This window comes from Muscardinus avellanarius (genome assembly GCF_963383645.1).
Source record: "Muscardinus avellanarius genome assembly, chromosome: 7".
Lineage (NCBI taxonomy): Eukaryota > Metazoa > Chordata > Mammalia > Rodentia > Gliridae > Muscardinus > Muscardinus avellanarius.
In genome coordinates, this window is record NC_137793.1 from 36,881,374 (window position 1) to 36,952,282 (window position 70,909).

At 40.4% G+C, this 70,909-nt stretch overlaps 1 protein-coding gene across 1 annotated transcript; it reads right to left on the reverse strand.

The window, feature by feature from the left end:
* Positions 1-34,978: 34,978 nt before the first annotated feature.
* On the reverse strand, positions 34,979-59,332 carry PRRC1 (proline rich coiled-coil 1; the record flags this gene model as incomplete). Its single annotated transcript, XM_080699226.1, has 8 exons — positions 34,979-35,188; positions 37,872-37,974; positions 43,746-43,849; positions 49,169-49,332; positions 53,058-53,160; positions 55,606-55,766; positions 57,526-57,912; positions 59,230-59,332. The coding sequence occupies 8 exons, from the start codon at positions 59,330-59,332 to the stop codon at positions 34,979-34,981; spliced, it is 1,335 nt and encodes a 444-aa protein (XP_080555352.1).
* Between the last annotated feature and the right edge of the window lie 11,577 nt (positions 59,333-70,909).

Here is a 70,909-nt window from a genome sequence, read left to right on the forward strand (position 1 = left end):
CCAGGTTCAGAGCCTTAGTTCTTGCCTTTTCGGAAGAAATATTTCAATTTAGAGACACAGGTAGGATAAGCATAAAAGAATGTATTTAGCAAAATGTGTACTGGTATTGGGAAGAGAGTTTAAAAAGTATTAATGTATCAGTCCTGGGAAAGATGTCCAACCTTGAAACATATTGTCTTTACTAAGAAAGCCAGGGTTAGCCAACATGTCCTTGCATTCCTAAGAACAATTTAACACATTGTGGGGGAAAAGACGAAATGTAAAAGCCTGTGTTTGAAGACAGAGATGCCTCCCTCTCAGGCCAAAAATCTGGGCCTGTGTTTGGAGACAGAGATGTCTCCCCCTTTCAGGCCATAAACCCAGCTGGAGAGATAACAGAAGCAGAGCCGGGGCTGGCGATAAGGTGCAACATGATCTCCAAAAATCAAAGGGACCTGCTGGACTTAGACAGGATAAAAATTCAGGAAACTGGAGTTTGTTGGCATTTTCGTTCGAATTGCCCCCCTGTGTCTTGCTCCGGCACAGGGCTGTGACTATCTCTATATTTCTATCTTTTAATAAACTTCTTTAAATCTGCAGCAGCTGTCCAAGCGATGAATACTTATTCTTAGCTTAGGACAAGAATCCACGGTTTTTCTGTTTGTCTCTGTGTGTCTGGTGGTAGGGGGGGATTATTTCACACCACACACCTCCCCCCCCCTATCCCCTGAAACAAAATGGGTGGGCCGTTTCAAGAAAAGGTCCATGTTAAAGGGATGGGTATATCCTCCAGAGTACTGTGGTGCTGCTGTTCCAAGAGTGGAAACTCCTGGAGTCTTCCACATGGTATTTCTTATTTGGTCTGAAACCTCTCTGCTCATGTATTATATATTTGGCTTGGTTACTGCTGTTTGGTACCACAGCTTAGTGAAACTGTTCTGATTCCACCATATTGGAAACTTTCCCATGGGTACCTAAGAGAAACCTGGGGTCACCCAGAAGATAGTGCCTCAAAGTCAGAACACCGCTTAGGCTGGTTACATTCGGTCCCCTTTAGATGTGAGAAGGCAGTAACTGGCCATGAAGGAGGCAATTTGTGGGCAAGGTCTTCTTCACCGAAGATGGGGCTTCCATGGGTCTACCCTTCTCCTTGCTCACATCTGCCAGCTATCTAACAATATAACTCCTCTTCCAATACCACTAAAGACTCATATGGTTTCAACAATTTTAAACAAATGCAGAAATGTTCCCTTTCATGTTTTGGTCTTGGCCTGAACCATAATGCAGGCCCCAAAATATTTGAGTGGCATGCAAGAAGGTCACAAATGAGGCGATGACACATGAGGCCCTGCCCTTGAGAATAAAAAAGTCATGGAAATGGCACAGATCTGGCAAGCCTGGTGGACTCCCACCTGACCCCCTGTTCCTCTTCTCTGTGGGACCCTGGGGTTCCCAGTGCATCAGTGCAGTGGCCTCCAAGCACACCCCACTCAAGCCCCATCCTACTGTTTCCAGAAGGAAATGCCACCCTCCATGTATGACTATTTCTGAAGCTGCATATGATTCAGTTTATTCTTTAAATTTTCCAAATATGCTGTGATAAGTGGTATACACAATTGTGGTAATAATGATACATATATTTAGTATATATATTCCTGACGCAGAGCTCCTAAATCTTTTGCAATATCTGAGTAATGAAAGTCTTCTGTTCTTGTTCATAATAAGCTCTTTTGATCATGCGTGGGTTTATGCTAATGAGGTGACTTAGATGATCTCTAGATAACCTCCGGATAGAGCTGGTCACCAGAAAGAGCAGGTGGTTATAGAGTTGAAATTTTCATCCCAACACACACACCTCCAGGTGGAGGGGCAGCTGAAAGTTAAGCTCTACAAAAATGCTTGTGCAAGAAGATTTGATGAGCTCCGAGGTTGCTGAACAAGAGAAGCTGCCGGAGGGGGGTGTGCTCAGAGAATCCACCGGAGGCTCCAATTCCCCCACCCTAATACTTTGCCCTGCACCTCTCCTCCACCTGATGGTTCTTGGGTTGGGCTTTAGTAATAAGTTGATAACCATAAGCAAAGTGTTTCCCTGAGTTTTGTGAACCATTCTGGCAAATTATCAAACACAAGGAGGGAATCATGACAATTCCCAATTCAGAGGTGGGTCATCAGAAATACCAGCTGCCTGGACACGTAGTTGGCAACTGCAATGAGGGCAGTCTAGTGGAACTGAGTCCTTAACTTGTGGGACTGATGCTAAAGTCAGTCAGGCTCAGAATCACATTAAATTATAGGACCAGCTGGTGTCTGGAGAATTGGAGAATTGTGTTGTGTAGAAAAAAAAAAAAAAAAAAACCCTGCACACCTGGTGTCAGAAGTGTTGTGTGAGGGCAAAGGGAAACAGATCTTGTTTTCCCATTGGCCCCAGTCCCTGGACACACTCACAAGTTATTTTGAATGTAAGCAAGCAAATCATCTGCTAATCACAGCAGCTCTTAAACAATAAGTCCAGTCACTTATAGTTGCTTATAGAATCTATGTTTATGGATATTTCAAAAAAATAAAATCAACTAAATGACTTCAGTCATTTGGAAGTCAGCTTTCACAAAAGCACAAAACTAGACTGAGGTGTCTAGAATTGTCTCTTACTGTTCTGAGATAAGGGAAATCTACTTTTCTAGCCACCCCCATCCACTTTTATATTACAACCCTCTCGATCTATGTCGAACAACACTCATTTTGTGTTTAGAAACCTACAATGTTTCCCTGTTATCAGCTGCATTAAGCTACTCTGCCACCAAGTTCCCAAGGTCCTCTCTAAACCAGCCAACTGCCCCACTCAGACCTCACCAACCGCAGCCGACACCCCGTCTAATCCATGGCCAGCATCACCCTGTTCAGCCACAGCAGCTGCCTGCATCCTGCGTTCAGGCTGCCTCTGCCCTGCTGCTCTGAAACTCTGCTCTCCCTTCCGTCTCTCCCACATCCACCAGGCCCTGTAAGGTCTGGCTCCAGTCTGTCCTTCACACACATCCTTTCCTGCCAGCCAGTTTCTGCCAAGATCACAGCACCAGTTTGTAGATTCCTTTGAACTTACTGCTTATTCTATCTTCAGTTAATCCATGCTCTAATGCCCTTCTTAGCTGTTATACATAATTTAGATCTTCAGCGTGTCAGGGTATTTTAATAATACCGGCCGAGCATCCCTTATTCACAATGCATGAGACAAGAAGTATCTAATTTTTTCATATTTTGGAATATTTGCATATAAATAATGTGATTATCTTGAGGGTGGGATCTAAATCTGAACAAGAAATTTACTTATGTTTCATATACACCTTTTACAGTTAGCCTGAAGGTAATTTTATACACTTTTATAAATACTGGGGGCAAGAAACAAAGTTTTATGGTATGGAATGTTCCACTCGAAGCATTATGTCAGCTCAAAACATTTGGTTTTGGGGGCATTTTATATTTGAATTTCAGATTGTTCTACCTATTCTCTTTTTATTTTTTATTTTTTCCAGTACTGGGGATGGAACCCAGGAGCATTCTACCTCTGAGCTGCACCCCCAGACCTATTTTTTATTCTTTATTTTAAAATAGGGTCTCACTGAGTTGCAAAGGACCTCACTAAGTACTGAGGTTGTTCACAAAGTACGATACTCCTGCCTCTGCCTCCCAAATACTGGGATGACAAGCGTGCTCCACACACCTGGCTTTCACTTATTCTCTTTTAATGCCACCATTGCAGTGGGTGAACCATGCTTCAGCCAAGTCCATTGTGCCTCAGAGATGTGTTCAGTGTGTGTGTGTGTGTGTGTGTGTGTGTGTGTGTGTGTGTGTGTGTTTCTGAAGATTGTACCCAGGGGCATTCTACCTCCAAGCTAAACCCCACAGCCCTTTTTTATTTTTTTATTTTGAAAAAGAGTCTCACTAGGTTTCTGAGAGTCTCACTAAATTGCTGAGGCTGGTTTCAAACCTGTGATCCTCCTGTGTCAGCCTCCCAAATACTGGGATTACAGGTATACACCAACATGCAAGGCTTCAGATTTCTATTTTAATTGTCTTAGAAGAGTTCTCACAGCCAGGCATGGTGGTGCACGCTTGTAATCCCAGCATTCGGGAGGCTGAGACCGGAGGATCGCGGTTCGCAGACAGCCTCAGCTTCTTAGTGAGGCTCTTTGCAACTCAGTGAGATCCTGTTTCAAAATAAAGAATTAAAAATAGGGCAGGGGGTATAGCTCAGAGGTCGAATGCCCCTGGGTTCCACCCCCAGACCCGCAAAAAAGAAAAAGAAAAAAAAAAGAAGAAGAAGAGTTCTCACTAAGATTATAAAATGACAACCAGTAAAGACTAGAGGCAAATGGTTTCATATTATGGGCTATGAAATAAATTATATAATTCAATATTTAAATGATGTGTATGATACTGAATATTTAAAAATTACACAACAAAAATGCGTGGAAAATTTGTTGTCTGGGGCATTTATAGACGTCATACACATCCACCAAGAATGTTTGGTGGTAATATAAATTCAGTAAACTGGGTTAAATAAACAGATTTTCCTGCTCTAATTTACTCAGTCTCCAACATTTGCACTGGGAATGCCCTGAGTGGGTTAGTTATAGGATACTTTGCCAACTCAGCTAACCACAGAATTATTTCTGTATATAGCAACTTCTTTTCCAGCGAACGCTTTCTGGCCACACTGGCATGGTTGGGTGTTACCTTCCAGCACCCTCCTAGCCGGGCGTTGCCTCAACCCTTCCAAAGGACAGTGTAAGGAAATGTCTGTTCTCTGATGCTCACTTCCTCTGTGTCTTGTGTTCTAGCTGTGCGAAGGATCCCTGATCTTTTATTGCATCTCACATTTTTTTCATCTTTAGTACTGAGCCGCATCACAACTGTGGATGATTCTCAGCCTCTTTCTGCATTTTCTCAGTTTGAACTCCAGTCCAGAGAGGCAGCCTCACATACTGAATAAAAATATGAACACCAGAGTCCCACAGCCTAGCTTTCAGTTACAGTTGTACAATATACCAGCTGTAGAAAGTAGACAGATTTATTACACTCTTGTTGCTTCAGCTATAAAGTAAGAATAAGTATAGAACATACCTTAAAAGATTTTGTTAGAAGCCAATATATATGAATTGTTGTATTAGTCTGGTGTGTAAGTATGTATGTATGTGTGTGTATGTGTGCTAGTTACTAGGGACTGAACCCAGAGACATTCTTTCTACCTCTGAGCTACACTCCCAGCCTTTTTATTCTTTGGTCTGAAGCAAAGTCTTGCTATGTTGCTAAGGCTGTTCCTGAATCTATGATCTTCCTGTCTTAGCCTCCCAAGTAGGGGTTACAGGCGTGCACCATCAGACCTGGCTTTTATATTAGTCTGTTATCTATTGCTAATAATGCAGTACCAAAGACTGAATACATTATAAAGAGAGAGATGAAGTTTTGTTCATAGTTCTGAATGTGCATGATACAATGTTTCCATGGTAACTGCATGGCTCTGCCATTATAGCTCCAAAGCAGCCGCAAGCAGTAGGCGGAGGCATGGGCACAACTATATTTCAATAAAACTTTATTGACAACACAGAAAGTTGGCTGAATTTCTCTTGCTGGCCTTGGTTTACAGATCTCTACCCCACTATTACCAACTCAATTTCCCAGCCATGTGGTTAAAATAGCAGCTCCAGAGTGGCCCTGTCTGCTAAATGTGAAGAAGCTCATCCCTCTGGGAGCCAGCAGAGATTAAAGAAGCTAATCCAAGGGAAAAAAAAGAAATTGAAGGGTAGCAGTGAGAGAATGTCAAAGAACAAAAGTACAATCCTAGCGCATTATAAACTGTTTGACCAACTTTACTGAAGTCTGCCCTACCTCAGGGCTTTTATGATTATGTAAACCAGTAAATTCTCATTATCGGTTAAGCCTGTTAAGCTGAATTTTCTTGTAACATGCAAACCAAAGTCTTCTACTGATACAACAATATTATAGCTATATTAAATACATCAATGAACATTTTATGGTGGATGCACTTGGTGTTCAATTTATATTTTATATCTAGTTAAAACTTCTGCTGACTTACTCACAAAAGGAGATTTAACAACCAAACTTAGAGCCATTCATTTAAAATTTTCTAGGACACTTTAGACATTTCTAAATTGCTTGAGGACATTATCTTTTAAGTATCTATTATTCCCATTTTATTTGTAAAGCTCTCTTTTATTTTGGTTATATTGCTTGTGGCTCTTCTGTTATTTTGTATAATAAAAACTAGCAACTTCACCCATCAATCTATAACCTCTCAAGGGTCGAACTCTAGCTGAGGACTCTAGGTAGAAACGGGAGAGGCATGTGTACCTATACCACCCTCATAAATCAACTTCTTGTGATATTTCTTTAGTGTCTCAGAGTCAGTCTTGCTCATAAAATGTCAGGATACAATTGCCACCATTGCATCTCCTACTTAGAACAGAGAGGGGGATACAGGGAACTTAGGCAAAGCATTGGAAAATGTCAAGTCCACCTAAAGGTCTGAATCTTGAGCACTAGAAATGATAATGGCCTTGCTCATAGCATCTAACTGAAGGACAGGAACAGTCCTGTGCAGCCTCTGAGTATACAACAGGAACACTTTATATAATACACAGCCTAAAGGACCAGAATGCCACCCACTGCAATCAGCCAGGACACAGGGCTGGAGCTACCAAGGCCCCCAGAGATTGCATCTCGCCACCATGTGCCCCAAAGGCCAGAAGTGGAGCTGCAGGATCAAAGGCTTGCCCTGCTGGATTTCGACACTGTTTTGGTCCCATTCTCTCTTTCACTATATTTATTTCTCCTTTTGAAATGCAAATGTTTACTCTGTGCCATTGTACATTGGATGTATGTAATGTATTTTGATTTTACATGCACTCACAGCCAACATACCTTGAGTCTCAGGAAAGACTTTGGATTTTTTTTTTTTTTTTTTTTGGTGGTTTTGGGGATTGAACCTGGGTATGTATATTCTACCTCTGAGCTATACCTCCAGCCCTATTTTATTTTATAAATTTGGAAATAAGGTCTTACTAATTTGCTGAGGGCCTTGCTAAACTGCTGAAGTGGGTCTTGAACCTGCAATCCTCCTGTCTTACCCTCCAAGTACTGGGATTACAGGTGTGTGTGCCACCACACGTGGCTGACTTTGAACTTTTGAATAGTGCTGAAACTGTTAAGATTATGAAAGTCTTGGCGATGGACTAAATACATTTGTATTGTGTAGTGGCCATGAGCTCTAGGAGGTCAAAGCAGAGTGTAATGGTTTAGATTTGAAATGCGCCCCCTAGCCTTCATGGAAACATGCTGGCAATGTTGAAAGTGGGATTTGATTGCTAAAGATGGGTTCCTGGGGGTGCAGCCTTGAGGATCACATAGGGTCTCTCTTCCCCCTGCTTTCTCTCTGCTTCCAGGCTCCATGATGTGAGAATGGAATCTAGTTCATAACCTCTCTCTCTTTCTTCCCCCCCCCCCTCTCACAATCTCTATCTCTCTCCTCAGACCCAACCTTACATCCTTACATGGACTGAACCCTAAAATCTCCCAAACCTGCGAACAAATAAATCTTTCCTTCTTTGATTAGTGTAATCAGGTTGTTGTGAATTACAGCAGTGAGAATGCTGTCTGAGATACTTTCTTATCACCACCAGCCAAATGTAGGATAAAAACAATCCCAGAATTGCATATTCCTAAATCATCAGACCTGAGATCCCACATTAGCAGTAGAATTTGGTTCATGTCATGAATTTGTTTTTTACTGCTGCTGAACAAATTGCCACAACTTTGGGGCCTAAAACAACATGAATTTACTGCAATATACTTCTATAAAGAAGAAATCTGACAAGTCTTACTGGGCTAAAATCAAATCACCAGGGCTACATTTCTTCTGTGGTATATCTGTTTCTATCTTTTTTAGGAGAATCTGTTTCTAATCTTTTCCAGCTTCTAGAGGCTGCCCACAGTTCATAGCTCCCTTCCATCTCCAAATCAACAATGGGGAATTGAATCATTCTTACATGGAATCACTCCAATTTATTTTCTATTTCCCTCTTCCACTTTTCAGGTTTCTTGTGACTATATGGGGTCCACCCAGATAAGACAGTCTCCACCTCCCCAATTCAGCTGATTAACAATCCTAATTCCATCTGCAGATTAGATTCCTTCACATGTAGATTCACAGATTCCGGAGATTAGACCATAAGTATCTTTAGGAGCCATTATTCTGGTTTCTACAGGGAGATAGATATGGGAAAAAATAAACAAAATATGTTGAATGGCATATGGTGCTAAGAGTACTTGAGAAGTAAAGCGAGCCAGGGAACAAAGCACGAGTGGACATGTGTGTGGTTTCAGATGGGTTAGTCAGAGACATCTTCATTATTGGGGAACATCTAGTAAAGACCTCTAAGTAGTAACTAGACAATTCAGGAGTTTTGTAAGCAAAGGAAATGCCCAGTGTCAAGGCTAGAGGAGGAGGCATTCTAGGAGTATAGGAGGAGCAGGAAGATTTGTGTAGCTAAAGACATCTGTTGGAGGTAGGAAATGAGAGAAGAAAATGAGGATGGGGGAATGGTGGACATCACATCAGGCTCCGTAGGCTACTGTAAAGGACTTTCAATTCTACTCCGCAAGGATGAATTTGGGCTTTTTTCCTTTAATATTTTTAGAAATGTTTCACTTTAAAATGGTTTTTAGAAGAGTTGAAATGCTAATCCAGAGAATTCCCATAAATGCTTTGCCATTCCCTTTAATGTTAAGATGTAACCATGGCACGTTTATGATGACTAACATTAGTAAACTTTATTCTGTACTTCACTGTTTTGTTTTTTTTCACAGCCTTTTCTCTGTCTCAGGATTCATTTCCGATACTTTGCTGAATTTAATCCTCACATCACCTTCCTCTCCTCCAATCTGTGACAATTTCTCATTCTTTTCTTGTTTTTTATGACCTTGACTCTTTTGAAGGACACTGATCAGGTATTTGTAGACTGTCTCTTAATGTGGGTTTGACTGATGTATTCTCGTAGTTATAGTGAGATCATTATGAGGGCTTTTTTTTTTTCAGTACTGGAGGATGGAACCCAGGGACATTTTACCTCCAAACTACACCCTCAGCCCTATTTTTTATTCTTTATTTTTTGAAACAAGGTCTCACTAAGTTGCAGAGGGCCTGGCTAAGTAACTAAGGCTGTCTAGGAACCTGTAATCCTCCTGTCTCAACCTCCCAAGTACTGGGATTACAAGCATGTGCCACCATGCCTCGGATGAGATAATGGGTTTTGAAGAATTCCAGAGGTAAGCCAGGCATGGTGATGCATGCCTGGAATCTCAGTATTTGTGATGCTGAGACAGGAGAATCCTAGGTTTGAGACCAGCCTAACCAACTTAGCGAAACCCTGGTTCAAAAAAAAAAAAAAAAAAAAAAAAGAACTGGGCATGTACCTCAGAGGTAGAAGGTAGAATGCCCTTGGTTCAATCCTCAGACCCAACCAGTACCAAAAACAACAACAACGACAAAGGGATTTCCAAAGACGAAATGTCTTCATCACATCATCACAGGGTACATGATGACATCACCATGACTTACTACTGGCAATGTTCATTTTGATAGTGTCTGCCAGTTATACTCTAAAATTACTGTTTTCTCCTTCCCAGACTCTCTTCATTAGAAGTGTATCAAAATCCGGGCCACACTCAAGGGAAGGAGAATTAATTCCATATTTTGGTGTGAGGAGCATCAGCATATTTGGGGACACAAGTTAAAATCACTACAATAAGTAATAAGAATTTTGGAAGAAATACTTTGAGGCAATGATAGTATCCTTATGAAATTTAATGAAAATATCCTTCTCATTAGCGTGTCCTGACACAGCCAGTGGGATGCTGATGATGACTTTCTTTCTTTCATTCCTCCTGTGGGTAACATTTGGAATTATTCTGTAAGGAGGACTTCCCCCTTTGTTTTCTTCAATGGGTTTTATTGTTTCGGGTCTTACATTTAAGCCTTAAATCTAGCCGGGTGTGGTGGCACATGCTTGTAATCCCCGCACTTGGGAGGCAGAGACAGGAGGATCGTGCAGGTTCGAAGCCAGCCATGCTAACTTAAGAGACCCTGTTTCCAAATAAGAAAGTATAAAAATAGGTCTGGGAGTGTAGCCCGGACGTAGAAGGGCTTCCAGGAAACCCAGGACCACCAAAAAAAAAAAAAAACTTAAATCTATTTTGAATTGCTTTCTATATATGATGTAAAATAAGAGTCTAATTCATTCTTTTGTGTATGGATACCCTTTTTTCAAACCCTACTTGTTGAAGAGACTATTCTTTCTCAATGTATATTCGTGGCACCCTAGTTGAATATTAGTTGACTTTATGTGCATGGATTTATTTCTGGGCTCTTTGTTCTCTTCTACTGGTTTTTATATGTCTGTCTTTATTATAGTACTATACACTTTTGGAAACTGTACTTTTGTAATATATTTAAAAATCAAGAAATACAATGTCTACAGTTTTGTTCTGCTTTCTCAAATTCACTTTATATATTGTTGGTCTTTTGTGATTTCATATAAGTTATAGAATTTTTAAAGCTGGGCGTGGTGGCGCACGCTTGTAATCCCCGCGCTTGGGAGGCGGAGACAGGAGGATCGCGCAGGTTCGAAGCCAGCCTCGCTGGCTTAAGAGACCCTGTTTCCAAATAAAAAATATAAAACTGGACCTGGGAGTGTAGCCCATAGGTAGAAGGGTTTCCAGGAACCCCAGTACCACAAAATAAATAAATAAGTTATAGAATTTTTTAAATTTTTCTATACAAAATACCATTGAAAATTTGTAAAAATTGCATTGAATCTATAGATTGCTGTGGGTAATATGGACATTTTAACAATATTGAGCCTTCCAACCCACGCATATGGAAAGTCTTTAAATTTTTTATGTCTTTATGTCTTTAAATTTTAAATTTTCATGTCTTTAAATTTTTTATCAGTGTTTTGTAGTAAAATGTATATGTATTTCACCTCCTTAGTTTATTCCTAAATATTTTATTCTTTCTGATGCTCTTTTAGATAGAAATGCTTTTCTAATTTTCTTTTTAGGTAACTAATTTTAGTGTGTAAAAGCACAACTGATTTTTTCATATTGATTTTGTATCCCAAAACTTTCCTGAATTCATTCAAAATTATCTAGCAGGTTCCGTTTTGTGTTCTTTTTAGTGGACTCTTTGGGGCTTGGTATATATATAAGATCATGCTATTTGCCAAGAGGTAATTTCTCTTCTTCCTGCCTAATATGGATGACTTTTATTTCTTTTTCTTGCTGAATTGTTCTGGCTAGGACTGTAGTTTTATGTTGAGTATGAGTGGTGAGCGCGGGCCTTCTAGCTTTGTCCTTGGGCTTAGGGAAACTTTTATTAGTTTATCATTGTGTATGGTGTTAGCTATATAAAACCTTCATTATACAGAGGTAATTTCTATTCATAGTTTGTTGAGAGTTTTTTTTTTTTTTTTTTTTTTTTTGCGGAGGGGGTCTGGGGATGGAATCCAGGGACATTTGACCTCCGAGCTACACCCCTGCCCAATTTTTTATTCTTTATTTTGAAACTGGGTCTCACTGAGTTGCAGAGGGCCTCATTGAGTAGCTGAGGCTGTCCGTGAACCACGATCCTCCATTCTCAGCTTCCCAAATGCTGGGATTACAAGCGTGAGCCACCGCACCCGACTGAGAGATTTTAGTTATAAAAACTTGCTGAGTTTTTTTTGTTGTTGTTTTTTTTTTTATGGAACCCAGGGGCATTCTACCTCCAAACTACACTCCCAGCCCTATTTTTTTTTTTTAAACAAGGTCTCACTGAGTTGCAGAGGGCCTCACTAAGTAGCTGAGGCTGTCCACAAACCGCAAACCACGATCCTCCCATCTCAGTCTCTTGAATGCTGGAGTTACAAGCCTGTGCCACCATGCCCAGCTAAGTTTGCTGAATTTTGTCAAGTGCTTTTTTCTGCATCTCTTGAGAGGACCATCTGATCTTATCCTTCATTCTGTTCATGTGATATATCACAATAATCATATTAGTTAATCTTCATACTTTGAACAATCTTTTTATCCCAGAAACAGATCTCACTTATAGTCATGTTACTTTTCTTACACTGTTGGGATTGATAAACTAGTGTTTGGTTGAGGGCTTTTTAATCTGTTTTTTAGAAATATTGGCCTATGGTTTTTACTTGCAATGCCTTTGTCTGGCTTTGGTATCAGGCATCATAAAATGAGTTTGGAACTAGTCCTTCCTGTTATAGATTGGGAGACTATGGTTTGGGGAAACTGTTTCCCGGGAACCCCTGCTAGGGTCTCAGACACACTTACCCCCCACCCATAACAAAACCCAAAATGACCAAAACCAGAAAAAGACCGTGGATTCTTGTCCTAAGCTAAGAATAAATATGCATAGCTTGGACAGTTGCTGAAGATTTAAAGAAGTTTATTAAAAAGATAGAAATACAGGAGATAAGTACAGCCCTGTGCCGGAGATGGGCACAGGGGGGCAATTCGAATGGAATATGCCAAAGAACTCCAGTTTACTGAGTGTTTTTATCCCACTCAAGTCCGGCAGGTCCTTTGATCTGTAGATATGCTACCCTACCTCTAGCCCGGTCTCCAGCTGGATTTGGGGCGGGAGGGGGGAGCAGTTCTATCTCCAAATAAAGGCCTCTACCTTTTGTTTCGCTCCCAAGGTGTGTTAAATTTTTTCTCTGGGGTCTGGGATTTCCTCCCATCTCTGGCTCCAGCTTTCTTTCCTTTTCTTTAGAAATGTAAATTACAAGTCCCTCCTTTCTGCTAGCCCTGACTTTCTTAGTATAAAAGATATATTTTTAAAATTGGAAATCTTTTCCAATACTGATACATTAATACATTTTAAAACCTCTTCCCAATACTAGTACACTTTCTTTTCAATTATTCCCTCCGTTTCAAATTTGTGAAAGAATTTAAGAAAGACCAGAGCCAGGCCTGGTGCTTCATGCTTGTAATCCCAGCATTCGGTAGGCTGAGACCGGAGGATAACAGTTCGCGGACAGCCTCAGCTACTTAGTGAGGCCCTTCACAACTTAGTGAGACCCTGTTTCAAAAGCAAAATATAAAAAATAGGGCAGGGGGTGTAGCTCAGAGGTAAAATGCCCCTGGGTTCCATCCCCAGATCCGTAAAAAAAAAAAAAAAAAAAAACAGTATTAACTCTTCATTAAATGCTTGGTAGAATTCACTAGTGAAGACATTAAGCTTTAGGTCCTAGGATCTTCTTTCTTTGATAGGAAATTCTTTTTTCTTCTTCTTCTTGGCACTGGAGTTTGAACCCAGCGGCATTCCAAGTGCCAGGATTACAGGCATGTGCCACCATGCCTGACTAAACAAATCGCTAATTCTTTATGTTGATTATTTAAATATTATTTCACTTCTTTGGCAGAGTTGCATTTTATTGATTTCTTCCATGTTCCTTGAAAGTCTTGTATTGCTGTGTTTGCATTTGAAGAAGGAGGCACCTCTTCCAGTCTTTGCTGACTGACTTCAGAAGAGAAATGCCTTCACCACAGAGCCCAGGGAGGGACTCTGGGCTCTTTCTCAGATGTTTCCTGTGGCTGTGCCTGCTCCATCTCTCTTGTTCCTTCTTGGTGGGTGATTCTTAAGATGGTATGATCATCCTGATTCCACAAAACTGAGCTGGGTGCCGAGTGCTGAAAGCCTCGTTTGTTTTTCCTCGGGTGGTCCCTGGCAGTGCTCACGTTTGCGCACATTCCCCAGTCCCACATCCTCAAACCAGATGTCCAGACGAGGTGCCTGCACTCGCCGTGGCTCTCTGCAGGTAATTACTCAGGGGGCCAGCCTGGCAGCATGGAAGGCATTGAGGCCTGCGCATCAATTAGAGTGTCTCTGGGCCAGCTGGTGGGCGTAAACAATCCAGGTGTCTCCAGTGGTTCGTAAGTTGATTTCTTGATGGAGCCTGCATCACTCAGTAGAGTCCGTGACCTCCTATCTCTGCTTCCAGCCTCTCCCAACCACTCAGCCCTTCCGATCCCCTAAGGATTCTGGGTAGGCTGAGAACTAAGTGGCCTCCTTGTGCAGCATTCCTTGCAGCTGGGGGAGGCAGGTAACCACCACTTAGTCCACGTACACACCCGCTTGTCCAGTGTGAGAAATCACAGGTCGAGGGTGCATTTCTTGGCACTTAGCTATGCCGCCTCGTGGGGAGCAATGATGCGGGTAAAGTGAAACTGTTTCACCCTCTCCCTGGATTTTTTTTTTTTTCTCAACAATGTGCTAGAACTTCTCTTCTGGACTCAGACTCCCAGGAAGGCGCTCTCATCTGTGAGTGTGTGTCCTGATGTACAGTCTTTTGTGGGGGGATGAGGGTAGGAAGTTCCTATTTTACTGTCTCAGTCAAATCACGTCTCATTTATGTATTCAAAGGATCGGTCTTATTGTATGGTGGAAAATAGTTTTATGGAGATGACAGCTGTAATAATCCAGACTTCTTAATGTTACTCCAGAAAAGCTGTTCAATGACATAACCACTGTGCTGAACTTTGGGGTGCCTTTCAGCAAAACTCTACACAAACCAGATATTATTCAGTGGTCCAACTTCGATTGAGTCCACTGTGCCCTAGGCAATGTGCTACCTTGATGATGCAGATAGAAAAAGTTTCCTTTCTCCCTCAAGCATTCAGGCACCACAGGAACAACACATGGGGAAGCACTAAAGATGTTCAAAAGGTAAAGAATTAGCACCACAGGGAGAATAACAGAACATAAAGTTTAGAGACTAGTTCTAGAGTTATATTTATAGGGCTGGAATCCTTCCTAGCTCTACCACATATTAGCCAATGACTCAGCATCCTTCAGCCTCAGTTCCCTCACCTGGAAGTGATAAGGAGACCCATGTGTGGTAAAGAGCCTGCGCCACACAGCATCCTGGGAAAAAAAGGGCACGACATTTCCTGTTCCCCTCCTTCCCCTGAAAGGAACCACCTGCCAGACTATTGGCAGAAGAATGTGGAGAAGGTGGTGGGATGCTGGCCAGAGGCTTGGACCCCAGAACATCCATGTGACCCCTACATATTCTGTTCCCTCTAGAAAAAGACTCCAGGATGGTTGGGCCATGTTATAAAAGGATCTTAGGACCCAGCGCTCAACTGCGTGATGGCAAACTGCCTCTGAGAGGTCCCCAGCCTGGTGCAGGCCGTCAGACTCTGCCTGAGGATGCACAGGCTCGGCTCATCTGAGCCAGCTGGGCCTGGCTAGCACGCTACTTCACAGGTTTCTGGAACACTTAATGGGCCAGAAAGCTAATAACTGATAGCCATGCCAGGTTATTATCACTGCCATGATATTCAGAGAGGAAAACGACATAGAGCTGGGACTTGAGGGGGTCGGCCATGTGGATGGAGGGTGTCAGGAGTGCTTGAGAGTTTTGAACAGAGGGGAAAGAATGAGAAGAAAGGAAGAGAAGCCAGGTGTGGTGGTGCCCACCTGTAATCCCAGTATCTAGGAGGCTGAGACAGAAGGATCTCAGGTTTGAGGCCAGCCTTAGCAACTCAACAAGGCTTGTTTCAAAATGAAAAATAAAATAGGTCTTGGAAGGTAGCTTGGAGGTATAATGTCCTTGGGTGCAATCTCTAGTACCACAAAAAAAAAAAAAAAGAAAGAAAGAAAGAAAAAAGAAATATGACAGGTAGTAAAAAAAAAAAAAATCAAACAAACAAAAATCTGAAATGGGGCAAAAGAGCAAGAGCTGTCCAAGCAGTGGACGGTGCAGCTTCCCTGAAGACATGTCCTTGTGCCCAGAATCCAGTCCGTGCTGCCAGGGCCGCGTGGCTGAGCCCACCACCTCGGCCGACAGCTGCTCCGGGCTTTGAGATTTCTCCCTCATCTGGTCCAGATCCAGATGGAAAAACGAGAGGCCCTTTCATTTGTTATACTCTGACGGGAAGCTTTTCCTTGGACACTTGTTTTTACTGCTTGAAATGTGTTCTTTTATCACCTTCCGGTCACAGGCACAGTCTTAGGAAACGAGAGAGCAGAGAGCTCCAAGAAGGAGAGACCAAACAAACAGAGGACAGTGCGGCCTTTGTCTCTCTGGGTTTGAGGGAACAAAGGACAAAAGTGTCTGACGGGGCTGGAAAAGCCGCCGAGGACTCTCTTTTAACACTCTCTGATCAACACATTTCCCTGGGCCTGGGGCTTCGACCTGCAGCCATGAAATCATTTTTCTCAGTGCAAAGCTCGCCCATGGGCCTGGGAGCCAAAGCCGCGGTGACTGACTTCCCACTGTCACAAACCGACTCAGAGGCCCCCTGGAGCTGGATGGGGTACCCCAGAGCTTATTAGGACATTATCTGTGTATCTCTGCTGAACTCACTACGCTTTGCTTAGCTCGGGATCCCTGGAAATGTGGATTGAGCTTTGAGGATGGTTAAGCTGTAACTTTTGCTTGTGAGCTGAAAAGGAACCATCTACGGAACTGAAAATTAACCTCAAGTTGACCAATCAACCACATTATCATGGAAATTTTATCTGACAGAAAAGCATATAACACATAGTTGTTAGTGTACCAGTATTGGGAAGAGGTTTCAAAATGTATTAATGTACCAGTATTGGGAAAGATTTCCAATTTTAAAATATATCTTTGGTAGTAAAGAAAGCCAGGAGCTTCAGGAAAAAGGGCCTTTTTACATTTCTAAAGAGAGGCAAACTTCCTCAAGGATGTGAGGAAATCCCAGATTCCGGATAAGCAACTTAACACATTTTGGAGTGTAACAAAAGGTGTGGGGGTCTGTGCCAGAGACAGAGTTGCCCCCTTGCCCCAGAGGGGGTGGATCTGGTTGGGTCCCAGACAGAGCAGGATACCTGGGCTAGAGATAGGGCAGGACATCTACATATCAAAGGACCTGTCGCAGATCTGGTCGGGCTGCCTATAAGAATACTCTGCATCCAGGGATTTTTTTGGTGAATTCCTTAGAAACCCCCTCCCTATGCCACTCCTGAATGGCATGGGGCTGTGACTGTCTTCTATATTTCTATCTTTTTAATAAACTCCTTTAAATCTTCAGCAAGAGTCCGGGCTATTGCATATCTATCCTTAGCTCAGGACAAGAGCCCACGCTTTTTTTTTTTTTTTTTTAAATTTTTCCCAGGGGTCTAACAAAGGTCCCTGGGAAAGTTTCCCAAACCATAACATCTTCCCTCAAACCGTAACAGTTAGTGGTTCCGGGCAATGGAACCTTGTTTCTGAAAAGCAGAAACAAGGAAGGTTACATCCAGAAAAATAAAACTTGGATGCATGTGAAATTGATGAAACCTTTACAATGAAATGTTCTTGCTCCAAAAAGTCTTCCTCTGTCCAAGTCCCTGCCTCCCCCTGGTCCTGATGTTCGCAGGATTTGCTGCCCACCGGTTGGCATTTAGGAGCAGTGCTTGCTCTGCGGAAAACACTCCAACCAGGCCTCAACTACAATAGCAGCTTCTCAGAGCCCTGTGTGGATAAATAAAGTGCATCAGGCCCTCGTGCCCTTTTCCTGGAAAGGAAATCACATCCACTTGCATGTATCTGTAAATCAAAGCCTATTTGCCTATGGCGTTTTTGTGGACACGGCAAAACAAAACCCAGGCTGGCTTGGCTGGGTCAGGGCTGCAAACACAAAGACATCTATTATGCCTTTGGGCTTCCAGAGAATCATATGGGCCAACCAAGGTCAATGATATGATCGCGGCCTGGTCCTAGAGGTTAATTTTTAAAGGTACATTTCACAACTGCTGGTAAAATATAGATCCCTTTTTAAACAAATGCTCAGAGATAAGCAACAAACATAAGAGAAAAGGTCAAATCTGACTGGTGACTGTATCTCTTTAAGATATGTAATTTTTGTTATCTAGGGAATTCACTGTAAAGTCTACTTAAAAAAAATGTCTTCTTCGGCAGACAGAATTTTACTCACAACATGTATTGTCTGTGGAAAACTCCCTGAAATGCCCCCAGCTATCATTGCTATGTAAATGTACAACCTCTCCCATGTCTTAGCTAGAGTCTTCTGGAGGGGAATTTTATTCTTTTAAGTTCTTCCTACTTTCTTTCCTCCCCACCTCCCTATTTTTTTTTTTTTTGTCTCCTGCCTGCCTCTGTTTTTTTTTTTCCAGCCCTTCTTTTTCTTTTAAAGAAAGAAAGAAAAATAAAAAGTGACATTTATTAAGCAGCCGCCTTGTTGCCAATGTTTCCAAGTTTATTTTATTCATCCTTAGAGAAAACATAAGGATTCCTTCCACTGGTTTAACATGAAAAAAAAAAAAAATCCTGCCATGCTTCCAAAGAGCCCATTTTTAATAGAGTTTTTTTTTTTTTTTTTTTTTTTTCCTGTAGTGGGGATAGAACTCAGGGGCATTCTATCTCTGAGTGACACCCCCAGCCCATTTTTTAAATTTTGAAACAGGGTCTCACTGAGTTGTAAAGGGCCTCACTAAGTTGCTGAGGCTGTCTGCGAACCTGCAGTCCTCCTGTCTCAGCCTCCTGAATGCTGGAATTACAAGATGCGCCGCCATGCCCAGAAAAAAAAATTTTTTAAATAGCAAAGACAGTTTTGTAATTGTACTGGTTTAAGATGCCAAAGCCCTTAATGTGTCCAATATTGAAATACCTGCCCTCCCTCTGAGATCTGCAGAGCCCACAATTTCTGTCTTTGATATAAACCCACAGGTACACATCCACACAATTACATAATCTTCATATCATGCTGTGATGTGCATTACAAGAGGTTTGGGCTGAGTCCTGGATATAGTCTCTCCTCTCCTCTCCTCTCCTCTCCTCTCCTCTCCTCTCCTCTCCTCTCCCCTCCCCTCCTCTCCTCCTTCTTCTCCTTCTTCTCCTTCTTCTCCTTCTCCTTCTTCTCTCCCCCCCTCTCTCTTCCCCTGTCCCTGTCCCTGTCCCTGTCCCTCTCCTCCTCTCTCTGTTCCTCCTCAGATGCCTTGACCAGTCTGTGAGTACAAGATACAATTGAAACATTCTCGAGAAAAAGTCCCCCTGCCCTTCCGAGCGTCATTCTGATCTTCCTGGCTTGGCCCTCTCTGGCCTCCTCCTTGCCCCTGCCTCAGCTTAGCGCCTCCTGGCTGCAGGGTCCCAGGAAGGGAAACCTGTGCAAAGCAGAGAGGAAAAGACCAGTCATTGCTCAGTATTTCCCCAAAGGAAAATTCCTTCGGATCAAACTTCTACGAAAGAAGACACTGACTTGACTAGAAAGAGGTCGGATTTATTTACAAGATTATGTGGAATCTTGAGAAATTAACAGTTAAGGTCCCTGATTAGATCCACGTCCACGCCCATACATGCCTCCAGCTCCCGAGAGCCAGTGTCGCCTCCAGTCCGTTGGTCCCAAAGGGAGCGGGAGGCCTGCACCTGCACCCTCTTCTCCGTGTTTGTCCACACCATCGAGCCCTTTCTCTATTGCTTCATCATATTTCTTCCATGAAGGACAAAGAGAACCAGTCTTTGAATAGACTTTTGACCAAATGAGTTTTAAAATGATGGAAGTTAAACTTTTTATCAAAATAGCTTCTAAGACTCACGAGGGGCAGTTAAGCTCCACGGATCCACCTGGCTCCCTCCTGCTCCTGGCCGCTCTTCCCTGGCTGTGAGCACAGTAGCAACCCCCAGCTGTTGGGCTCTTGCTGTCCACAATAATAAAAGGACAGCTCTGTTGTCTCCTCCATTCATGACAAGGCAGCTGAGGTGCGGAGAGGCGCTCAGCTGGTAAATAGTGCACCTGGAGCACGGCCACACCTGCCTGGCTGAAAGTCCTTGTCTTGTCTCTGAACCATCCAATTTGCATACATTTTTCATGTGCACAGGGGGCTCTGTGTGCTGAAAGGCCGCTCTGTCCATAAACAGCTGGACATACGTACCCCACGCCTTTCATTCCAACCCATGCTCTGCAAGGCCTGTGTTCAGTGAAGACAGCAACAGCAAGAGTGCCCGCCTGTGTAGACTCTACCCGCTGCAACACTGCTCTGAGTGCTTTTATATATACTAATTAATTTTACAGATGAAACTGACACACAAACTTATTTAGTTTCTTTAGTACTGCAGAATTTCTCAAGAGCTTTCTGATGTGGTCATGCTTGTTAGGAATATCTCAGAGGAAGATAGAGCATTTTAAGTTTCCTAAATGTGTTTGACCAAGGGACCCTTGGCGTAGACAGAAGCACAGGCCCATTGTTCTTCTAGTCATCTGCTAGAAGGTTCTGGAGTTTCTGGTCTGGCTTTTAACACAATGTTTCTGAAACGGGGGTTTCTTCTGAGCCCCCCAAGATGAAACGGGGGGCTTCTTGAGAAGAAACCTGGAGTTTCACCATAGATGAAATGGATTTTCTTGAGAAGAAACTCAGCGTCTCCTTACAGTGTTCTTGTTTATGGTGAGCGAAGAATGACACCCGCAGACCTCAGGAAGGGGAGTAAAAGGTTTATTGGAAGCAGCAGGGAATGAGGAAAGATGGCTAAACACCCCATAGGGGCTGTCAGAACTTCTAGTGTCCAGCAGCTGCCTTCAGGACAATACTTGAGAGTAGCCCAAGCCAAATTGCCTTCAGTTGCAGGCTGCTTTCTTCCAGAGTCTACACAATCTGCCAGAAGGGAATAGGGGAAAGTGGCCAAACACCCCAAAGGGGCTGTCAGGGCCCTGGTGTCCAGTAGCTGCCTTTAGGTCACTACCCGAGTGTCACCCAAGCCTTGTGCCATCAGTTGCAAACTACTTTCTCCCAGATCCCACGCGATCTGCCAGAAAAGAGGTGCAGATCACCCCTAGGGGCCCTGGTCAGCCTTGATGTCCAGCAGAAGCCTTCAGGTCACTACTCAAGAGTAGCCTGAGCCACGTGCCCTCAGTTGCACTCTGCCTTCTCTCAGGGCTAACATGACTTACAAGAGAGAGAGAACAGCTCCCCAAAAGGGGAGGGGGGTCCCGAGAGGGAAAAGCCCATCTGCTGATTGCCTAGGGCCATTGCCCGACCGTTTGTGAGTCCTCTTTTGGTTAGGGTGACTTTGGGAATTCTGGGAAGCAGCTCTCAGTATTTGCATAGGGTATTTGCAAGTCCTTTGAAGAGTCTCCTGTCAGACTTGCTGGTGAGGGGCTCCTAGGTTTGTTGATTAGTAAACAGATGGCTTTGTGAAGCTCTGGTCCTTCTTATCTATGAGCCCTTGGAATTTCAGATATTCTGTCACCCCTCAGGAAACAGGAAATTAGCTTTTTCTACCGAGGCCTTTTCCCTATCTGCCTATTTCCTTTCTATCTCCTCATTTCCAGGGTATACAAGTAGATTCATTTATCAGGATCCCCCCCCCTATTCTAGAAGAAGGCAGAAGAGCTGGAACATAGCATTGGAGGGGTTACCTAAAGGATGACGGCAGAGATAATGTTGGGAGTGGGTGAAAGCAAGGCACACTTGGAGATGGGATTTAACATCTCCAGCCGCAGACTTCTAGTCTGCAAAATGGGCATGGCAATGTATCCCTGGCTGTGTCTGCACCACTGGAGTAATTCTATTTGGTACCAAGCTCTTGTTGGCACTCAACAGAACCTGACAGTTCTGAAGTAAGTGTTCACTCCTTTTTGTTCTTTGGCTAAAACATAACTGGATTGGGGAAACATGACAGACAAGAAACAATGAGCCCCACTTTTGCTTGTGTGAACCAAGGGTTGTCACAAGAGCTGCATCCCCTGCGGCAAATCCAACAGAAAATGCCCGTTGGCAGCTTCCTTGGGATACTTTGTGCAGTCCCAAACAGTGGGACATAAAATAAATGTCTCAGCAGGTTTTCTTCCCCAAATCTCAATAGAAGCACCTAGCTTGAAGGTTTTATAGAGACATCTGTATGCTCCACATTGAGGGCTGTGCTTATAGTTTTGCCATACGGGGGGAGACTTCCTGGTGCCATCAACCATTTTCATTTGTTACAGGATATGAAATAAAGCCACATGAAAAATTCATATAATGTTTTACTCACCATCCAGCACATGTTTAAAGCCAAATAGCTGGTGGAGAAGTTCAGGCATAGTCATGTAATTTTGTGAAGAACACTTGGTATTCAAAGTCTCCAATTTATGAGATATCTGAATTCAAGAAAATCACAAAATCACGACACAGTTACATTTAGTATGCTCTACGTGAGAATACCAATGCCAAAGTCAATGTCTTGTATGGGGAAGGGGAGGGAGCCAGGGGAAAGCTCACCGGTGCTGTGTGTGTTAAGTCACTGTCACTGTGAACGACCTTATGTGAGACTATCATGCACCAATCAAAGTATTAAAATTTAGTATGTATGCTGGTTCCTCTGAGTAACAGAATTGGACTTAGTGAAGACGGGGCTGTGGGGGATGGAAATGCCATTTTCAGTCCACATTTTCTGGTTATTTGGAGAACGTTTCTGGGCATTGATGCCTAGTGCCCTGGTGCACATTTTACGTGCACCTGGCGCCCTCTAGTGACAGGGTGAGCAGCCTCCAGCCACGTGCTGGCTCATTTAATAAGTTAAAGAAACCCATCCTTCCTAACGTGGCCTCCCCAGAATTACCACTGAGAAAGAGAAGAGGCAAGAGGGGGTGGAGCCCCTCAGCCAGTCAAGGCCCTGTCAGCCACACCTGGGACAACAGGACAAGGGGTCCTAAATGCTTTTGAAGTTTCACTTTTCTTTAAGAGAAAGAATACTTTCTGCCTTGTATCGCTTGTCCCTAAAGTGGGACCTGAGTTTTTCAAGGTAATTCAGATATAGTCTCCAAATATCACATATTCTTTCAGCTCTGGGAGACAGTGGAATAAAGCAGCAGCACTTAAGTTGATGCTGTTCCTGGCTAATTTTTAAAATGTTTTATTATATAGCAATCTTATGAAAAAGTACAATAACATGAAATAACACCAACCCACTTTTTTGGCCTCTTCTCTCATTTCTCAGAACACAGCGCATGCTGCCTTTCTCTGAGCATCACATCCCCGTCCTCACATGCATGCACACACTTCGCCCTCTCTGGAGACCCTGGCTCTCCTGCAAGATCCGCAAATGTCATCTCCTCTAGGAAGCACCCCAGCATCTTGGCGGCGCCTGCCCATAGCACTGCCAGGCACAGGAGCCTCATTATCACTGTTTATACCTTTGACTCCCCTTTAACCTGCTCGAGAGCAAAAGTACAGGACTCTTCTTTTCCTTTCTTCCTTCCTTTCTTCCTTCCTTCTTTCTTTCTTCCTTTTTTTTCTTTCTTTTTTTTTTTCAGTACTGGTAGATGGAACTCAGGGGCATTCTACCTCCAAGCTACACCCCAGCCCTATTTTTTATTTATTCCTCATTTTGAAACAGGATCTCACTGAGTTGCAAAGGGCCTCATTAAATAGTAGCTGAGGCTTTCCGTGAACCGCAGTCCTCCTCTCTCAACCTCCCAAATGCTGGGATGACAAGTGTGTGCCACGACGTCCGGCTCAAATTTATTCTTTTTATACCCTAGAGTTGCCTGGCATGCAGCAGTAAACACATACACACACACACACACACACACACACACACACACACATATGTAATAATTACATGTGTAATTATTATACATATGTATTGCAATATCTTATATTAATATGTGTAATATAAGATATCCTTACATTATTTTAAAGTCTAGCTTTATTTTATATGTCTCACCAGTCAAATGCATTTTAGAAGCATTGTGGAAAAAAGGATGAAGTTAGACGTTTTACAGGGCAAGTTTTGAATCTCCACGCCACCTCTTAATAGCTATGTAACCTTAGGCTAGTAACTAACATCTCTGAGCTTCAGGTTTTCACTTGCAAAATAAAAATACTAGTACCTTTCAGGCAAAGTGAAGACTTACTGACTCTGCATGTGAAGTTCCTAGGAGCTCCTGGAATGTTGTTGGCACTTACTGAATGGAGTTTCAACTAACCAGCTATCATCTATCAATCCATCCGACACATAAGCATGTGATAAAGTAGATTTGACAGTGGAAGTTTGGAGACTCCAGTTGTCTCCCTGATCTGATGCTGAATGTATTTGTTACACCAGGATTCTTTGCACATTTTCATTTGCTTTGGCAAAGACTAAGCATATTGGAGGGTCAAATATTACTTCATGGAAATATTTGTCTACCATTCTTTAGTTTCACACTGAGAAGTGGGGGAAAGTGTGCTTTTACTAATAGATGGCTTAATCATATTTTCCCCCTCACCTCCTATATATGTGCACTGGGACCAAGCCAGATGAAAAAATAAATTGTACAGGCAAACTGCCATTCTGGTATTGTCTCCAAAGCTCCCGCTGGCAGTGCATGTCCCTCGTATCCAAGACCGGGTGATCTGAAAGAGAGAGATGGATTCCAGCTCCCTAACTTACAGCCTCCTTGCATGCGTCGAATTCATCCAGGGAGGCTAAGTGGCTCACTGATTCGAGACTGAAGCAAGGCACGGGGGGACCAGGAAGGAGACATTAGTTGCCAAGTCCCTGCTGAAGAGAATACTTGCCTACAGCCTTTCAGGGCACTTAATGTGGGCAGGCGCATAGGAGGAAGGGCCCAGCCTGCCAACAAACCACTACCCAAGTGGAAAATGTGGTATTGAGGCTCGCCCCTATAAGCATTCTTTCCATGACTGGCCCTATTAATTGGTACTTCGACTTCAAAACTATTTCAGTTTCTATGTTCCAGAAGAGACTTAAGAATCTAATTTGTTTTGCATTTTAGAGACACTTGACCTTCATCCTACCCATTATTTTCAGCTTAAAGTAACGACAAGGGGATAAGTTAGAGAATTTTAGGCTACTGCATTAGGCTATAATTTTCCCCCTAAAGGCTGGGATGCATCCTGGGTAAACCAGCTCTCCAAGGCAATAGGAAATTTGTCTTTCCATTTTTGGAAGAAAGCACAGACAAAACAGGTGGGTTCTAGGAAAATAGAATATTGGGTAACCTAAGTGATAGACAGCGAGATTTAGCTCTGATCGCAGTATCTAGAGTATACATTATGTAGCATCCCATACAATTCCAGCAACAACCAGATCTGGAGTTCAGTTGATACAAACAGCCGCACCACAGGTAGCCATCCTAAAACTCGTATGTAAACTCTCTGGGAAGTCAACATGGAGCTCTGTATGTTGTCAGTTACATTCCTCAGTCACAAGGGGAAGCCCAAGGGTGCATCCCAGCCCTCTCTCATCATCGCTTACATTAGGGCTTTAAGTTGCAGCCACCCACGCAGAGGTGGGCTTTAATCCCAGCACTTGGGAGGCTGAGTCAGGAAGATCACAAGTTTGAGGCCAGCCTCAGCAACTTAGCCCAATGCTCTAAGCAACTAAGTGATAATAGTTTAAACAAACAAACAAACAAAAAATGATAAGCAAAAAGGACTGGAGGTGTAGGTCAAAGGTAAAATGTCTCTGGGTTCAATCCCCAGTACCAAAAAAAAAAAAAAGTTGGGCAAGTTCATCTAAAATCCAGACATTTCAATTCTTTTGAAAAAAAGAAGCAGATACTCTGTCCACATCATGTCCACAATCCCACCTGGCAGCAAGGGCACCTTTGCCTCTATCTGGCTCGTGTCTTTTACTTCTTCAGTGTAGTCCTGGCCCCAGCTCCAGCACGCTGGCTTCTACCTGACCCCTGCAGGTGGCTGACTTCACCTATGGTAGCTTAGTGTGTAGTGGTAGTTAGTTTCTAATGAATAAAAGCAAGACAAATGGCAAGTCCAGTCTGTCCTGGAACAGCCACGTTTCTGTAACAATTAGCTTAAACATAATTGGTCAGTGGTAAATGGTGTCTGTATAACCCAGAAGTCTTATTGGTTCATGTAACCAAGTATTGCCATCTAAATGCAAAATCACAAGTCTTGTTTCATTCACTGGGCAAAGCCTTAGGCATCACCAACTTTATTTTGCTGACGAAGAAAGTAAGGCCCAAAGGGGCGAAAAATTTGCTTGGAGCATGAGTTCCAACCGAAGGTTTCAAGGCTTGAGCTTCTCCATCCTTCAATAGCTTTCTTTCAGAAGTGGAACAGCTCTATTGAACTGCCTTCATTATATCAATTTAAGCTCCTTTCTACATTGTCATGTACCACTGTCATCAGATTTTAACAGTCCTTTAAATTTGCAGACAGGTGTGGTGGCACACATCTGTAATCCCAGTATTTAGGGGACTGAAACAGGAGGATCCAGGTTCAAGGCCAGCCTCGGCAACTTAATGAGACTGCTTCAAAACTAAAAAGGACTGGGGCGTCACTCAGAGGTAGAATACACCTGGGCTCAATCCATAAAAATCTGACTTGCATATGGTATTTGTAAGAAGTGTTTTTATTGGAAAAAATCCATTAACAATCCTGCTGTGTATAGAAAGAATATGGCCTATGAGGTCAAACAGACTTGTGCTTCCTTATTCAAAACTATTTACTAGTTTTAAATCTAATTAAATACTACTTGTCATTATGCTAGGCACTGAGTTAGAGTGGTATATATGACACCATGGCGTTGGAGCTCAGTGGACTTATATTCTTATAGTATAACCTTTTTTAAGCGTGGAACAGAAATATTAGTACATTTATAGAGGCACAAGAATTTGGAACTAGGTATAGAGTAAGATCGCTCAGCCATACAGAAAAACACAATTATGTCATTTACAGGGAAATGGATGGAACTGGAGGATGTTATGCAAATGAGATTAGTCATTTACAAAAAAAAAATAAGAAATTGGATGTTCTCCCTAATATGCGGAAGCTAGGGAGAAAAAAGGTCATAGGAGGAATTATAAATGACGGAGATTCTGTAGATGAGCAAATAAGGCGACCTAACTGAGGGCATGGGAGAGGGTAAGAGGGAATTTCAAGCACATAAGGTACTTTAACAAACATCAATGTCGATCACTAAGCCAAACATGAGAAGGAGGGAGGGGGATGGAAGAGTGGGAATAAAAAAATAAAATTTATTTTTTTATTTTTATTTTTATGTTTTGCAGGTCTAGGGATGGAACTCAGCCGCATTCAACCTCCGAGCTACACCCCCAGCCCTATTTTTTATTCTTTATTTGAAACCGGGTCTCACTGAGTTGCAGAGAGCCTCACTAAGTAGCTGAGGCTGTCCGCGAATCGCGATCCTCTGGTCTCAGCCTCCAGAATGCTGGGATTACAAGCGTGTGCCACCACGCCCAGCTCAATTTATTTATTTTGAAAAAAAATTAATTCAACTATTTGTTAATATAATATTTGTAAAAAAAAATCACACACAGAGAAACCATTTGGCTACTAGTAATTATTATTGGGGTTTAAAAGATTATGTGAAAGTTTAAAAATATAAAGGAGGGGGAAACATACATGGCAGAAGGACAGGACACCAGTCCAGTTCAAGAGCTCTAAGGTCAGCAAGTCTAACTGAGCTTTTCAATCAATGGTTTCAATATAACTGGATAATATCCATGGGGGCAGGGGCAAAACTGTTAACTTTATTTCACATATTCACATATATACATCATAAATGCAGAAAGATTAAGATTACAACCTCCAATGTAAAAGCTAAAAACAAATACTTCAGAAGTCAACATACAATGCCTTTAAAAACTTGGAGTAATAAATTTTAAAATCAGTATTTAAGTGGCACTAACTATAAAGGAAAAAAGCACTATCACCTGTCTACCTTACCACTTACAACTCTTGCTCATTAAGAAAAATCACTATGAGAGCAAAAACACAAGTGAGATATTTGAAGCATAAAGTTCCCTGGGTACATAAAAAACTTCTAAAAATCAGTAGAGAAAAATGTAATACAAAATGGGAACTAGAGTTGGTAACTCACAGAAGAGGATATGCAAATGGTAAATACATGAAAAGCTGCTTAACTTCATTATCTTTAATGTCAAAGAGAAGCACATTAAAACCAAAATAAAATATTTTTTAAAAACTTGCAGTCCCAAGAGTTGGTAAGACTGTAGAGCAAGTAGAAATCTCATAGACTTATTGATGATGATGGGAGGGTAAATTTAGGTATAATCACTTGGACATTATGACAATACCTACTAAAACTGAATACATATAAAGTATGTGTGCATATACTTTATAACCCAGAAATTCCAGTCTTAAATATATTCCTAAGAGGCTATATAAAAGTACCAGGAGGTTTGTGCAAGATGTACATAGTTGCACTATTCATCATAGCCAAAGAAACTGGAAACAGTCCAACTGTCAAGCAACAGAAGGCAAGATGAATAAACTGGGGGTTCAGGCAATAGAACACCATACAGCATGGCAACAAATACTGCTTCACATAATACCACAAATCATAACACAAATAAAATGTCAAAGAAAAAAGTCATAAAAAGAATATACGTCGTGATTCCACCAAGTGGCAAAATTATCTAGGGTGTTGGATGGAATTCAGGACCAGGACTGCCTTGGAGAGAAGGCAGAGGACTGTGATTTCCTGACGCCTACTGGGTGATCCGAGAGCTGCTCCAGCGTTTACTGTAGCCGTGGTTTTGAAAGTGTATCCATGTTGTGACTCACTCATTAATTCACTTGGAATTTGTGTGACTTTTCTATATGTTTATGTTACTATGAGTTATTTTAAACATATTTTAAGTACCTTGCTTGCAGACCAGGTTAACAAGAAAGTTTCTTCAACTATCATCTTCATGTACTAGATAATACTTTTGGCTTCTGTCCTGAAAATGATACTCAAAAGTAAACTTAGGTTTATGGTTTCTGGAACTTAGGAGAATATCCAAATATTACAAGCATATTTTCATGCCAGCAACAAAGCCCCAAATAACCCTTTCAAACAAAAATCAGAAATATGGAGTAAAAATAGTTTTCACTAAACATAATAGTGTTAAATTAGGAATATACTAAGGCAAAGTCCTCCTGCCTTATTTCGAATTCAGTTTCATTTGGCAAATATATACAGGATCAACTATGTACCTATAACTTCCTAAAATAAATACGAGGTTATGGAAGAGAATAGTAAATCCAGTAAGTCACACTCTGAATTCTCAGTAATTCATTTGTCATGATATTGAGCAAGTGGTTTTTGGTTTTTTTTTTTATTGTGTGGGGCGGGGGGTTGGTGGTACTAGGGGTGAAATCCAGAGGCTTTCTACCTCCAGGCTATACTCCCAGACCTATTTTATATTTTATTTGGAAACAGGATCTCACTAAGTTGCTGAGAACCTAAGTAGCTGAGGCTGACTTTGAACCTGTGTGATCCTCCTTTCTCAGCCTCCCTAGTGCAGGGATTACAAGTGTGCACCACCACGCCCGGCTGAGTAAGTGGTTTAATCTAAGTTTCAGTTACCTCATATATAAAAATGGGAGGAAAAAAACCTGAAGACTCAATCTAATATGGGTTTAAGATTTTACCCTAGTGCTTAATCAACAAAATGTATTTATTACATAAAGTTTACTCTTTCTTTGTTGCTTTTAATTCTTAAAATGAATTCACTTTTAAGATTATTTAAAAGATTTCCTTCACCTGTAAACTCTCAAACACTCTTGATATTCTTTCCTATTTTGTGTGTAGTGTCAAGACGTTTTTCTTCTTCCAGTTAATCTGAAATTGGGTATAAATTTAACATGGCCCTTGTGGGCCTTGAACTATGATTTTTCTAGTCTATTAAAAAATATTCTCTCAAACAGACAACCTCCAATTGATACTCTACTGTCTTCTGGCAAGTTACCTCTGCCCCAACACACAACACATGTCTGGCTAAATCAAAACAAAAATCTCTTGTCCTGGGCTTAGAAACTCAGAATAGCAAATCCAGAAAAAAAAATTGAACTCTTTTTTCTTTTTTAAAAGAACACAGCCACTTTGGAAGTTTAGCATAGCAGTGTTTTTTTTTTTTTTTTTAAGAAACTAATCATAACTCTTACCATAACATCCAGCAATTGTATTTTCCAGTATTCACCCAAAATGACTGAAAATTTATTCTATAAAATCCTGCCCACAGAGCAGCTTTATTCATAGCTGTCAAAACATGGCACATAATTGAGATGTCCTTCTGTATGCAAATGGAAAAGTAATCTGTGAAACAAAGATTGTAATTCAGTGCCAACAAGAAATTAACTAAGTGGGGCATGGTTGAGCATGCTTGTAATCCTAGTACTTGGAAGGCTGAGACAGAAGGATTGCAGGTTCGAAGCCAGCCTCAGCTACTTAGTGAGGCCCTTCGCAACTTAGTGAGACCCTGTTTCAAAATAAAGAATAAAAAATAGGGCTGAGGATGTAGCTTGAAGGTAGAATGCCTCTGGGTTCAATCCCCAGTACCACAAAAAAAGAAAAAAGAAATTAATGAACTATCAAGGCATGAAAATACATGGAAGAACCTTATATGTGCCTAAGTGGAAGAAGACAAGCTAAAAAGGCTACACAGTATATTTCAACTATATAACATGATGGGAAAGGAAAAACTTGGGAGACAGTGAAAGGACCAGTGTTGCCAGGAGCCCGAGGTGGGGCTGCGTAGGTAGAGCAGGATTTTAGAGCAGTGAAAACTCTGATGTCCAACTGATGGATCCATGACAGCATGTTTTTACCCAAACCCAGAGCGTACAACATCAAAATGAGTTCTAATGTAAACATAAACTAGGGCCTGGGTGATTACAGTGCATCAATGAGGTGCACTGATTTTAACAATTGGAGCCTTTGCTGGGAAGACTGCCTGTGGGACAGGGGTATAGGAAAATCTATGTACCTTCCTTCTCAATTAATTTTTCTGTGAACCTAAAACTACTCTGGAAGAATAAAGTAAAAATAAAACAACACGCTTGTAATCCCAGCATTTGGGAGGCTGAGACTGGAGGATCACAGTTCGCGGACAGCCTCAGCTACTTAGTGAGGCCCTCTGCAACTCAGTGAGACCCGGTTTCAAAATAAAGAATAAAAAATAGGGCAGGGCAGGGGGTGTAGCTCGGAGGTCAAATGCCCCTGGGTTCCATCCCCAGACCCGCAAAAAATAAATAAATAAATAAATAAATAAATAAATAAATAAAAATTTAAAAAATAAAAATAAAACAAAACAAGCAAACAACAATAAAAAAACCAATACACCTGGAGTCAAGAATATATTAAGCCCAGTACTAAAGAGGTTACCTCATGAACACAGGCTTTCACTTCCTGCCCTTGTATCCTCTCCCCTAAATACTCTTGAGTTTTTTCACCCTGACTTTAGCAATTCTGGTATATTTGAATGTCACTGTTCCACTAGAAAGATGAAGTTAGAAATTGGTACTCTAAGAATTCTTGGTAGTCAGTAATTGACAGACAAAAAAGTAATATGGATTCTTCTAATATAGTATTAATATAAATTAGTATTTAAAAAACTATATATATTTGGGAAATAAGTCAAATGTTATTTATTTATGACATATTTACATACTTATAAAACTGATTTTATCCAACACATCGTTCTATATAACAAATGAACACCCTATCCTGAAAATAAAAATTCATTATTTCTTAATCATTTATGTTTCACACAACGACTTCTAAAATATAAGATTATCAATTTGGCTTTACAAATCACAAAGTCCTTTTTTATAATTTTTTTCTAGCCAAGGAACAGAGTAAATTCAAAAGCATGTTAAAGTAATTTAGTTGACCCTGAGTAATTGCTAATTTGCATAATTTTGAAGATGTACAGTATACAATTTCACCTATACGCATATACTTCTACTTAATATCACACTGTCATTTTTCTATAGCCATCTTAATTTTCTAATTTATTAAATCTCAAGAAACCAAGAAACAAAGAACAGGAAAGCAGTCATGACAAGAGAATCAGAAGAGGAAGCCACCAGCGCCATCTCAAACTTTCCAGCTTTGGAAGTCAAGCAACAGCACGGACTAGGTCAAGGGTTGCCTCAAAAAAGTACTGGGATGGGGTGCAGCTCAGTGGCAGAGTGCCTGTCCAGCATGCAGGAGGCTTTGGGTTCCATCCCCAGTACCACAAAAGAAACACACAAAAAGCCAAAATGAAAGGCAAAAAAACTGAATGGAATAATCTAAGGCTGATGTTAATTACTCTACCTGCATTTTCCTCCATTTTTTAAACTAATTAAGCTAAGTAAGTATACAAACTTATAGAATTCCATGATTTGAATTAAAATACATAAAACAAAACTCAATCTAGAGCTCTTAAAAAAAAACTTCACAAAAATCACCACAATGGTAGCAAACTGTTAATGAGAGGTTTTCTTAAAAAGCTTGAGAAAGAAGAAAAGCACACAGCATTCACCCATTACCCTCCACCCCAAATACTAGTGAGGATATTACAAGAAAATGGACAGAAAAAGAAGGGCACGGGGAGAGCCAGTGAGAGGTACTGAAGCCTTACACTGATAAGCACTGTATCTAACATCGAAATACCACCAGCGAGACTGCCTGGCTAAGTGGCCATGGTGTGTTAGAGCTGGTGAGTTCCTTTTCTTGTTTTTAGTATAACAGGGAAATCCTAGGATGACAAAATAAGATGTTGGGGAAGTCATAGTTTGATGCCTTTCAAAAAGAACTTAGCCAAAAAGAGAGAGGCCAGATGAACTCATTGTATCATGTATTTCCCTCTTCTGTGCCCTACTCACACTGTTACAAAGAACACAAGAAGGTTTGTCAGGCTATCAGGTACAGGGAGATTATCCAAGCCATGGTACCATCTGCCACTGGCAACTTCAGGATCCCAAGAAAATCATGACCTGGTGATAGTCAATGCTGTGATGCTATTAGACTACCTCTCAAAAACATCCAGTAAGAGTTAATACAGGGTTAAAAAAAAAAAGGAAAGAAAAACTCAATATTTGTAGGACCTGTAAAATTTTCCTATAACAGGAGAAAAAGTAGTAGAAATATTTGAAGTATGGGTATACCTATCTTCAGTCTGTAGTAAAAGACTGTGTTTCCATCATCAGGACAATGCCCTGATAAAATACTATTAGAAAAGATAAGAGATAGTTTTTGTTTTTAATTTTGTTTTTGTGGTACTGGGGATTGAACCCAGGGGCATTCTACCTCTGAGCTACTCCCCCACCCCTTTTTAGTCTTTATTTTGAAACAGGGTCTCACTAAGTTGCAGAGGGCCACACTAAATTGCTGAGGCTGGCCGCGAACCGTGATCCTCCAGTCTCAGCCTCCAAGTACTGGGATTACAAGGGTGCACGACCATGCTCAGCTGGAAAGATAGCTTTTAAAAATAAAGGAAGAGGTAAATGATAGAGAAAGGCTTTTCTTTTGTACTCAGTAAGGAAGAAAACCAGTACTCTACCCCTCTTACTCCTGGATGAAAGTGCACCGTAGCAACTGGTTACATCCTGTTTCTGTTTCCATCATTATACACAGTGTGTGGAAATTAATATATATCATAATTTCAAAACTAATACTTTATTCTTCTCATTCTCAAGTGAATGATAGAAGACATGAAATAATTACTTAAAATAACATTGATACAAAGCAAATCTTACATGTAAAGAGAGTACAGGAAAAGAGCTTCAACATCTTTTATAAAACTGAAAGATTGTGCTGATTCTTTTACATCAAAATAACTTCTCAGGAGAGTAAATAAAAATTTAATTACATTTATACATGAAACTATTTTCAAAGTTATATGAACTTGCATATATAGAACTCAACTGTATAAGAAAAAATATTAACTTAATTTTGATTTATATAAATCTAAACACAGTAAAATATAGTATTTGAGGGAGGAAAAAGCTTTCACTAAATACAAACAAAATGGACTAAATAAACCAGACTGAATGTAAAATAGTTGCTTTGAAAATGCCCATAAAAAAATAGGGCTCAAAGTTAGAATAATGCTTAAGGCAAACTAATTAAGTAACCTTAACTAAAGAGGCAGACCACCCATACAAAACAAAGTAATCCCATCTCAACAGTACTCTTCCAATAGTTTGAAGGATCTGAGTGGAAGCAGAAACAGCGCTGTTGTCAGTTTATTCTTGGAGGTACTGAATAGTGTTATACAAAAATAATATGAATATTTTGGATCTAAAATATACTAAATTATTTGCCCTACTTTGAAAAAATAAAATATATTACCCCAATGTTCATAGTACAAATCTGTTAAATGCCAAAATTTGTTTTTAAAAAAGAGATGAGAGAGCCGGGCGTGGTGGTGCACGCTTTAAATCCCCGCGCTTGGGAGGTGGAGATAGGAGGATCACACTGGTTCAAAGCCAGCCGCACTGGCTTAAGAGACCCTGTTTCCAAATTTAAAAAATTTATAAAATAGGTCTGGGAGTGTAACCCAGAGGTAGAAGGGTTTCCAGGAACCCCAGTACCACCAAAAAAAAAAAAAAAAAAAAAAAAAGAGAGAGAGAGAGATGAGAGTAATTTCCCAGACTGTACATGTACATGATGACCAAAAAAAAGAATGATCCATTCTGCTGTTTGGCCCATACTGTATAAACATGCATAGAAATGTGCAACATCTCCCGCCAGGGGGTGTCTTAAAGTAAACTGCTGAGCACACTGCTCACCATCTGACCTGAGGTTATGTGCACATAAAAGAGAAAAAGAAACAGTGCTTTTAAAGAATAGTCAATAAACATGTTTTAATTAAGTATATCCTCTTTAAAAAAATGAAACAATCAAGTACATATTATTAAATTAAATACCTTTGCACATGAATTTTAACTTTACAAATTTGGCATATTGAATTGTGCTATAAATATATTTGTATATTTCCTCTTTTGAGAACTATATGTGAAGTTATATGGCTTATAACTTCAGGATCTACTTCTTTTCTTCATGACACCATGCCTTTCTGGGGAGGGGGGCAATGCAACCTACAGGAAAATCATAACAACTGCTAGATTCACTGACACTACTCAATTTAAGAAGGTAAAAATCTCTTTAACATAAAGCTAAAAGTGAGGAGAAGCCTGAGTATTGCAGATGGTCTTCTCTCATGTGGTCCTGGGAGGCAGGCGCTGCTTATACATGCCTGCTATGGCTTTGGCGGCACTGTAGATCATCTGTCGGCGAGACATGCCAGTAAAAGCCGCGTGCCAATCAGTCCGGCTGACATTAAGTATACTCTTCTCCAGGACTTCACCCACTGTCACCAACAGGCCAGACCACCTCAGACTGTAGTCCTGGGGAGTTAGGCTCTGAGCCTATGGAAAAATAAAATGCATATTACTTATGGCACATTAAAATCATCACTGGAACTAGCTAAAAGTGACATCTCAAATCCTCTCAAGTTACTTTTAATATAGATTATGACAAACCCTGAGAAAAATAGCTATGTGATTAACAGTGTAAAATTATAAGGCTACAAAGAAGTGAAAACAATACTGCACACATATACTTTGCTTAAAATATCCCCATTATGTTTTTTTGTTTGTTTGTTTAAGAGATGAGGTTTGAACCCAGGGTCTTGTATATAGCTAAATCTTAAATCTACCAACTCCACTAAGCAACAGAACTCAAAGTCTGGGGGCTTAAAGTCTAGTTCTATATTCAGAATTACTGCAAGTTATAAAATTCCAATCAGAGCTAGGTGTGGTAGAACACAAAAGGAAGGTCACAGGTTCAAGGCTAGCCTAAGCTACTTAGTGAGGCCCTCCACAACTTTATTTCAAAATAAAGAATAAAAAATAGATCTGGGGGTATAGCTCAGAGGTAGGATTCTCCTGAGCTTAACCCCCAGTTCCACAAAAAATAAAATAAAATAAAACAAAATTCCAACCAGAAAAAGGAAAACCATGGTTTAAGGTTTCAACTCATTCAAAAAGGAGCTGTTCAATTAGTTTATACAAAGTATCTCCAGAAACTTGAGTAGAACATCACTAAGTTAATACATATCCAATGTCCAGTCCAGGGCAACATCCACCATTGTCAGACCATTTCGTACTTGCCCTGACCCATATGCATGACCACCTAAATCATTCATTCACCATTCAGAAATGAAGGAATAAGTTCACTGGCTATGATGTGGTTTTTTGTTTTGGTATTATCTAGAGGAGGATATCCATATGGATCTATGCTACACAGTGATCCCCAAATGTGTTTTGTATTACAGTTACTAAAGTACTTGTTTGTTTTACAAGACAAGTTTCTCACACCTCAACTAAGCCAAGTGAATTGGAAACTCCATAGCTGATTGTTCCGGGAAAACCGGCATACAGTATTACATGAAACAACTTCTGAGTAAATGTGGTGGAAAGAGCATAGCTTTGTGGAACTCCAGGTCTAGAATTCTCTTTAAAATGTATACTGCACTGTCAGTATGTCATGACATTTCAAAGAGAAATAGCAGATAAATGACTATGGCCTTTAGAAACACTGTAAAACTGTGCTTTTCAAACTTCATCAAAATGCAGTTCCTAACTTGGGAGCTCTGGGTAGAGCCGGAGTGACTGCATTTTATCAAGTTCCCAGGTAACGCTTACAATGCTAGGCCAAGGATCACAACTCCGAGGAACAAAGTATTTGATATTATCAACAAAAGTCATAGTAGCAGGGTTTCATAGGGAAGGAGAGGGAAATCATTTATATTCAACAATCATTTATACTTGACAAGCACAAATTATATAAAATCTTTTCCAGATTTTCACTACTATACATACTGATGATAACTATAATTCCTTGAAGGCCTGATTGCTACACAATTAAATTAAAAAAAACTATAACACTAAAGCAGCACAAAAATAAAACATTACAGGGAAGGTAAAAAAAAAAACAGAAAGGAGAGATGAATAACTGGGAATAAAAGAAAAGATTTTCAAAGCACACACTTTTTTATCTTCTGAATTTTGAAACCACAAGACAATAAATAAATAAATAAAGACAACAGAATAAGAAGCAAATGACACCCTTTGAATAACATAGTATACACAGTATTTGCTTACAATCTTTTAATCACCAGAGTGAGTTTAATGTCACCATCTATATAAAAAAAGGTTTTCTTGACCTTCTGAAATGCAATTTGGTACAAATAAGTTTCAGTAAAATTTCAAGTATCCAAACATTAATTCTTCATCTCCTTTCTATCCCATAAACCTCTAACAGTGTCAGTCAGCTTTCAGTGATTTTATGAACATATATGCCAAATTTATATGTGACTGTACAGATATATTTTCTTAAGAGAGAACATAATGGTTTTCAGATTCTTAAATGCCTACAAGTCCCAAATAATTTTAAAATAGAAAAAGTCAACAAAATGCCATTTAATAAAAGATTCCAATGTAAATGTATGTGTATTTTCCATTTTTGCCCACTAGAAAATTAGAGGAAAATTTATATAGAAAAACAAGAATCATCACTTATGCTTATAGTCTTCTATATGTGGAAATATGTGGAGACATTCCATATACTCCTAGATTCAATTTTCAGTCAACAATCCTAAAGACATGTGCCTATCATCTAAGGTTTCTAAAGACGTTACTACAGATGAACAACTGAAAAGGAAGCTCAGATCAAGGAAAATGGAAATGGAGACGACGAGGGAAAAAAAGACATGAGACAAAAGGGAAAGTAACGAAGGTGGACATAAAACAAGCAGAAAAGTGAGCCTCTGATTTCAGGGCAGGAAACATAGCATGAGACCCGATAAATGAGGAAAATGATGCTTAACCACATACAGTGTCACATTCCAAAGACAGCTGGAAGCAAAAGCAGGAGCACTAAATCATGGAAGAACCAGGAAACTGAACATCAAACAAAAAAGCCTCAGGGAAAAAGGATAGAAAAAAGACCAAGAACATATTTTTAATGAGTCTAGCACAAATTTTCATTTTGACGACAATATTTTAAGTTTTTCTGGAGCACAATAAAAAAGTAAAGGGGAAAACCAACCTGTTGTACAAACTCCAAAGGCACCGGTGTGGCTTGTGTAAAAGTTTCGAGATGAATGCCATGGATAGGATCTTCAATCACCACACAACCAATGTCAAACCACCTGTAACAGAACATGTAAGTTTCCTATTGCTTGCATGCTAAATAAAAGTTACAGCAAATAGACAAAAGGAAAACCAGGTACCACTATGCAGATAAAACATCTGATTTCAAAAAGGAAATGTTCTGTTAATTAGTTTGCAAGGGGATGACCTTCAAGAGCAATAGATAAAATCATTCTGTCAGCCTACCCAAGAGGAGGAGAGGATGGGGATAACAACAAAGAAAAATTAAAGTACTTATATGGAAAGTTTCCTTTCTTGCTAAGATAAGGGGAAATAACAGGAATATGCCACAAATTTATACTCATTTGCACACGCAAATAGCTTATGAATAATGTTTTCAGATGTTATTTGCTTCAATATGGGAAATTTTATATTTACCAATTCTGTCATTAATAACGCAATCAACTGCCAGGCTTGTAATCCCAGCATTAAGGAGGCTAAGACAGGAAGATAGTGGTTCAAGGACAGCCTCAGCTACTTAGTGAGGCCCTCTGCAACTATGTGAGATCCTGTTTCAAAATGAAGAATAAAAAAAATAGGGCTGAGGGTGTCACTCAGAGGTAGAATGCCCCTGGGCTTCATCCCCTGTACCACACACAAAAAATAATGTAATTACCTAGTAAAAGTTATTAGCAAATTAAAAAATAAGCTTATTCAAAGTAAACAGCAGTAATACTTCCCTCCTGCATGATAAATCCTTCTACTCACATTTTCTAAGTTGTTCACAATGAGTAAAGTTTTGAAAACATCCTCATGAAATAAAGGCAACCTCTTCCATTTAAATACACTTTTAAATTATAAAAGATGAAACATTTTTAAACTTACTGAAGTACAAATAATTGTAGCAACACTAGAACTTTTATAAAACAATCAGATGTCCTGAAATCATGAATTTAAACAGTAAGAGCAGATCAGGAAAATGTTCAATGCCTCTATTCATGGGAAACAAAATGTGTGCATCTAGCCAGGTGTAGTGACACCTGTAATCCCAGCATCTGGGAGGTTAAGAAAGAAAGATCTCAGGTTTGAAATGCGCCTCGGTAACTTAGCAAGATCCTCAGGAACTTAGCAAGACTGTTTAAAAAAAAATAGAGTTTGGGGTGGGGTGTATCGCTCAGGTAAAATGCCCCTGGGTTCAGCCACAAGTACCAAAAAAAGAAAAACATAATGTACATCTAAGTGCAATGAGGTGCAAAATAAATTAGGAGATTTTTATTTACAAATTCAGAGAAACAACCAAGTACAATATAGAGTAACATAAGCAATTCTGCCAAATATTAAATTGCAGCTTGTAATGTCTATAGTATTCATAACCTAAAACTGTTTCAAATTAGGAACATTAAGTAATGGCATTTGTTTTATTTGGTACACTAATCAATATTTCATATTTTGTCACGAAATTGTTCTGTCAAGAAAATGTATTTGTTCTGGGCATGGTGGCGCACGCTTGTAATCCCTGCGCTTGGGAGGCAGAGACAGGAGGATCGCGCTGGTTTGAAGCCAGCCGTGCTGGCTTAAGAGACCCTGTTTCCAAATTTTAAAAAATATAAAAATAGGTATGGGAGTGTAGCCCAGAGGTAGAAGAGTTTCCAGGAACACCAGTACCACCAAAAAGAAGAAAGAAAAAAAAAAAAAAGAAAATGTATTGTGATCAATATTTGATATTTTGTTCTGAAAAATTTTCTGTCAAGAAAATGTATTTATGAAATCTCCATAAAGCAAAGGTTAGCTAAATTTTATTTTGTACCATGTTTATACCCAATAATGTATAAACCGTCCTGATTAAGCTGTTAGGCATACACATCCTGAAAAGCAAAGCTGTTGAGGTGTGAGCAGTTTCCTTTATCACACTAGTGATATCATCAGAAATACAAGGTCCCCTTTGTTCTCTAAAATATGATCCTGCTACCAAAAATACCAGCCTGAATATTATCTACCTTCTTCAACTTAGTGAGTAACTATGATCACCATCATCAGTACTGGAACTCTTCCATTTCTGTCCCTGGTGCTGCTGACCAAGGACATTCAGTTCTTCCCCTCTTCCTTCCTACTGTCCTTCAAATATGCCACCTCCCCCACCTCTACAGGAGGAAGAAAGGTATTCTAGACAGATGGTCACTGGATCCCCACTGCTCTCTTTTTGCATGTGGCTAGTATAATGAGATGGATTTATTAAAAGCCAATCTGACTTTAGGAAGAAGTGTAGTTCCAAGACACACTTCCTATAGCAGAAAATATATCATAATAGGATTTCGGGGGCTGATATAAGTTTGCCAATGCGTATTTATCCAAAAGGTAGACCATCTACTATCACCAATTAATTCACAAAAGGACATGATTAACACATTTTATGGACTATTTTAGCACATTTAACACATGACTAAGATTTAACACCCTAAACTAAGCATGTAAATCTCAGAATAAGGACATAGCAGTAAAAAAATACTAGATCCAAACTTGCTCTGTTCTTTATTAAGGAGCAAACACATTTGGGATTTCTTCTTTTAGCTGCCTTGTTCTTCCTGTACCAGTCTAGTCTTTTCTAGCCTCAGTTCTAAGCATGCATTTTCTTGAATTTATCTTCAGTGCATTTATTTCCCAAAGAGTTCTGCAGAGAAACGTAGACACAGCAGGATATACCAAGTGTCTGGGATCCTGGACTTACTCTCTGTTATCTTGTCTTCCCTGCCCCACTCTACTTCAGTGCCGTAACCTTCCTGTCCTCTCTACTCCTTAACCCATACTAGCAACCATCAGCAGATTTCCTAATACTCTTCAGTATTCCTAATCTTATAATATTTTACTTTTTTTCTTAAAAGGCATTGGATGGGGAACATATTACTTTTAGGTATGATGGAGTTCATGGAAAGCCAATACTCTCAATGAAAAGCTAGAAGAAGACCAGGTATGATGGTGCATGCTTATAATCCCAGCATTTGGGAGGCTGAGACAGGAGGATCACAGGTTCCCAGACAGCCTCAGCTACTTAGTGGGGCCCTCTTCAACTAAGTGAGACCTTGTTTCAAAATAAAGAATAAAAAATAGGATATAGTTCAGAGGTAGAATGTCCCTGGGTTCCATCCCCATATTAAAAAAAAATTTAGAAGGGTTACATTAGTCACAGATTGAGAGGCATCAAACAGTTGTAGAAACATGAACAAAACTGAGGAAAAACCACCTTTTGCAGGTGAAATGAGACTGAACACAGCAGAGCCTGTGACTAAAGCATGCCAGCTGCCCCCTTCCTCACACGGCTCTGCAATCAGAGGAGAGCATGGCCCTTCTGGACGTTGCCTACAGACTCTGCAGTTTTTTATAAACAAGGTCTAGCTTTCAAAGATTACTAGGCATTCAGAAACAGCCCCGTGTCATCATACCAGAAGGAAAAAGAGACTAAAATAAACACCAACAGGCGAGATACTGAAAGTCATAGACAATGAATGTAAAGTAACATACAATTCATATGTTCAAGAAGAGAGTGGTAAAGATAGTCAAAACAGATGAAAAGATGAAGATACTCAATAGATAAACCTACTTTTTTAAAAAAGAATTCAACATAAGAGTTTAACAATAGCTGGACACAGAAGGTAGGAACCATGAACCCAAACTGTTTAAACTGAAGAGGAGAAAGGAAAACTGGGTTGAGTGGAGGTGACTGACCACATGGAAAATATGGGAAATGTGGAAAGGTAAACAAGCATGTAATTAGAGTCCTACAAAGAAGAGTGGGAAAATAGCCCAGAGGAACTCTTAAAGATAGAATGGCTAAGAATGTCCCCAAAATGATGAAAGATATCAATCCACCAAATCAAGAAGCTCAGTGAACCCACAAAAAAATGAATTATAAAAGCAAGCAAGCAAACAAAACAAACTTATCTAGGCACACCATAGAAAAGCTACAAAAATAAAAATAACAGAATCCTAAAAATAGCCAGAAAAATGACATACTTTTGGAGAAACAAGATGAATGGCTCACTTCTTAATAGAAATGACATTTTTACAGTGATGAAAGAAAAGAATGGTCAACCTCAACTTATATATAAACAAAAATAAAGGTGAATTAAGTCACTTCCAGACAAACGCTAAAGAGAATTCATAGCAAGCATTATAATGTAGAATCAGAGGAAGTTCTTTAAGCAGAAGGAAAATGATCCCAGACAGAAAGCAAAAATGCGCCTAGTGAGGATGCACACACTTGTAATCCAAGTACTTGGGAGGCTGAGACAGAAGGATCGCAGGTTCGCGGCCAACCTCACTTACTTAGGCCCCCTGCAACTTAGTGAAACCCTGTTTCAAAAATAAAAAATTAAAAAATATGGCTGGGGATGTAGCTTAGAGGTAGGTAGAATGCCACTGGGTTCAATCTCCAGTGCTGCAAAAAAAAAAAAAAAAAAAGGAAAAATACTGGAAAGGATTCAGTTATAATTAACATAAATAAAGACTCACTGCATAGAACAGTATTAATAATGTCTTAAGAGTTTAAAATATACACAAAATTGAGATGCTTTACAACAATAATGTAAAAGGTGAAAAGGGGATAAATATTAAAGTGGTTCCAGTATTATCACTTTTATTTAATGTAATATATCAAAAAGGCACATTATAATTGCCAAGGTAACCATTTAATAAATAAAACATTAAGAGAGGGGGAAACAAAATAGTAATCATCACTGGACGGTCACTGATTCTAAGACTCTCAAATTTTTCAACCTAGAATGCAAAGACTGTCACGGTCTGTCCTTACACCACTTCTTGATTTCCTCCACAGCCTTCAGCGGGGCTGATAAAAGCACTAATCCCAGAATCTTTTAATCACCTTCAAACCTTCCCTCTACCTAGAATGTTCTACCCTTTTCCCACTTGTCCAGGTTCTCCCTTCTCTCCAAATTCCAATTCCAGACCTCACCACTCGTGAAGTTCACATGATACTCTCCATACTGAGTGGCCTCCACTGAAACTTCATGTAATATTTCCTGTCAGTCACAAATTACATAAATTTTATTCAATTATTTAAAACTGCTTATCTATACATATATCTTCTCTCAACTGGCTTATAATATGCCCTCAAAGTTAGATAATATTTTTGCCACAAAAATTATTACAAAATTATTACAGCCACAAAGTGCACATTGTTGTTCTATAATGAATAAACAAAAACAAAGCAAAACAAGAGAAAAGCCACAGTACAATTACAAAAGGTGGACTTCAACAATGGGAAGTTATTTTAACACAAAGTAGCTCAGCATATCCAGAAAGGCTCTCCGATTTAAAAAGCCGCCTATTAAAAATAGATGTCCTCAAGAATAATGATGAATTTTATCACTTGGAGGTTTGGAGGTTTTTCTAAACTAAATACATGGCAGACAGTGTTCAACAGAGACTCAGACCTAGTGACTTCCGCCAAGCCTGCTTGGCTGCGCTTTCCATCATTCTGAATATGATGTGAAGGATTGTGTCTGCTGCCTGTGGTCAATTACATCTAAGTCAATGCACATTGTACATCTTACTTTTAGTGCTACTGTTACACGAAGTGGAAATCAGCACAGTCTTGGAAAGCAGGCATTGCTATTTCCATTCTACAATTTAAAAAGAGAGGCAAAGGTGGAAATATCAGCTAAGCAACACAGGACACAGCTGGAAGGGACAGAGCCAGCATCAGAACATACTTTTCTCTCTGGTCCTAAAACAAGGGACACTTTTCTCTAGGTATTTAGTGGGAACTCCCAGACCTAACAGTATTTTGCTTCTAAGAGAAACAGAAGCCTCTTACTTGTCAGGAAGCAACTCTGCAATGAAGTTCTCTACGGACACAGCAGTCTGCTTTTCATGGATTGCTCCAGTTCGTCGCAAGCTGTCTATGCGTTCCTGGGCACCCTAAACAACAACAGACAGATTGGAAACCAGTTTTCAAAGTATGTACAATCATGTTCTTGGGGTATTAAGTTTAGAGTGCACCTTCCAAATTATTTCCTTATGCATATTATGTTGGATACAGTTACTAAATGAGCTATGTTAATTTTCTAGTTAATTCCTAATATAAAACCTGTATTTTAAAATGTCCATCTGGCAGGGGACCAACTTGCTAAATGAAATACTGTTAGCCTAGTATAGATTTTTAATTGATTCTCTCTCGATTTCTTAGGTAGGTAAACACATCAATAGTAACTATGTTTATTTTCTCTTTTTTACTAATTATTTTAAATATACATTCACCAAAATGACCAGTTATTTAAAACAAAAAGCTATAAAAATAAACATTGATACAAAATATTATTCAATGAAATAATTACGACTAGTGAAGCAAAACTGAGGGTTTGAGAACACTGTACTGGTAACTCAAAATCATGAAAGCTAAAAGCTGGGTAGAGTGGTGCATATCTGTAATCCTAGTACTTGGGAGTCTGAGACAGGAGGACCACAGGTTTGAGGACAACCTTGGCAATGGAGTAAGATTCTCAGCAACCTAGTGAGACTCTGTTTCAAAACAAAAAATAAAAAGGGCTGAGATGTAACCTGCAGTTAGAATGCTCCCGGATTTGATACCCAGTATCACCAAGGGGGTGGGGGAGAAAGGGAAAAGCTGCATTCGTAAGGGCAAGGCTGCTGTTTACCCAAACCATCTATATACATAAGTCATGATGTGCTGAAAATGTTTAAAAGGAAACTGTGTTCAAAATCTTTCCACTTCAGAATAAAACTAGCCATAGATTTTTTAAGGACAGAAGAGTTAAACAAACAAACAAAAAGTGGCCTTTTTTTTTTTTCAAATGAAGATTAAAGCCAGGACACTTCTAGAGATAAGTGACTTTTTTTAAGAACAAAATGAAGATGGGCGTGGTGGCGCACACTTGTAATCCCAGCATTCGGGAGGCTGAGACCAGAGGATTGCGTTTCGCCTACAGCCTCAGCTACTTAGTGAGGCCCTCTGCAACTCAGTGAGACCCAGTTTCAAAATAAAGAATAAAAAAAAAAATTGGGCAGGGGGTATAGCTCGGAGGTCAAATGCCTCTGGGTTCTATTCCCAGACCCGCAAAAAAAAAAAAAAAAAAAAAAAGGAACAAAATGAAATAAAGAAGAGAAAGTGACAATTGTATGAAAACAAATAAAACAATTTAATATATCAGCTTGGAAAGATGAACGATAAAAGGATGTAAACTACAACAAAATCCAGACTATGTTTCCTTGTTCTTATCTCTAGTGCCTAAACCAGTGCCTAACCTAATAGGCATTCGATTTTTATTGAATGGAAAACTAAACAAAGGCTTCCCAACGCCTCGGTGATGAATGTTAACAATATGGCAGAATCAAGTCTAATGATACTGACATAGGAAGCAACCGCTGATGTTGTAAGACATATAACAGATAAAATGAACTTGTGTTTGTAATAGATTTATAAATTTTCTTAATTCATTCCTCCCAGGAGGTAGCTAGGGCTATAATTGATTAAAAAGAAACTTAAAACTTAAAATTTTAATTTAGTAAAAACTATTGGGTTAGTAGGATATTTACAGATTCATCCCTAAGCCTAGATCTTATGCTTTTCAGGGAATGGAGACTTAAGTTTTTTCATTTTTTACTACCCTATAAAATAGGACTTTATACTTCATAGAATTCAAAAAACATTTAATTAAAATTAATTAGTACCTGCAAAAGATAAGATAATGAGCTAGGAAGACAGGCTTAATTCCTTTTTGCTTATGAAATTCAGAAGAGAAAATGAGAAGGCTATACCTGGCCTCTCTTCCTCTGACTACTACACTAATTAAAAGTAGCCTTTTTTGAAGTTACCAGGCACTTTAATATTAGTCCCTACCAATGTTTTGAGAATAGAATTTTATATTTTACAAATGTAGAAATCAATAATTATGTAAGTCAGAGTTCTCACTGAAATAACATTGCAAACTGAGCTATGAGACAGAAGGGCCCTAGAGCTTCTACTATACTCTGAGAGTAAGCAACTTGGTTCAGATGAATAATTAAAATTTTACTTATCTTCAAAAAGGATTGTAGATATTATCTAATCTTTATTTGTTGAAAATAAGTTATGAAACACTGGTCATAGCTATAATTGGCTTTTCAATTAAAGTAATATCTAGCACAGAAATTTAGAAGCTTCCAAACTTTAATTTTGACTAAACTAATAATAATAACAAACTAAATAATTTCATATGTTTTTGTGGTTTTTTTTGGCAGGTCTGGGGATGGAACCCAGGAGCATTTGATCTCCAAGTTACACTCCCACCTTATTTTTTATTCTTTATTTTGAAACTGGGTCTCACTGAGTTGTGGAAGGCCTCACTAAGTAGCTGAGGCTGTCCACAAACCGAATCAGCCTCCCGAATGCTGGGATTACAAGCATGCACCACCACGCCCAGCCTCCTATGTTTAAAGGACACATTATTTCAGAAAAGCCATCATTTAAAAAAACCTGATAGAAAAAAAGTTAAAATTTTTGTATAAGAATTTAACATTATTTTTCTACTCATGGCTCCCTCTACTGTTTCATAAACAAAACCCACACATCTGACAAATTTATCGAATTTTAGTTTTAAGCTTGTATTAAAAAGACAGTGGAAAAAGAACCCATATATCTAAATTTGAAAGGCAAAAGACAATTGCAAAAATATTTTATTAAATATGAATAAGATCACAAAATAACTCAAACTACCAATTATATCCATCAAATAAGATTTTTCATTAGGAAAAAAATGCCCATTGGCTTTTTAAGTTCAATACCTATCTATTTAAAATATATTTTGTGAAGCTGAGTGTGGTGGTGTACGCTTATGATACCACCATTTGGGAGACTGAGACAGGAGGATCACAGTTCACAGACAGCCTTAGCTACTTAGTAAGGTCCTTTGCAACTCAGTGACACCCTGTTTCAAAAATAAAGAATAAAAAATAGGGCTGGGAATGTAGCTCAGAGGTAGATGTCCCTGGGTTCCATCCTCAGTATCACACAAAAAAAAAAAGTAGGGCTGGAGTAGCTCAGAGGTAGAATGCCCCTAGGTTCTATCCCCAGTACCGGAAAGAAAGAAACGAACGAACGAACGAAAGAAAGAAAGAAAGAAAGAAAGAAAGAAAGAAAGAAAGGCAAGCAAGCAAGCAAGCAAGCAAGCAAGCAAGCAAGCAAGCAAGCAAGCTGAAAAAGCATTTCAAATTCATTTAGCACTACTTAGCTGAACTGGATTAAAAATAATCTTGTACCAATGTGGAATAATTATAAGTAATGTTTAGTGACTAATTATAATCAATATACCAGTCTTTTTGCCCAGTGAAATATGCTATGCCAATTACCTCATTCTAATGCTTCACATGTATTAAATAAGTGAACACAGGCAAAGCGTCCATGTGTCTGGCTCAGGATGGTCTCAGTAAATGTACCCTATTATAAGCTCTTTTAAATCAGAATGTCATATATTAGAATGCATTTCTTCTTAAATGTAAATTCAGTTGATCCTCATTATTTGTGAATTCTGCATTGGTGATTTAAAAATTTATTTGTAGTCTCAAAACCAGACATAGAACTATAAGAAAACTGAATTGCCTGATATGCATATTTCCTGATATGCATATTTCCAGCCAGGATGAACAAGGGATTCTCTAACTTCTTGTGTGAGCTTGCATGCTGTAAACAAGTACCTTTTATTTCTGTCTATCTAGTGCCATATTTTTTCATTTTTGTGCTTGTGGTTGATGATTTCACTATTTTATTTATTTATTTACTTATATATGTGGTACTGGAGATGGAACCCAGGGGTATTCTACCTCCAAACTCCACCCCCAGCCCTATTTTTTATTCTTTATGTTGAAACAGGATCTCACTGAGTTGCAAAGGGCCTCACTAAGTAGGTAAGACTTTCTGCGAACCACCCACAGAGACCATCTTACATTCTCCCTGCAAACAATAGTTTAGTTTAGGAGTCACTATTCAGTATCTATGACAACCTTAAAATATGTAACTACATAGCAAAAACCAAGAACTGTCTGTCCTACAAACAAACTTCTTAATGGATTATAAATGAGTAATGAGAAATGTTAGGAATGATTCCAAGGTTTCTTGCCTAAGGAAATGGAAGGACAAAAATGCCAATGATTGAGATAGAGGCCACAAGAGGAACAAGAGGGGAAAAAAAAAACACCAGATGTTGCACCTTTTTTTTTCTTTTTGGTGGTACTGGGGGTGGAACCCAGAGGCTTTCTACCTCCGGGCTATACTCCCAGACCTATTTTATACTTTATTTGGAGACAGGGTCTCACTAATTTGCTGACAGCCTCACTAAGTAGCTGAGGCTGGCTTCGAACCTGTGCGATCCTGTCTCAACCTCCCAAGCACGGGGGATTACAAGCACGCGCCACCACGCCCAGCAATGTTGCACCTTTTATATAAATCAAGAGCTTAGGAGAGGTCTCGGTGGAGATATAAACTTGGAACTACTGGTACAAAGATGACATTTAAAGACAAGGAAGGAAGGGAAACAATGAAGGGAATGGATGGAGGTGGCCAAGAGGCAGTGGGAGAAGGAGAGGAATGAGCAGGGCGTCCAGAGCAGCTAGCAGTCAGTGAACTGGGGAAAGCCAAAGTACGGTGGCCCAGAAGTCAGGCGAAACAGTACAAAGAGAAAGTGACCAGCTATCTCAAAATCCACTGACAGATCACGTGAGGTGGAGAACCCTGAGGCCTTCAGAACATTCTCGGGGCAGTGGTGTCAGTGAAGCCAACTGGGTGGGTTTAAGAGAATGCAAAGAAAAGAATTAAACAAGTGATGGCAGACTCACTGAGGAGTTTGGTGCAAATCAATATAAGGCAATAGATTACAGAGAGCGAACAAAACACCTTATGAAGGAGAAGGCAGAATTCCTGGAACTTTCACATTTTCGGTATTATTAACAATGACAATAAAAAAAACCGGATATTACAATTTCAATAATTGACCTGAATGATAACACCATCTTGAGAAAAGAACATTTAGGACTAACTATTCTCTTTTTGTGCTGAGTACATTTTAACTTTTCTTTATATTAACTTCACTTTATCTTTGTAATACTAACAAACTGTCTAACGAAAAATTGCATCATCATTTTGGTACATAAAAACACATTCACCTGATATAGAACAGAGGATTATTATAATAATGAAAAAATTAACTGCCAGATTCCATTTTCTGGAAAAAATATTCCATTACTCACTTTTAATCCAGCTGCATAGCCTACTGGTTGTGGGGCAATATTGGACTGCCCAGCCTCCCCTACAACCACAGCTAAGCCAAAGACCTCCTGGAAGGCATCTCGGACAGCGGCCACTTTTACTTCTTTATTTGAGGTCACTACAATATCCAGTTCACCTCCAGATTCTACAGAGACCAAAAGAAATTTTCAATTCCAAATTAAAAAATAAAATTCTCATAATTGCTACCATGCTATGAGCTAACATTTACATAATTATTACAACTCTCAAAAACCATGCAAGATATAAATCATCTTTCTTATGACTGAGAAAACTAAAGCTGACAAAGTCTTGCCCGAAACTGAACATAGCTGTTCAGAGCTAATGTCAGGACTTAAACCTGGGTCTGTCAGACACTGAAATCCTTTTTACAACACCATCTGGTTTTAGAGACCAGATGTCTCTAAAACCATCTTATTCCAATGTGTACTCAGCCCTGAACTACCAACTTTTCCTGAGTTTTAAAAATGGGAATCTAATGCATTATCCGAAGGAGTCTTAATTGCAAGGAGATGGTACATACCTTCTAATAGCTGAGTAGCATACCTGCTATAACTAGAGTACCCACTTTTTAGTATTATATGAAATATCCTAGATTAACAGGTCTGCCTGAAAACAGTATTCCGTGGTCAAAAAACCTGGGAAATGCTGCACACCATATTCCCTTCTTGGAAATTGACAATGCACATTAACATACCAAGATTCTGAGAAATCTAACAATTAAAAAAATCACAATTTTAACCCAATTCTTCTCATACTTAATCTTTTCATGGGATAATTTTTCAGCATTCAATACAGGCTTCTAAAGCCGGGCGTGGTGGCGCACACTTGTAATCCCAGCATTCGGGAGGCTGAGACAGGAGGATCGCTGTTCGTGAACAGCCTCAGCTACTTAGTGAGGCCCTCTGCAACTCAGTGAGACCCGGTTTCAAAATAAAGATAAAAAATAGAGCAGGAGGTGTAGCTTGGAGGTTGAATGCCCCTGGGTTATATCTCCAGACCACCCCCCCCCAAAAAAAGGCTCCTAAAAGTGTTTCAGAGATATCAATTTGGGAAATGCTGATATAGCAAATATAAAAGCAACTTATTTATTTCCTGAACTATTCCTACTAATTTAGCCAAGTTTCATCTTCTAAGTTTAAATAATTTTTGGATGGGAACACTTATTGCATCTTTAAAATTGTACGTAAAAACAGTCAGTTAAAGACAGATGCTCATTATATGCCAACTTCTAACACCATGTGAATGCCAGCTTCTTGTCCTTCAGATACGGAGCATTCACACAAATTCAACATCTGGCCGTGAAGTGTAAATTACAAATTTGGAAACTCTTCAAAAAATGAAATGAAGACTCTTACTGATGACAAGTCATTTGTCAAACAGTTGTATAAAAGTTATGTAGTAAGCCAACATTCGTGGTCATACACATTTGTAATTCTGGTACTTGGGAGGCTGAGGCAGGAAGATAACTGGTGTATTTGTGATCAGCACAGCAACTCAGTAAGGCAAAACTGCACAACTTAGTGAGACCCTGTTTCAAAATGAAAAAATAAATAAATACGTAGGGCTAGGGGTATAGCTCAGAGGTTCAATCCCCGGTTACACACACACACACACACACACACACACACACACACACACACACACAGAGTTACATACTAAATAAGTACTACTGTGAAATAGGTTTTTTATCTAGAAAAGTCTGCGTAGGGGTCATCAATCTTTTTTATTATATATCCTTACCAGTAAAAGAGTATGTCCCAGATAGACATTTATTTGAAAATTAAATATGTGCTATTGATATTTAGAAATTATTGAGCATATATGAAAATTAAAATGCATAAAATTTGAAATTGAAAAAAGTTCAGAAGATAGCATATCTCATTTATCAGTTTAAATATTTTTAATTTTTTCAATTACTTTAAGAACCTGTAAGCTATCATTTCTAAAGCAGAACAATTTAACCAAATATGTTTCATTATTTTTTAAGAGTTAACCTAAATTCTAAGAATCAAATAATTGCTTTCACAATTTAACACAGTACACATATTAAAACAGCAAGAATTACAAAAAATGCTAATTCCTTTCCTTCATTCAATATATGTACTTGTTAGGCAAGCCCTCTCCCAGTGAGCTACAGCCCCAGCTTCCAAAATATGTAATTGTGAAGGAAAGAATATGTATGATACATCAATTTATGAAATGTAGTTATTATGAATATATGAAACCAAATTTATACAGTAGAGTCAAATTTCTCAATCGTTGGACAGTTACAAACATGACAAAAAATTTAGCTGACTTAATTCTTGATCCAATTTTCTACTTCAAGAAAAGCAAATTAGCTAATATAAAAAAATAAAATAAAATAAAACAAACATGGGTTAAATCTAGCTCCACTAAGCTATGTTAACGCAGTATAATTACAGAACTCTCTGAACCCAAGTTCTTCACTTGAACCTTGGGGAAAACACCTACCTTGCAGAGCTCTGTGAGAATCAGTGCCTGGCAGAGCAAGCACTCAATAAATGGTACTTAGCCGTTACTCAGACTTGTCTACTGCCATGTACTACATAGTAAACTAGCAGGAGCCAAGACTTACAGAAGCTCCTGGCTTTTCCTGTACACAGCTTTGACTTGCAAATGGTTTTCTTCAGGTTTTATTATTTGATCACTGACCTAGACAAGCAATGGTATTCTTTCACATATTGGATTTGTCCATGTAAGTTAAATAGTAACTCTATGTCAACTAAGATTCCTAGCCCAGCATAGTGGCACATGCTTGTAATCCTAGTACCTGGGAGGCTGAGACAGGAGGGGTGCAAGTTTTCAGCCAGCCTCAGCAACTTAGTGAGGCCCTCTGCAACTTAGTGAGACACTATTTCAAAATAAAAAAATAAAATAGGGCTGGGGGTGTAGCTTGGAGGTAGAAGGCCCCTGGGTTTTATACCCAAAACTACACAGAATATATAAATAAATAAATAAATAAATAAATAAATAAATAAATAAATAAATAACTTCTGGATAGAGAATCACAGTTAGTTAAATTAGTTTTACCAACAAACCTAGTATCAGGCATTATTAATAACTAGACTAGCTTCCTCTAAAAATATTATTCCTGATTGTTATGATTTGAGTTTAGAATGTCCCCCAAAAAGCTCATGTATTGAAAGTGTGGTCCTCAATGCAGAAAAGTTCAGAGATAGGGCATGGCTAGAAAAGGACACTGGGGACGTGATCGTAGGAACGTATATGTCCCTAGTCCCCTCCACTCACTCACTCTGCTGTGGCCACTTTGACTGAGGGGCTTTCTCCACGAGGTGTCCTACTGCTGCCATGGTTTCTGGCTCCCAACCAGCCAGCCATGAACTGAACATCTAAAGGTGAGAACCAAATAAGCCTTTCCTCCTCCAAGTTGTGCTTGTCATGTATTTTGGACACAACACAGCCAGAGGAGAGCTAACTAAACACTGAGTTAACCAAAGGCACATGCAATTAAAATAGACAACTGTAAAATGTCAAAACCAAGTAAATAAAGCATCACTTCAAATATCAACAGTGAATAAAGCAAAATTAACATAAAGCAGAACTAATTCATATTTATAAAATCAATAATACTAATAATTCATATTTTTTTATTTTTCCAATGTTCATTCTCTAGTTTTCAAAACATACTGGTGCCTAAGGAAAAAAATAAATCAATAATACCAAACTAACACTAACATCATGCAAGAATATAAGAAGAATTTCCACTAATGACATGATCAGTGGGAATGACCTGAAAATTACGAACAGTGGCTGACACTGACACATACTTCAAAACATGGCAGATACAAGTCTAACTTAGGTACGTACTGATATATGGAACCATGCCAGGGTCCAGCGTTGTTATCATGCTTTCTACAGAATGTTTTGTCTTATCAAGCACAGACTTCACCATAGGATTCCCAGCCACACCCTGCATAAAAATTAATATATAATTAAATAAACACTCTAAGCGAAGAACACTGTGATCTTCATGATTGTGAGTGAAACTTTTTTTTAAGTTCCCAGTGTATCCCATGTCAGTTTTATAAAGTATTTAAAAATTGAAGTTAGGGCAATATCAAAGCGCTATTAAGTTTCAAAATGATCCTCTCAGTTTCCATTCCCATCACTTCACAGATCCACGGCAGTGTGCCGACCAGGGGCATTCCACAGATCACACTTGGAGTAGGGTTGGCCTGGAAAGTGATATTCTGTGTGTGTCTGTGTGTCTGTGTGTATTCACTTGTAAATATTTATAAAATATATAAGCCATATATTTATATAAAATGTATAAATTATATTTTATAAACATATAAATATGTTAGCATATCTCATTTCTATTTATTTATTTATTTATCTAAAAGATTAGGTGAAGTTTATCCCTCTGGGTCTCAAAATGAGGACTGTGGTCAGGTTCTACTTATGTCCACTCCTTGTTCCCTAATAAACTAAAATAGTAAGAGTTTCCATCTTCATCACTTAAGCAGCTCCTTATTACTTAATATACAACATTCTGCTATTGTCTTCAAAGGATCCTTTCTTCCTACTTCCTGTTTCTTATTTTGCTCATTCCCCACCTCTCCCTTCTTAGCCGGACCTCTTCCTCTCGATTCTGAGAACCGCACTCACACAGAGAAACCCTGTCTGAGACTTCCTTCTTATCCTCCACTCCCTCCAGAATAAAGGCACCCGAGGGAACCTCCTTAGATGGCACCTGAGCACAGGTGACTCCCTCTCTTCATCCTGCTATTAGACTAAGATGATTCAGGACAAGACGAGTTCACAGACTGGAATGTAACACTGTTGACCATGCTGAAATTCCCAAGTTACTATACTAGTACAAACACTGGAGAGCTGAACTAGGTATTATGACCAGTGAGACACATCTTCTTAATAAGGAAAAGAAAAAGTTGTAGTTTCTATACAGAGCAAACATAAATTACAGAGGGATATAAAGAAAAGCAGCTTAGAAAACTGCCATATTCTTGAAACATAGGAGCTCAAATAGTGTCCATCAGTCACCTGCTCAACAATGTAAAAATGTTTAATATATACAATGAAATTATAAACAAGCCCTCAGCATATTAGGAAGAACATGGCAGAATTATCCTAAATTCACTGAGAAAAATATGTGGAAAAATCAACAAAGAAAGATTTTGGTGACAAATCAGAAAGCTTCTACAATCAAATACTGGTTCTCAATGCCCACCTCAGCACAGCAGGCTTTCAATACATACCAATATAATAAATTAGCCTCGTTACAAACATTAAAACAGTATGCAATTATTGAAAAAACAGGCAGAGCTGTTGAACAAGACACAGGGCCCAGAAACTGACCTTAATATTTAATTTTGTAACTAAGATAAAGGTGGCATATCAAATCACTGGGGAAATGAAGTTGAAACAGTCCACTAAATAGTGGGAAAATAATAAAACTTGATTTCTACCTTATAGAGTATATAAAGTATTTCAGCTATTCAAATGAACAGCTGGCATTGCTACGTAAAAAGTGCTATTGTAACAGTACATGTTGGTATAACTTTCCTGGGGAATATATGTCTATAATTTTTAAAGCATTCACTTGGAAAGCTGAGCATAGTGGCAGAGGCCTGTAATTCCAGTACTTGGGAGGTTGAGATAGGAGGATAACAGGTTCAAGACCAGGCTTAGCAATTTGGTGAGACTCTCGGCAGCCTAGCGAGACCATTTCAAAACAAAAATAGTGATGTAGGTATAATTCAGAAGAAAACACCCCTGAATTCAATCACTGGTACCACCACTAAAAGAAAGTTCACTTAGCATTTATTAGGAATTAATCCTGATGAAATACTATACATATAAAGATTTATATACAAGAATGTTCATCACAGTTATATTGAAAAGGATTACAATTAGAAGAGATCGGTGTACAACATGGTGACTATAGTTAATAACAAGGTAGACTACTCTTGAAAATCATAGAATTGATTTCAATTTTGCTTACCATGTAAAAATGGTAAATTTGTGAGGTAATGTCTATGTTAATTATTAGCTCAGTTTAGCCATTCCACAATAGCTATATATTCATGCTGTACATGATAAGCCTAAACAATTTGTTTCTCAATTAAAAGCAATTAATTTTTTTAATTATAATTAGAAAATGCCACTAGCATGTGAGTGAAATGAAGCATGAGAAATACATGCAATGTGTGTATAGCAAGATAGCAAGGTAGCCATTAAATGAATGAACTTCTGAAGAACGCTGTATGGCTGGGAGGATGTTCATGGCATCTTTTAGGTAAAACAAACAGACAAAAACAAAAAAATAATGCCTACAAGTCACTATCCCAATCTGATTTTTATTAAAAGAATAATTTTAAAGGTGAAGATCCCTTACCTTAATAAAACCCCAGATTCCACCAGCGGATACTTCATCCTGACTTCTATCAATTCGAGGGTCTTCCTGCTCCTCTGGGAAGGTGATGGCCGACGTGGTCTCGGCTCCCTGTGCCAGAGCTGCCATGCTGGCTTGCTGAGTAATAGGAGTCGGCATAATACCTAGTCAATGGCAAAAACGTAATATGTGTCATTTACTCCACAAGGCTTTTCCTATAAAAAGAATGCAGCACATGAAATGATTAGCCCAAAACAAGTTTAATAATTTAAACATATATACAAGCATTTCAAGACTGAATTATGAACTAAAAAAAATCACCCAAACCTGTATAAATGCAAATTAACAGAATTACAGAAAAAGAAATTCCTTCCCTTTTACATTGGTTTATAGATGTGTGCCAAAAGATTCTTCATGTCTGTCCTATTTAGCACTTGAATGTAAACAGTTAACAGTTCTAATCTCCTTAATCCATAACATTATAACATAACATGGGCATCCAAACACATCACTACCCATTACTCCATATACTTCATTTTAACTCCAAAAGAATTTTCATGTCAACACAGACAAGGGTATAATACTTGTACTCTGTAAAAAAATGTATTTATGATGACAGATAAGCAAAGTTAGATACTATAAAAGCCAAAGAAAATTCACTTCTTTCCCTAACATGAGAAATAACAAGCAGAAAATAAAGATGAGGTTTTGGTAACTGGTTTCCAACAACCATACAAGGGAAGCAAAAAAAGACATGGGTGCCCTAGAAAAGAAAATGACCAGTATCACCAACTTCTGATTTTGGAATTTTTACCTGGCTAAATAAAAACTACTCCTTGGACTAGTCAGTCCTGATAATTTTTTAAGTAAAGTTTAAAGTACTCAGATTTCACCTTGATGTGTCTCTGTACACACACAAATGACAGGATAAAAGTTTGTAATTCTTCCTGACATCTCATATACTTATCATATACTAAGTTTTATGCCATATAAAAATCATATGCTAAGTTACATCAACTTTATTTGTAATAAATTAAAAGACAAAACCATGAGAACAGGGAACTCAGGAAATCAAAGAAATGAGTTATGATTAGAGCATTGAATACAGAGAATCTGGAACCCTATACACTTCTGACAAGAAAATAAAATAGCTATCCCTTCTTTGGAATGTTATGCCATGTAAGTCAGCAATTCCAAGAGTAGGTACATACACAAGAGAAATGAAAACATGTCCACAAAAAAGAAAAATTGAATACAAACATTCACAGCATTATCCAAGTAGCCAAAAAGTGGCAACAGCCTAAGATTGATTGATGAAGAAATAAATGAAATATGATATATTCATACATTGAAATATTATTCATTCATGAAAGGAATGAAGTACTGATACATGCTACAACATGGATGAACCTTGAAAATATTTAAAGTGAAACCAATGCCAGTCACAAAAGACCACATATTATATGATTCCATTTACATGAAATGCCCAGAATAAGCAAACCCACAGAGACAGAAAGATTAGGTCTGTAAGGATTACATGGAAGTGGCATTAGTAATCGGTATGGATTTCTTTATAGCAATGTATGTACAACTCTGTAAAAAAAAAAAAAAAAAAAAAACTGGTGAACTGTGCACTTTATTTATTTATTTATTTATTTATTTATTTATTTTTGGTGGTACTGGGGGTGGGACCCAGAGGCTTTCTACCTCTGGGCTATACTCCCAGACCTATTTTATATTTTATTTGGAAACAGTCTCACTAAGTTGCTGATGAGGCTGGCTTCGAAACTGTGGGATCCTCCTGTCTCAGCCTCCCAAGCGTGAGGATTACAATGCGCCACTAGGCATGGCTGAACTGTGCACTTTAAATGGGTGAACTGTATAATATGTGAATTATATCTCACAAAGCATTAAGAGAGTTACCTGTGACTGGCGGTGGGGAGAAGGACGGCATGAGAGGTGTCTGGGGAGCTCTTCCTGCATGCCCCCGCGTGATGTCGTAAGCAGCACCAACCGAAAACCCTGAGGTAGGAGGACCCGAAGGGGGAGCAGACAAAATAGCGCCCGGAGCAGAAGTGGAAGGTGGGAAGTGGGGTAAAGGAGTATTACTGAAGGCAGCAGAAGATGAAGAAACGGAAGGTGGCACAGAAGTGCTCAGCGGTGGGACAGAGGAGGCTGGTGGAGGGGCCATAAAAGGGAGTGGCGCTGCAGGGTGCACAGGGGGCTGGGGCGGCTGTGGGGTGGAATAGGCTTGTGGTGGCAAGGACTCCATGGTAGACACATTTGGAGACGAGAAAGAACTGGTTGCAGCTAGAAAGAAGTGAAAAAAGATAAAAACACAAAATTAGAAATTGTCGAATCTTTATCACTGTCTACTTACAAATTTTTTAACAGGCAATATCCTGATAATTATCTTAAAATGTATAATTTAAGATACACAACAAATAAAATTGAGTACACATGACTGTCAACGGCCCTAACCAAAAGAAGCAGCAGTAGAAATTAATTATGGTATTTTAAATCTTGTAAGCAGATTTTCCCTTCTAGGTTCTTTTGTTTGGTATGTTTTTAATAAAGATATTTTTCATCCCTGATTTGTGGATAAAAATCTGTATACTACACAATGAAGGCTCAAAAAGATTAATCACTTCAAAGTCAGAACATCAGACAAAGAAAACACATGCTTTTTAGGATTTTTTTTTTTGTCACAGTAAGATGACTTACAGCCAATATGAATATAAAAGAAGTCTACTTAAAGCAAAATATTGCCATTCTTTTACTTATTTTTTGAGGAACTGGGGATTGAACCCAGGGGCATTCTACCTCCAAGCCACCCCTCCCCACACACAGCCATATATTTTATATTTCTTTTGAAAAAAGGTCTCACTAAGTTGAAGATGGTCTCACTAAGTAGCTGAAGCTGGCCTCAAACCTGCAATCCTCCTGTCTCAGCGTCCCAAGTACTAGGATTACAAGCATGCACCATGTCGGGCTTAGGCATTCCTTTACTTTTAATAAGCAACCCTTTTTCTTTCTATTCTTTATTTTTAAATTTTTATTTAATTAATTTTGGGGGGGGGGGTACTGGGTGTTGAGCCCAGGGACAGTTTATGTCCAAGCTACACCCCTAGCCTAATTTTATGTTTTAGTTTGAAAAAGAATCTTGCTAAGTTGCTGAGAATCTTGCTAATCTGCTGAGGCTGGCCTCAAACCTGAAATCCCTGTCTTGGCCTCCCAAGAACTGACTGGGATTATCGCAGACACCACCACACCTGGCTCCTCTTTCTAGTCTTTAAATTTAAAAGGCTACTTCCCTTCCATCCCTACAAAGATTAGAAAAAAAGATAGGAAGCTTGCATCCAAGGGGAATTCTACCTCTGAGCTACATTCCCAACCCTATTTTATTTTTTATATAGAAAGAGGGTCTCACTAAGTTACCATGCATTGGTCTTGAACCTGCAATCCTCCTGTCTCAGCTTCCAAAGTACCAGGATTATAAGAGGGTACTACCACACTGGCTTGGAGAAATTTTAATGTATGTATTTTTATTTGAATTGACTCAGGAAAGAAAACACAAGAGTATCTTCACTATCTTCGAGTACACTAGCTATGAAACAACCACTGTACCTAAAGGAACTGGGGTAGAAGTCATGGCGGTGGCAGCCAGGCCCGCATGATTCGGTGGAGGTGTCCCGGGAGGGGTTGTCTCTATTCCACTCTCTTCCATCATTTTTCTTCAATTACAGTATGCTGCAAAAATGCTAAAATATAATAAATTTAAGATAGTAATGAAAGTTGTTATTTTTAAAGCTTACGTAGTTAAAAGGGGCAATGATAAAAAGTCAGGTATCTGCCTTTACTATTTATAATGCAACTTATTTCCAGATGAAGGGTTTATCAAAATTCCTAAAAAAGCCTAAGAGAATATTTAACATGAAAAAAATCTGCTTTATAATTAGGAAATAACTTTATGTTAACTGTAATAATTAGCCAATATATTTCACATAGTAAATTCCCAGAGTGTTAGTTATGTCTACATTTTAGTCACTATTATAGTTAAAATAAAAATATTCAATATAATTTTAAAACCCTCTTCCTTCACTAAGCCGTATGTGTGAGCTACTTCTATTAATATTTAAAAAATGTTTAAATGTACTTCACTTGATCATTAATCTCTTCCCTTATAAAGCATTCTATGTGGGCTAAACCTGATAACATTTTTTAAAAGTCAAAATGTGCTTGACTTGATAAACACATTAATTTCCAGTTTTCCCAGTTCTCAATTTTAAGGCACACCTACTCACAGCTAAATAAACAGGCCTTGGTTTTTAGAAATGTTTACTATAGAATAAACCGCCACTAGTTGGAAAGTTTCCAACAGATAATAGATGATAAAACATGAGAAAACTTCCTTAAACATCATAAATCTTAAAGTTCATCTCAAACCAACCTCTAAATATGCCTAATTTGTTTTTGATGCTTTTACTTAATATTCAGTAAAGGTCAATTGCTTGCCAAGCATTGTCCTGGTGCCTCTGAAAATGCAATGGTAAGCAAAAACTAACAGTATACTTAAAGTCTAGCATAGGAAGTAATCAAATAATACCAGTGTATGACAACAACTATACAATACAATGCAGTGATATCAATATGTAACTGTCATTTGCATTGTGTACCTTGAGGGTAAGAATACAGTTCTGAGCCGGGCGTGGTGGCGCACACTTATAATCCCAGCATTTGGGAGGCTTAGACAGGAGGATCGCGTAGGTTCAAAGCCAGCCTCAGTTACTGAGTGAGGCCCTCTGCTACTCAGTGAGACCCTGTTTCAAAATAAAGAATGAAAAATAGGGCTGAGGGTGTTGCTTGGATGTAGAATACCCCTGGGTTCCATCCCTGGTACCGCAAAAATAAAAAAAAGAATACAGTTCCACTTGATGAGTCTGATTTTGACTCGCAGGTCAAAAAAGGGCTCCCCAAAGCACTACCCCTGGGTTCCATCCCTGGTACCGCAAAAATAAAAAAAAGAATACAGTTCCACTTGATGAGTCTGATTTTGACTCGCAGGTCAAAAAAGGGCTCCCCAAAGCACTTACTGACAAACTAAAAATCTGAAAGATAAAGAGACCTTACACAGGGCAAAGGTAGGGGATATAGAAGCCAGCTTCCAGAAATAATGAATATACAAGCAGGTAAAAATGCCATGCAAGGTATAAGAAACCCCATATGGCTAGAATAGAAAAAAGAATGAGGATCAGAGACAGAGGGAGGTGGCCAGATTTTGTTCAGATATCAGCCAGGTGAAGGAGATGGTTTTTTTTTTTTTTTTCTTATTTTCCTCATTATTGTTATTTTTATTTTTTATTGGTGCACTGTAGTCACATCTTTTTAAAAATTTTTTATTGGTGCATTGTATCTATACAAGGACAGAGAATCATCATAAAGCATTCCAGCTGAAAATACATTAGTCTTTTCTTTCATTCTTTTTTGAAATTTTAAATTTATAAGATGCAAAAAACTGTAGAGTTCTTAAGTGTTCCAAACCCAGTTTCTCTCAGTAATGGCATCTTCTGTAGCTATAATACAATGATCAAACCCAGAAAACTGACATCAGTACAATACTATTTACTAATCTGTAGCCTTATTTGAATTGCACCTGTTTTTAAAGACACTTTTGTGTATGTGTGCATGTGTATATAATCCTATGAAGTTTCATCATATGTACAGACTTATACCACCACCACCACCACCACAATTAGGATACAGAACTGTTTCATCACTCTAAGGAACTCACCTATGGGATTCCTTTGTCATATCCTCCCACCAACATAAACCCTCGCATCCACTAATCTACTTTCTCTTTTTCTCATTATGTGAATGTAGTATTAAATACAATCATACAGATGTAACCTTTAGGGACTGGACTTTTTTTTTTTCAATCAGCATAATGCATTTGAGATTGATCCAAGTTGTTGTATATAACAAGTGATTTTTTTATAGCTCTACAATGGAGTACCATTCAAGTACTCTAGAGGATTATCTATTTACCTGCAAAGGAACATTTACAGTGATCCCAGTTACTGACAATTTCTATTTACATACTGAAAAGATTCCTTTGAGCAAAGCATACAGACTGAGCCATCTTGAAACAGAGCAGACACAGAGAATACTCAGGAAGATGAAGATGAAGTTCCAACAGGAGTTGTTAACGATCTAGATTAGAACTTCTCACGAGGAGGTGATGATGCCCCCATTCCTTTGGAAATACTTTCAGACATTTCTGGCTCTCTGCTAGAGAGGTGCCGCTGCTATCTTGCAAGCAGAGGTTAGGGATGCTGCTACAGATGTCTCAAGGCATGCCCCAGCCACAAGCATTACCTGGTCCTAGATGTCAGTAGTGCCAGGTTAAGAAATCCTAGCCTAGACTATGGTGATAATGGCAGAGATGGAGAAGAAGAGAGAGATTAAAGAACTTTTGGGTGGTAACACTCCATAATTGGATGTGGAGGCTGGAGGCATGGCGGGGAGAGGCCTATCTTGCTCAAGTGGATAGATGAGAATGTCAGTCACTAACATAGAGAACTCTGTAAGAGATCGAGGCGTTTGATGTTATCTTTTTTGTGGGAAAGTGGAAAATATAAAGTGTTTTTAGTCTTTGCTGTGCTAACTTCAAGCTCCCTGAAACATTCAAGCAGGGATACTAAGTTGGTCTGGAGTTCAGAAACCATACAAAGGTGTGTCATCAGATGTTTTAAGATGAGATTAGAGGAGAAAGTCAAGAGAAAAGAAACTATGACTTTATCCTAAACTTCAATTTAGTCAAACAGCAAACCAGTTTGAAGAGAGTGAGATGAACAGAAGGAAACAAAGAGACTGTGGTGTCCAAAAGCCAGTGTGCTTTAAGGTAGGAACGGACAACAGTATTAAATGCTGCACAGACGCCAAAAAGTATACGATCTGAGAAGCTCAAGATTTGCTAAATTAGAGATGAACTTAGCGAGAGCTGTGTCCAAGGAAGGAGTGAGGCAGAAACTAGTCTGAATTGAGCTGAGTGGGAAACGGGACAAATATGCACAACACTTTTCTTTTTTGCTGGTTTGGGGATGGAACCTAGGGGCAATCAACCTCCAAGCTACGCCCCCGGCCCTTTTTTCTTTTTATTCTTTATTTTGAAACAGGGTCTCACTAGGTTACAGTTACTCATTAAGTTACTCATACAGTTACTCATTAAGTAGCTGAGGCTGTCTGCAATCCGCAATCCTCCTGTCTCAGCCTCCAAAATGCTGGGATTACATGCGTGCGCCACCATGCCCGGCCTGCACAACACTTTTTTTAAAGTGTGGCTGTGAATATACAGGAAAGATCTGTGGCGCTAATAGAGGACAATGATCCCAAGTGACTCAATCCTTTAATTCCACACCTGTACCCCAAAGGTAGATAACCTGAGAAATACCCTGTTTTTTTATCACTTCCCACCAAAGTTATCTCTTTTCTTCACTGCCTCACTTTTCATTTATTTTGTCATTCATCTTCCTACAATATATGCTACCTAATCCTTACAAGGCTAGTGGAGGTCAAATGTAAAGGCAATCTGATGCTTAACATTAGGAAATGCATTGGCAAAAGAACCTGTACAAAATCATAACATGAGCCTGGTGGGGTGGCGCACGCTTGTAATCCCAGCATTCAGGAGGCTGAGACCAGAGGATCCTGGTTTGTGGACAGCCTCCCTACTTAGTGAGGCCCTGTTTCAAAATAAAGAATAAAATATAGGGCAGGGGGTGTATTTCAGAGGTCAATGCCCCTGGGTTCCATCCCCAGATCCGCAAAAAAAAAAAAATAATAATAATAATAACATGGAATACATGATCGATTTATTTCAGTTTTTAAAAGCCTTCCTAGTTTAAAAAAAGTTTTATGGTAATACGGGAGTGAATTTTGCATACATTATCAAACCGTATAATTAAAAAAAAAAGAAAACTATTATTCCAAAATAACACTAATGCACCAGATTTGGTAAAGCTTAAGGAGAACAAAAAGTAGTTTGGAAAATCAAAGTGAATGACTAGGTATAGTCAAAGAAATTGAATAATGGAACTTTGACAAAAATTTTAAAGCATAAAACCATACTATTGTTGAACTGTGCCACCAAATTGCCCGACTACCAGACAGCGAGCTCCAGTGCCATCTGAGAGCTCTGTCTCTGCATTTTTAACTCGGATCCCAACATAAACTTCCCTGAACGCTCACAATTGAAGTAGTGAACTGCCAGGACTGGAAGGCCGAAATGTGCAGGGACCGCAGAAGTGCACGAGCTGCCTCCCAAATAACCACGTTGACAGAAACTCTCCGGGACGCGACTCTGCCGCTGCAGGCCGCGGGCTGCCCGCAGTGACTCGGGTCCACACCGCCGGCTCCGGGACGGCGCGGCCTCCGCCCTGCCACGTCCTCGCGGCCCGGCGGGCGAGCGGGACGGCGGCGGGAGCTGAAGCCGAGGCCCCCGACCCCGGCCCGCCCACCTCCCGGGCGCGCCGCCCGCTCCACCCGCGCGTCCCCGCGCCCCCGGGCGCGCGCGTGCGGCCGGCCCGCTCACCTGGGGTCGGGGCGCGGGCCTGATGCGCGGGCCGCGGGGCCGGGTCGGGAGGTCGCGGTGCAGAGCGCGGCGCGCAGAGGACGAGGACGACCAGGCCGGCAGCTCACGCCCGCGCGTCCCCGCCTCCAAGATGGCGGCCGGCGGCGCGCCCCCGCGCCTGCCACGTCGCCGCGCGCGCCCGCCCGCCGGGTCCAAAGGGCCTCCGCCGCGCGCACCCGCGGAGGCGCGCCCGCGCCCAGGAGCGCGCCTGGTCCCCGGCCGCCGGAGCCGCCACGATCTGCGCGGGGGCGCGCTCCAGGACGTACCCAGGGACAGCGTCCGGAGGGGGACGGGCGTCAGCCACCGCAGGGTCCCCATCCGTGTGTGTGTGTGTGTGTGTGTGTGTGTGTGTGTGTGTGTGTGTGTTACTGGGGATGGAACCCAGGGGCCTTCTACCTCCGGGCTACACCCCAACCTATTTTATTTTATCTTATTTTTTTTATTTTGGAAGCAGAGTCTCACTAAATTGCTGAGAGCCTCACCAAGTTGTATTTTTCCTGTCTCAATCCCCTAAGTCCTATCATGTGCCGCCACGTTCCTTTTTAATGAAAAATCAAAAACAAAGAGTATCAACTTTCCTACCCTTATATAGTTCCTAAAGGTATGCCTGTAAAAATTGTGGCCTGATAATGCATAGTAAATAAATCAACAAATAGGAGAAAATAAGGAATTTGAAATCACAAGTCCTGATTTGGGTTTTGGTAACGCCCAAAGGCCAACTGTACAGTTGCATATCACAGGTCGTTTAGTTTCCTTATTTCTGTCTGTAAAATCTGCCATTACTACCTCAGACAGGAAACAGAGTAAAAAAAAAAAAAAGAAGAAGAAGAAGGAGGAGGAGGAGGAGGAGGAGGAGGAGGAATAAGAAAGCACTTTTTTTTTGCGGGTCTGGGGATACAACCCAGGGGCATTTGACCTTTGAGTTACACCCCCTGCCCTATTTTTTATTCTTTACTTTTTTGGGGGTTTTTTATTCTTTACTTTTGGGGTTTTTTTGGGGGGGCTGTTGTTTTGGTGGGGGGGGTACTGGGGTTCCTGGAAACCCTTGTACCTCCGGGCTACACTCCCAGACCTATTTTTATATTTTTTTATTTGGAAACAGGGTCTCTTAAGCCAGCGCAGCTGGCTTTGAACCTGCAGGATCCTCCTGTCTCTGCCTCCCAAGCGTGGGGATTACAATCGTGTGCCACCATGCCGGCTTATTCTTTATTTTGAAACTGGGTCTCACTGAGTTGCAAAGGGCCTCAGTAAGTAGCTGAGGCTGTCCGCGAACCATGATCCTCCAGTCTCAGCCTCCCAAATGCTGGGATTACAAGCTTGCGCCACCACGCCCAGCCAAGAAAGCACTTTTTAAATGCTTGGCATTCAAATGTGAAACACTGTAGCTTTTGTTGTAGTTCTCAAATTTCCTTCAGGAACCTACTCATAGACTTAACATTAATATATCTCTTGAACTTGACGTGTGTACACACTCTAAGACACCTCCCTGAAAAGTAATACTACTTAATAACCTGACTGCAGATCTGGCTTTGCAATTACCAGGGCTGTTCCCTTTGCTGCTGACTCTGACCCTACCCACTGAGAATGTGTGTAGGTGGCCTGTGTAGGTGGCCTCCTAGTTAACTCTCCAGGGAGTGCTCTTTGGGGTGGTGCTGAAAATACAGCCTATCTTCATCCTCTTTGGTCCACACCTTTAGTGTTTTTGTTTGTTTTTGTTTTGTTTTGTTTTGGTTTTTTTGGTTGTACTGGGGTTCTTGGAAGCCCTTCTACTTTGGGGCTACACTCCCAGACCCAGTTTTGTATTTTTATTTGGAAACAGGGTCTCTTAAGCCAGCACGCTGGCTTCGAACCTGCGCGATCCTCCTGTCTCTGCCTCCCAAGTGCGGGGATTACAAGCATGCGCCACCATGCCCTGCCGGTCCACACCTTTAGTAACAATAAGGTGTGTTGTTTTCTTCATTCATTCAACAAATATTTCTTAGTGGCTGCAATGTGCTAAGCATTGGTGCTGGGAACACCGCAGTGAACAGGAAGGACAAGGTCTTAATGCTTAGGTAGCCTTCCTTCTAGTAGCAGAAGGTCAGAGGCCATGAGTAGGAAAAGGTGACAGCGATTGGGGCAGGCCACTACAGATGGATGAACAGGCACGGCTCCTCTGAAGAGTGAGATTTGAGCAGAACCTGGCCATGAAGCAGGCAGCCTGTGGCTATTTGGACCAAAGAAAGATCATACGAAGGCTTGAGGAGGGTGTGTGCTTGGCATGCGTGCAGAATAGCAAGGAAGTGTGGTAAGGGATGGTAAGAAATGAGGACAGAGAGTAAGGGTGAGACCGTATCCAGCCTTGTAGGCCTGATAGCGCCTTATGGGCTAGATTGTAGAAATGGAAACACACGGAAGGCTTTGAACAAAGAAGTGACAAGATTTGACTTCAGTTTTAAATCACACTGTGCTGTGTGACTGCGGGCCACGCAGGGACTAAAGAAAGGGCACCGGTATTGAGCTAGTGGTGGCTGAGAGTAACTGACGGGGTGGAGGTGGTGCATGGTCTGGATGTATTTTGAGGACTGGGCAGTTGTGATTTATTGGTGATTTAAATGTGGGTCTTTTAGTTTCCCAAGACTGCTATAACAAATTATCACAAGTTGTCAATTAAAATAATAGAAAGTTATCCTGTCAGTTCTGGAGGCCAGAAGTCTAAAATCAAAGAGTCAGCAGGGCCTCTCCAGAGCCTCTAGGCAAGAAACCTTTCTGCCTCTGAAAGCTAGATGGCTCCAGTTTCTTTTGCTGGTGCCCACAATACTCCAGTGTCTGCTTCTATGACCTCCCCATATCTGTGTCTCAAATCTCTCTCTGCCTTGTCTTATAAGTACCTGTCATTGCATTTAGGACCCAATCTAAATCCAGAATGATTTCCTATCAAAATGCTTGTAGAAGCCAGATGTGGTAGCACACACTCAGCTTGGGGGGCTGAGACAGAATTGTTCAGGTTCAAAGCCAGCCTCAGCTATTTAGTGAGGCTCTCAGCAACTTAGTGAGACCCTTTTTCCAAATAAAATATAAAATAGGTCTGGGAGTGTAGCCCGGAGATAGAAGGCCCCTGGCTTTTATCCCCAGTACCACACACACACACAAAAAAATGCTTGTAGGTCTTAAAAAACCCTATTTTTAAATAAGTTCATGTTCAAAATTTCTAGGTAGGCATATCTTTGGGGAACCAATATTCAATCCACTACATGAACAAAGAAAGAAATCAACTAAAATATAAAAGTATAAGATAGACTTTGAAGTTATTAACTTTGAAATACAATTATAGTATTTTATGTTTTACTTACTATATCTCATTTCAAATTTCCAACTTCAAAAGAACTTTGTGCAGCAGATATTATTATTATTTCAATATTAAAAATGTAGAAACTAAGACTCTGAGGATTGTGTGTAGAGTTGAAGTTGAATTCATAGAATTCATAGATACTACCCCAACTTCTTGCCTGCTGCTTGGGTGATAAGGTGTATTCTTAGATGGCAGAAAATTAGGACAATTATAACTCAATGGCAAAACAAAGAACCAGTCGGCTTTTTTAAGTTGTTGCAAACAAATCATCCAGTTTTTCTGTACAGGAAGTTTCTAATACATGACAGAGTTCATTTCTGAGCTATGATGACCCAGTATAACAGTGGAATTTTGCTTTTCTTGCTCAGAAACATAGGCAAACTATTTTACACTGAGCCTTTTTTTCTATCTCAATTCAAAAGTAATAGGTCTATTCTTAAATATCCTTAATGCTATTCCGAATGCTTGTCACATTCATATAAATATCCAAGCATGCATTTCCAGGTGGGTAGGGAACGAGGCTGACACTCTGAGCACCTGCACTCCAGCCAGGAATAGAGGCCGAGCGCATGCCGGCTTGAGACGATGGGCTTTAAAACCAAAAACACTTTTGAGTCCGTGGTATGATTTCTAGCTGGGCATGGTGATGCACGCCTGTAATCCCGGTTCTTGGGAGGCTGAGGCAGTGGGGTCATGGTTCAAGGCCAGTCTCAGCAACTTAGCAAGACCCTGTCTCAGAGTAAAAAAGAAAAAGGCTAGGGATATAACCTATCTTTATAAATATGTTTTAAAAAATATCCTGTGACCCTTTGTTTTCTTACATAGTAAAAAATTTAAGACTCCACTTACTGTTTCTTTCTAGACTCTTTCCCCTCTCTTCCTGCAACCTGCTCCATATTCCCCAGGTAGCAGCTACAAGGATCTGCACAGCCCAAGCCTGAAACCAAACGCCTCTGCCCTACCAATGCCTTTTACCTGAGATACACTTTTCCCTGTCTACCTTCTGCCACTAGGTACTCCTCATTTTTCAAGAATAGCTTAAAGATTTCTTATGCCATAAATTCCTTTCATATTACATTATTTTAGTTGTACATGCTTATATTCCCTATTTGTGTATGAACTTCTTAATGACAACTTTGTGTTTGGAATCTGATTACATTCAAGTTTTTACATGAGTGAGTACTCTATGAACAATTTTAAATTGAGTTGATTTTCCTATTAAGATTTATGTGCGATTCTGGGTTCCGGGCAGGGGTCGCACAGGGCACGCCAGCTGGGGCCCGTGTCACGAGACTCTGGGCCCCGGGCTGGAACACGCACGCATAGCACGCCAGACCCCTGGAGAAGCCGGGCACAGTAAGACGCTGGGTCTCGGGCGGGGGTCACGCGGGGCACGCAAGCCGGGGCTCCGGTCGCGAGACTCTGGGCCCCGGGCCGAAACATGTGTATCACCGAAATGCGCGTATCACGCCAGACCCCTGGAGAAACCGGGCTCAGTACCCTGGGTTCCGGGCGGCGGTCGCGCAGGGCACGCCATCCGGAGCCCAGGTTGCGGGACCCTGGGCCCCAGGCAGAGTAGTGCGGAGCACTCTGGACCCATGGGGAAACCGACCGGGTTACAGTGCTACTGAGTGAGTGCCTGATCCCACTACCTCCTCAAACCACATATACTGTCTTCTCTTATTTAAAAAAAAAAAAAAAAGGAAAAGGAAAAGAAAAAGAAAAATATCGAAGAGGAGTTAAGAAAGCCGTTGTGGATGCCAGGACACTGGAGATGCAGACAAAACTTATGTAAATGCAATGGAACTTGTGGAAAAATTCCCTGTGAAGGAGGACTGCTGTTTCTCTATATTGTTAAGAATCTTGGACATCACCTGTAAGGAGAGAGTTTAGCGGAGACCAAGGAGAAAGGCGGTGTTGAAAGAGGTCTCCGCGATGGCAGTGGAGACTTGTATTCAGGAGAAGCAGAAACCAGATCCTACCAACCTTATTTTTTTGGAGAAATTACACCAAATGTTGAATGCTACCATCACGCATGCTTAGGAACACTGGACAACATTCAGAGTGGAAAAAGAGCCTGGGAAGGATTTGAAATGGTGGAGGCAGTGGCAATGCCAGTGGCCAGTACTCAGGGGAGGCAGAGATCTGATACATTACACCTGGAACCTTTGAAATAATAACCCCAGAGAGAGTGATCGGAGCCTGCTGAGGTGTTAGGCGAGTGCCGGGGCAAATGGCCGACATCAGAGCTTGCTGTGAGGCAAGGCCACTACTGAGGCCTCCGAGGCCGGGATTGGAGCCTGCCGAGGGGTTAGACCGATGCGGGTCCAGCGAGGCCGGCATCGGAGCCTGCCGTGAGGCAAGGCTGGTGCTGGGGCCTCCAAAGCCGAGATTGGAGCCTGCCGAGGGGTTAGGCTGGTGCTGGGGCCAGCGAGGCCGGCATCGGAGCCTGCCGAGGGGTTAGGCCAGTGCTGGGGCCAGCGAGGCCGGCATCGGAGCATGCCGTGAGGCAAGGCCGGTGCTGGGGCCTCCGAGGCCGGGATAAGAGCCTGCCGAGGGGTTAGGCCAGTGCTGGGGCCAGCGAGGCCAGCATCAGAGCCTGCCATGAGGCAAGGCCAGTGCTGGGGCCTCCAAGGCCGGGATCAGTGCCTGTCGAGGGGTTAGGCCAGTGCTGGGGCCAGCAACACCAGCATCAGAGCCTGCCGTGAGGCAAGGCCGGTACTGGGGCCTCCGAGGCCAGGATAAGAGCCTGCCGAGGGGTTAGGCCAGTGCAGGGGCCAGCGAGGCTGGCATCGGAGCCTGCCAAGAGGTTAGGCCAGTGCTGGGGCCTGCGACACCAGCATCGGAGCCTGCTGTAAGGCAAGGCTGGTACTGGGGCCTCCGAGGCCAAGATAAGAGCCTGTCGAGGGGTTAGGCCGGTCTGGGGCCAGTGAGGCCGGCTTCGGAGCCTGCCGTGAGGCAAGGTCAGTGCTGGGGCCGCCAAGGCCAGGATCAGAGCCTGCGGAGGGGTTAGGCCGGTGCTGGGGCAAGCGAGGCCAGCACCGGAGCCTGCCGTTAGGCAAGGCTGGTGCTGGGGCCTCCGAAGCCGAGATTGGAGCCTGCCAAGGGTTTAGGCTGGTGCTGGGGCCAGCGAGGCCAGCATCAGAGCCTGCCGTGAGGCAAGGTTGGTACTGGGGTAGCCGAGGTCGGGATCGGAGCCTGCCGAGGGGTTAGGCCAGTGCTGGGGCCAGCGAGGCCAGCATCGGAGCCTGCTGTGAGGCAAGGCCGGTACTGGGGTCTCTGAAGCCAGGATAAGAGCCTGCTGAGGGGTTAGGCCAGTGCTGGGGCCAGCGAGGCTGGCATCGGAG